Here is a 72,089-nt window from a genome sequence, read left to right on the forward strand (position 1 = left end):
TTGTCTTTTGGATGAAAAGATTTCAAAAACAACCTTCAAAGTTTGAAAGATATATCTCGGAGGATGCGAAAAAAATGCTCATGAACACATTAAAATTAACCCATGTTTGGAAAAATGATATTCTTAAAACGATTTGGACTCGCTGTCAAAGAGCCAATAAAAAATTTGGTCAGCGAAATTGGAGAAATCTAAAAACAAATAAATTTTATTGGTTATACTTTTGAGAGGGTTATTAAAATCATCCCTGTCGGTGAACAAACCAAGTTTTTAAGATTCATCAAGGATTTTCATCAAATTTTCTAAAATCCCCATATTTTGTTAAAAAACTAAACCTTAATTCCATAAAATAAAAATTAATCTTTAACAAGTCATTCATGCTTGCAAAAGCCACTCAAAAGTCACTCTTTTTTTTTCACGTTAAATTTCCTGTTTGATTTTAGTGTTAAGACAATTTTCCATTGTAATCGCTTTGCCCGCGAGGGGGAAGCACCCTTTGTTTATCAGACCGGTCACGGTCGCATGGATAGATTTTAAGCATGTGTATTTTTGGTGAATAGCTTTTACGTTAAACTGGCTATGCTAACGTACCCATATTTCTACGATTCAATGCGATGTTTTGATAACTATATAGTTTAATAAATATTTAAATATTTTCTACTATTTTCTGATAAATGCACCCTGTATATGCGTTTTTAGATTTTTTACACACATAATTTTTAGAAATGTCCAAAAAGAGAAGAGTGGTTGAAGCAGATCCTCTCCCTGATGCTCTTGGTACTCATAAAGCTTGTTATGACAGTCTCAAACCTGCTACAAATACAGGTATTTAAACATGTGCATCAGGGGTGGTTTTATAAGCACTAGCTATCGTGTAAATTTATTGGTTTTGCAGCTTTTGAAAGTAATGCAACGCAACAAAGTAAACAATTTGACCCCAAGGTAGTACGATCCTCGGATTACCAGCAATCTGAACGTGTCAAGAAAGCCGGTAAGCAATAACATAAGCCGGAAACCCAAGACCTGCGCTCAACTTTGGGACCTGCTGAGTCAGCAAAAAACGTAAAATTTGCATAAACGATTTTTGAACCCCCCCTCATCTCATTTGCATAATCAGCATAAATGATTTTTTTTTTTTTTTCACCGAAATAAGAAATAATTTATTCACATTATTAGTACTAGGGAAATTTACAATAATCAATCATGCATTAAAATTAAGTATAATAGTTCTACAGACTATTTACAAAAACAACTTAACTAGACTACTCGCTAATGTTGGAGTTCCATTCCGACAACGTAATGTCGTTAGTTGATGTGATGGACGCAGTCCTCCAACTTCGACTGCCACGAACACACACCACGCGAGCTCTAAGCAAAGCAAAGGCGATCTTTCGTCGTAACCAGCTAACCACCATAGATGGAGAATGATTCTTCTTGTCAGCCAGCTTCGCACCCAGGAAGGAAAGAAAATGTTGGGTCTCTCTTCCGCATCCGCCAAAGGCGCTGAAGACGACCGGTGTGAATGAGCCATGCTCGACCTCAACAATCCTCACCAATCAGCATAAATGATTGACAGGCGTCAATAAAAAATTGCTGACTCTGCAATCTTGGAAATGCGCTCAACGTCATCAACAAAAAAACGCAGACTCAGCAATTTTAATAAGTTAACTATATAGTTTGATATATAATTATTTAAAAATTGTCCATTTTTTTCTGATAAATGCACCCTGTATATGCGTTTTTAGAATTTTTACACACATAATTTTTAGAGAAGTCCAAAAAGAGAAGAGTGGTTGGAGAAGATCCTCTCCCTGATGCTCTTGCTACTTATAAAGCTTGTTATGACAGTCTCAAACCTGACACAAAAACAGGTATTTAAACATCTGCATCAGGGGCCGGTTGTATAAGACTCTTAACTACATTTTAGTTAAATCTTCGTTAACTAGAAAATACATTATTCTGATTGGCCAATTCTGCCACTAACTATATTTGAAAGTTAACTACCTTTTTATACAACCGGGCCCAGTGCATTGCTTTTTCACTAAATGTAAATGTTTTGAATCCCGTAATCGAGGATTCGTGCATTATTGGCCAACTTTGGCAATACTGATTTTTTAATATTATAAATATATGTATGTTCTTACTTCATCTGTCACTTAAGCACTAGCTATCGTGTATATTTATTGGTTTTGCAGCTTTCGAAAATAATGCAACGCAAACATTTGACCCCAATGTGGTACGATCCTCAGATTACCAGCAACCTGAACGTGTCAAGAAAGCTGGTGGTAAGCAATAACATAAGCCGTAAACCCAAGACCCGCGCTCAACTTTGGAACATGCTGAGTCAGCAAAAAACTTATAATTTGCATAAACGATTTTGGTAATGCCCCCCCCATCTCATTGGCATAAATGATTGACAGGTATCAATAAAAAATCGATGAGTTCGCAATCTTGAAAATTGATTTATGCAAATGATTGCATAAATGATTGACAGTTATCAACTAATAAAAAATTGCTGACTTCGCAATCTTGGAAATGCGCTCCTTATCTCATTTGCATAAATGATTGCCAGGCGTCAATTCAAAATTGATGACGTCTTCAATTTCAAAAAAAACGTTAACTCAGCAATTTAAAAAATACGCCAGAACCGTCCTGTTCTATTTTATATTTACTAAGCTCAAAAAACGGGAGAGGGGTTTGTCAAAACCTCATTTTGAGTGACTTTTTCAAGCATGAATGACTTGTTAAAAATGAATTTTGATTTTTTGGAATGAAGGTTTAGGTTTTTGTTTACAAAATATGGAAATTTCAGAATTTGATGAAAAATAAGTTCGCGACACGGACGCGTAAACTTGGGTTATTTTTTGTCTCAACTCATAGCTTACGCGACTTTTTAAATGCTTGAATAATATGATGTATGAATGATTGCTTGGGTGACACGCTAACAATGGTCCTTCGCGCAAGCTGTCAGTTGAGACAAAAAATAAGCTAAGTTTACGCGTCAGATAACTATATAGTTTAATATATATTTAAAAATTGTCTACTTTTTTCTGATCAAATGCACCCTGTGTATGCGTTTTTAGAATTTTTACATACATAATTTTTAGAAATGTCCGAAGAGAGAAGTGTGGTTGAAGCAGATCCTCTCCCAGATGCTCTTGCTACTCAGAAAGCTTGTTATGACAGTTTCGAATCTGCCACAAATACAGGTATTTAAACATGTGCATCAGGGGTCGGTTGTATAAAACACTTAGCTACATTTTAATTAGTTAAATCGTCGTTAACTACAAAATACATTATTCTCTTTCGCCAATTTTGCCACTAACTATATTTGAAAGTTAACTACCTTTTTATACAACCGGCCCCAGTGCATTGCTTCTTCACTAAATGTAAATGTTTTAAATCCCGTATTCGAGGATTCGTTGACTGTAAAACAAAGTATGCCAAAACATTTGGTGTGTTATTGGCTGACTTTGGTTATCAGCAATACTGATTTTTTCATGTTTATAAATAAATGTATGTTTTACTGCATCTGTCTCTTAAGCACTTGCTATCGTGTAAATTTATTGGTTTTGCAGATTTCGAAAGTAATGCAACGCAACAAAGTAGACCATTTGACCCCAAGGTAGTACGATCCTCAGATTACCAGCAACTTGAACGTTTCAAGAAAGCCGGTAAGCAATAACATCAAAAATTCATAACTCAAATTGATGAAAAATTGCTATACCTTTTTTTTCTTTCCTACCTACTTAGAAAAATGTCGATTGCATTCCTCCAAAGAGGAAGTTGATCGAGAAACGGAGAAAAGAAACATTGACATTATGCAAGCAATATATTTAGACGATGCTCCAGCTTTAAAGAGACTTGTGGGTAGGTAGAAGTCACTAAGCTATACAATAATTCCTGAAGAAGTGCTTCATGGAAATTGCAGCATGTATACCGCGAGCCAAATTATGTCAACTGTGTCATTCTCCCTATAGTACTTTTGATGAAAATATTTCAGCAACTAACCATTATATATACTTGCAATATGATTTTGGCATGGCATCGTCTTTAAACAACTTGGCATCAAATGTGGTATAACCACTTGGCTAAAATAGACAAAACACTTCTCGACGTTTCGACCTGCAGGAGGGCCTTTGTCAGAAGAGTTAGTATGAAAATAAATAGGGGAGAATACATGTTTTGTATGGGGGAAAAACACGTGATAAAAATGGGCTAATAGAAAACAAAAAATCAAAACAAATTGGAATACATTACATTGCCAAAGAGACGTCTGATTGTAGGCTAAGAATAGCCCGCACTGAGGGAAGCCAGATCAGCAACGAAAACGTATTACAACCAATTATAACCTGCTTTGATGTAAACAAAGAAATGGGAGTCATATTACTATGGGTGCATGAAGTAGCTTAAATGAAAGAGAGTCTTTCATTTTTGCCAGAGGGATAGAGAGTGCCAAGACTGTGGATGAGTCATATTTCTGTTCGTTTACGGTTATCGTTAGTAGTACCGAATAATATCATATATATATATATATATATTAATATATATATATATATATATATATATATATATATATATATATATATATATATATACATATATACTTAGCATAGCAAGTATAGTAAGTTAACATATAACTTTTTATGTGTAAAGCGTTAATGAAAGACAACCTAAGAACAGAATCCAAACTATCAAGAGATGCACATTATTCAATACCCGAGCGGTGATTTCGCGCAAAAGAATTGTGTTCATTTTCACTTTTTCATTTAGACCCAGCGTTAAGTAGCAAAGAGATTCAACTTCGTATCCTTGAAGCGATCGAGGTAAACAGTTTGATGTGCTTGGACGTACTTTGTGAAGCATACCAAAATCAGCAAACCCCCAGTAAAAAAAAAGGTGAACTGTTTCATCGCCGGTGCGGCCTTTCTTTCTGGCCAATAGACGAGCGTCCTAAAGTGACAGCTTTACACGTCCTTGCTAGCAGGGTTAAATCAGCGAAGGCGTTGGATGTTTTAGTGAAGCGACCGGAATTTTTCCAAGATTTTGCTGACATGCAAGACAGTCATGGATCAACGCCGCTTCTGCTGGCAATCAAATGCAACAATATGGATGTCGTAAGACGACTGCTCACAACAAAACCCGACGTAAACAAAAAAAATCGATATGATGAGACGCCCATTCTTATTGCAGCTTTAAAGGATAACGCTGATGCAATTCAAGAAATTATTAATACGTGTATGTGTAGAAATCCATTTTATCATACAAGGCTAGCCTGTCGGGTAGTGAAATGACACAAAATTAATATTAATTTTTAGTTATTAACATATTTTATTATATGGCAAGCGTCACTTCCGGTGAAATGGAGCTCAGTGATTGGCTGAGAAGAATTTTCAGTGGTCCATTACTTTCCCCTATTTGACCGGCACTTTCCCGCAATGGACCGGCGTTACCGGCGATCCATTACGAGATGAAAAACAGAGAAATTCTGAATGAAAAAGGCTCAAATAAATGCTCAAGAGAAAATATAATTGCACTTGAAATTAAAAAGGCGTCTCCAGAAAGTTAGGTAAACTAAATAATTCAATATTCTGTTTTTGTTTTTGTCAAATGCGTACCAGGCTACTAATACGCATTCATGAATTTCTTGTTTGTTTCAAGTGCAAATACTTGCCTTATGCCATTTATTAGCCTCGCTTGCTCGGTCTTTACCGAGAAATATCGGACCTAATTCCGAGACGGTACTAATCCGCTCAGATATTTACACCTACAAACTGCAAATGTGGCGAAATAAAGTCGTCCTCAAGTCACGTAACGTAACCCGAAATGGATGCATAATTGTCATTTTGCAAATGAAAATTATTCAGTAAAGCTCATCCTTACCGCGAAGCAAATTACACCGCTTTGTCTTTGACTGTATCCGGCATGTTCTTTTTTGCTATCTGTCATGCTTCATCTTGTTTCTTCTCACAAATATTTCCATTATATGATACTTCTTTTCTCACATGTACCACCCCTTTTTTTTTCCACATAAACTATCATGTTACCATCCCTATGCTTACCTAATTTCGTTTAACCGAGGCGAGGGGTTTCTGCATGCATGTATTTCTAGTAATTTACTTACTGTACTTAGTTACTCGACTGTACGGTAAAATATTTAACCTCAGACTTGGTGAAATATCACACCTTGGAGTCAGAGTCCTCGGTTCAATATTTTATCGTATACAGACCTAAGACCTCGCGCTCATGCAGTAGCTAGGTAGTTAGTATTCATCTCTGAATACATATTGACTAAGAATGCACCGCTATTTTACGATGGTTAACACTAATAAATTGTAAGTCACGGTTGCAAATAGATTTACAAAGCTGAAAGTACGAAAATGTCTTTTTTAGATAATGGGCCTGAGGAAAAAACAAATCTTGAAGAAATTATGAGGAATATCGATGGTAAAGGTCATTCAATCCTTTACCCTGCCCCTCAAAGTGGAACCCAAGAGGTACTAAACCTTATTTTGGAACGTGATTGGTGGCAGGACTTTTTGGAACAAGAGAAGAATAAAGAAGAGGATTGGCACACTTTCATTTGTAACATAAGTGCAAGCGGGTGCATAAATCTACTTCAGCAGGACAAGATTAAAAATGAACTTCTCGATGTTCACCATGAAAAAACGCGAAAAAGTGATGTTACCCCGCTTATGAGGTATACATGCATTTAAAGTTTTCTGACACAAAATGGGATTTTTACATGGTGGAAAGTACTCAGGTATCTGAGCATTTCGCTGAATGAATTTTTCGATTTCATTACATTTAATAGTAATAAAGAAACTGCAACGAGGGTCATTTTTATCGATGTTTCTATATATTCTGCATAAGAACTGATTTATTTGTTAATGTCAATTCTTGAGAGTTTTATGGCGCTACACATGGCGTAGGAAACCTGTGTGCACATTATAAGAGATATCGTAGCCAGGAATATAGAAAACTATATATTTTATGTCAAGATAATGCCCGTACGTAAATAACACGAATATGGATGTTCAGTTACGCATTTCAAATTCGCGTCTTGGTCGCATACAAGTGATTGCGTACATTTATCTATCCCGCAGAAGTATAAGCAGACATTTGTTTTAGTAAGGAGATCGATCGATTCCACACTTAAACCAATAAGGACAAAAGTGAACTCATCGCGGTCAAAGCAAATATATTAAAAATTGGCATGTTACGCGTCAGGTAACTAGGTCGCATTTGGGATGTCTTCGCTATTACTCGTCTACCGAGATTTAAAACATACGCAGTTTGTTATGGGTTCATTCTGTGTCTTTTCATAGGTTTCTGTCTATTCTTCCTCAGCTGGAGGCTATTCACAATAGCATCTTCTCTTTTAACGATGACTTGTAAAATTTAAACCTAATCCTGATATCAGTGTCACCAAACAAATAGCTAGTATGAGAATTGTATCTTGCGGTCGAAAAGACTTGAAACACTGTGTATTTAAAAAAGCATACAACCGCGTAGGCAAGACACTGTAAATTTAGAGCGACTCACTTGCGTGATGGCACGTAAATCGCTAGTCCCAGTGCCATTCATACAGTTTTAAAATCATGTTTTCGTTTTTATGAAATCGAAAAATTTTTTATCTGATTTTATTTTCAAATGGTAAGCTGCACCTCGTTGGATCAATCTACACCGGCGAGTTTAATTTAAATAATTTAGATAGCCAATGCGTAAATCACACAGATACACTAACAGGCTACTCTTCAAATTTTTTAGGGCTGCCGAAGCAGATCAAGAAGAAGTCGTTAAACTAATTTTGTCAATTTTGCAGTCATCTGGTAATGATGCCCTTGCCGTTTGTGATAGTAAGGGTAGGAATGTTTTCCATTATGCTGTGGGGAATCCAAATGTCCTCCGTTATCTTTGTGAAGTAAGATTTCAATTTAACTATACATATAGTAACGTGACATGAATTATGCAACGCTTTAACGCAATTCTATTTACAGTGAACCATCGTGCGCGTAGAATGATAAATCATAATGTGATAGAGAACGGCGGATATTGTTTCTGCCTAAACATACGATGTATTATACACTTAATGTATGCTCCCGAGGGAAATAGTGAGTTTTGTTTTCCCAAGAGTCTGAATGTTTCTCGAGACGAAGTCGAGGGAAACATTGAGACTCGAGGGAAAACAAAACTCACTATTTCCCGAGGTAGTGTACATTAAGTGTTTTGTTATATAGGAACGAAAACATACATGTTCCACAACAATTTCATTAAAAAAACCACTTTACTTTGTTATGACAAGAAGCGGGCAACAATTTTTCACTTGTTTCCCTGGCGGGAAACATTGCATTTATTTAAAGTCAAACAAGACATAGCAAAATGTAAAATTTATTGGCGAACGTTTTGCAGCATTGTTCATGACATCTTGAGAGCAATTAAACATTAAATATTAATTTACAAGGATGGGTTCTATATCCGGGGGGGGGGGGAGTACGCCCGCATTAAATGTATCAGCTTCGCTTGTTAGGAATTATATGAGAAGCAGTGAACGCTATACAACTGGAACGATAACTCCCGACAAACATCCCTATTCAGCTTGAAGCCAAAATGGTTTTTTCTGAGTTTTGAGACGAAATACTTGACGCCAGACGTTGGGCTGTGTGTCAAATTAAAGCTATTGAAAAGTTATATTTGGTGTAGAAATTTCAAGACTTAAACTACAAAGGAAATATATAAAAAAACAAAAACAATTACCGACCGGTGAAAAACCGGGAAATTTTCAAATATTTTTTAGATATTTCCTTTTAAGCTAAAGTCTTGAAATTTCAACACGAGATATAACTTTTTAATAGCTTTAATTTCATATAAGGCTCAACATTTGGCGTCAAGTATTTCAGCTCAAAACTCAGAAAAAGTAAAAAGCACTGGCTTCCATTTCCCCCCCTGATCCAAAGTTTCTAACATTGTAATGCAAAACACCATTCCCAAAAAGTCAAAACTATTTTATTAAGTTTAACACTTTCTTTCTTTGTTTTTGCGCTAGATGAGCCAAGATAAGAAAGCTATTAATCATATGGACAATTCAGGGAAGACTCCAATGAAGCTCGCTGCTGTTAAAGAACTGACTGAGGTATGTAATATCTCATATATGGCTACAGAAATATTGCACAGGGTCTTACCAGGGACGGATTCTGACTGATGCGACTGATGCGAATACAAGAACAAAAAATTAAATACGAAATTTGCAATAAATAAGGCCAGCTTTCCTCCTTACTCAATCAGGTTAACTGGTCAGTGGAATTGTAAGTAGTGAAGTTCAAATATACCCGAATTCTGTACCCAGGTTGGGTCGAATATAACGGTATATGGTATCATTGATCTTCGTACGGTCCAACTGATATATGGGGATTTAATTTTTTCGTATGCTATCAGTTCGAAATTAGTAGCGCCAAATATCCCTGAATATGGTATATTTGACTTTGGTTAGACCCTTCTAGGGGTGCTGCAGCATAGTTCAAAGTTTTGCAAGTGCATTCCGATTGTGGAGGTGTTTTTCAACAATTTATTCACGATGTCTTGGTGGATCTTGAAAATCATCATTCGTAAATTGACCTAATTTTATCTCTGAAAATGAAAACGAAAGCACCAGGATTGGATGGAAACTTTTATGACTAAAATGCTCACAACCTAAAATTATCACGAGACAGAAGCCAGTACAAGCACGCATAGCAGCACAGAAAGTCTTGGGGCCCTTGGGTAGTTTAAATGGCGTTCCCAAGGTATATTTTTGAGGGCGAATAAAGCAATTCCAGAGGATTTATAGGGGCACACCCCCAGAAATATTTTGAGGCTTAGGGTACAGCAAATGTAATTTCCTTTGTTTTGACCATAAGGATTTTTCAAAATAATATATAATATCGTATATTGCATTATACCTAAACTATGTAGAAACAAAAATGATCTCTTAACTGGAAGAGGACTATGGACTCCGTGTAAAAATATTTGTGGGTGTATATAAATCATAATCATTAGAATTGTAGCACGTTTATGGGGCATTATGAAAAATAACAGTAAATCGATCACTGGTCAGTCTAAAGATCATTTTGTCCCGCTATGTAAATTTCAAGTTTCACGGAGTCCGAGACAACGGGGGCATCAGGGGAGCCTGTGCCCTTTACGACTTTCAAGAAGCTGATTGGTCAATACTAGTTTTCCTTAGCAACATGGTAGCAAAGAAACCAGCAATGAACGTTGAGTATTATTTATCATTGTTGTTTAAAAAGTCGCTTTTGAGCATTTCCTTCGATGTTTTCTACTTGTTAGCGGACGTTTTATTGAAGCCAGAACAAAGTGTTATATTTCCGATGTTTATTGCAGAAAAAATAGTGAAACTGAAATTATTTGAATAATATAAGTGGTATCCTCTTTCGTTCTTGACTAAGCTAAAAGTACGCAAATAAAACAATTTATTGTTCACCAAAATTAAAAATCGCGATCGTTCAAAAACGTCGCAAAATGACCCAAATGTGACTAATAAACATATTAATAATATACATGAAAATGTTTCTCGACTGTGATTGGTCGATTTCAGTGCAATTAATCCCGAACAACAGTGCAAAAATCTGTAACAACAGTGCAAAAATCTGTAACAACAGTGCAAAAATTTGTAACAGACCAATCTGATTGGCTGTCACAAATATATCAGCCAATCAAATTTGAGCTACGTTTTGGCGGGAAAAATATAATGCTTGCCCCAAACAAAACAAACCAAGATGGCGACGGAAATCAAGCACGGAAATTTGGATTTTCGCGACTTTTTAACGTTAAAACAATGGTTTCACAACAAAATATTTAAGAAATATAACGTCGCTAAAGGAAATATTCAATATAAGGGAAAGATCGATCAACAAAATGTACATGGGGACAAGAAATACAAGAAATACTCGTGTACTAAGTGTGTTTGTCTCGAACATTTTCATGTATATCATTAACAAGTAATAGTATGGTTTCTCGTGCAATTTGGAAAAAAGCATACACTCGTGAGTTTTCCAAAGACCCAAAATATTTGAATCTTTGAAAAACTCACTCGTGCATGTTTTTTCCAAATTGCACTCGAAACCATACTATTACCTATACATGAATTATACTGAATTTCCATTGGCGGTTCTGTTGCTACCCCGTTGCTAAAGAAAACCAAGATTGACCAATCAGCTACGATTTTGAGTGAAGGCCGTATATGACAATGCATTCACCATTTTATTTTACTTGAATACGTCCTCTTCGCATTAAAACTATAATATTATTGAAAATGTGTTCTCCCGTGGATCTGCACGCCCGCATGTTGCTAAAATAAAATCAATGTGCCCTTTTTTCTGGTATCCAAAAAGCGCACTTATTGAGTGAAACATAAAAGTTCTGTTATTACTAATCTATGTTGAAGTCCTTTCTTAATCAACAAAAAGTTTCAGTGGTTAGAACACTGAAAATCAAGCTCTTAATTAACTGAAAATACCGTCATGGAGTTAGGAAGTAGTTGACAGTGTTTAATAAAAAGTACATTAGTAAAATTACCTACTCTGCTGATTCTGTAAACAAAAAATATTAATCACATTTCTATTTTTGAATTAGAGTTTCGAATTACTTTCCAAATATGCTAAAAGTGAAGAAGACATGTTTGCTGCCCATATCATCCACTATGTGAAGATCGAGGTAACTAATCAACAGTACAACTGCTACATGCTAATGTCTTTCACTTCCATCTCCTCAAAATATATACAGTAGAAGGCAAAAGTTTGAGTCCAGTGACTGTATTTCATTCTTTTAGCAGCATATATTAATTTTCTACAGAAAACCTTACCGAAAAGTGAACTAGAAAAAAGTAAATAAGTGAACTGAAAAATACATGCTGCACAACAACTATGGGATGTTGTGATATTCATTTAACGTATGTTAATGTGCAAAAATGCATTACATGTCAATGCAATTCTGGCTGGCATAGATTCCATAGGTTTTTTAATGTCGCACGTTCAATACTTTGCCAGCATTCGTCGACCACTTGCCTCAAGTCATCCTGGCTGGTGGGTCTGTGCCTCGCCCTTTTCCGTTTAAAACGGTCCTACAAATTTCGAGAATCAATAAATTTGGGCGAAGTTCAGCCAAAAATTCGGGCAAACTGAAAAAGAGTTACATAGCTAAAATTTTTCAAACCAAATTTTGTAATATATATCACATATTTGTATTATATTTCGCCATTTTTGTTACACTTTCTCGAAAGCACATCGACTGCTTTGCCAAGTCTATTGCTACAAATTTGGTAAAAGTTATAATTCGGGCACATTGTATAATTAAAAAATTTGGGCGATTTTTTTTTGTCCCCTCCCCCTAAGCAAAGTTGCGCCCGTACGCCTATGACTATGCTATGGTCGCAAGCACGACTACACTTTAAGTATGCTACAAAAACTTTATACTTAGGCTTAAATTAAAGAAACAGGTGACCAAAGTCCATGCAAGATGCAGCTGATCAGTACTGAGTAAAAGAATGCGATTTCAACTATATAAGAGTCATATTTGCTTAGTTATAGTATTTACTTTGTAGGGAAGTTTGTAGATAGTTTGTGTTTACCGCAAAATTATTGTAAAATAATCTTTTCATTTGTTGTTCGATTTCCGTTACTTCCTGCTGACCTGAAGACCCCCCCATTTTGACTCCCAAAATAAGACAGACAGTCAGAAAATGGCTGTAACCACTTTCTTACTATAGTAGCTATACGCATCTTTTCGCATGATATACGTTCCTCAATATCGATATAGATTCTTGAGAACGTTCTGCGTAGCTGGAAAAGAAAGGATCCCGCAGCTGCATCGCGTCTGCTGAATGGTGATCATGACGAACATCAGCCGTTCTTGGAGGCCGCTAAACGCGGTAACGTCAAACTGATGAAGTTCTTATTGAAACAAGGAGCAAATCATTTGCAAAGAACGTAAGTTTAGATTAGTTTTCTCGTACACTTCCGGAAATATTTAGTCTATATTTTCTGAGTGCTGTAGAAAATTTTAGTTTCCAAAAGTTTTTTATGAACTATGCAAAATAGAATGCGAAAAATAACGATAAGAAAACATGGAATGATCCATATGAGGAACGAGGAATGATTCATAATTTGCATAGGCCTGTATTGATAAAAAAGATGGAATGTTGACATAATGTAGTTTTTATCAGTTGTTTTAGCTATAGCTGGTTCTTTTTAAAGCCGTTCGAATATTTTCTGCACATATGTAGCCCAACTTGCGTCATATTCAAACATTCATTGCATTCACAAGGTGTCCTTTATAGTTTATACTTTTTTGTCAGCTAGCCATGTGCATGGTGTTATAGTCGGTTTGCCTGTGTAAAGGGATTTACATAATGTGCATTGCTTTTAACAGTTCAACTGATAAAACCGCGATTCACTGTGCCGCACAATTTGGAAAGCGTGAACCTGTGAAATACTTGATAAATCAAGAAAAGTTCCGGGAAATGATAGATTTTACAGATGATGTGAACGTTACTGCTGCTGGTTATGCCACACAGGCTGGTCATTCTGATGTTCTAAGATATCTTTTGGACGAGAACGCGCAAATGAAAGGAGACAAAAAGACAGGCAGGCTCAATATCCTGGACTCCGCGTACGGTTATTTTAAGACTGCCAGGGAATCTATGAAAGAAATAATTAAATTTTGCACAAAGGATAAAGGGTCAAAAATGCTTCAGGAGGTAAAAATGTACCGGCTATATATTAGGTGGTACTCTCCCATATTTTGTTTATAGGTCCCTTTTAGGCTGAAAAATGAATTTGTGGAAATGAATTGAAATGGAGATGTACGGTCATTATACTGCATGTCTTTTCAGTATAGTTGCAGGAATGTAGTGTAGTCTACATGTAGTTTGTTGTGAGCAGAAGATATACGCCAATAAACTGAGTAAAACTAGGATGAGATCTAGACAAAAGCGAGAACAAGCATGCATGCAGATTAAAAATATTTAATATCCGCGAAGTTAAGGACCGGGTTTATAAGGGCTCCAATCCCCCAGAAAAACGTGCCACAGAAGTAATGCAATTTAATGTATTTGTGTCATGATAACTTAATTGGATTAACTGTATTATAACTATGTTACTTTTCAAGGAATATAGCACTTAGCGGGGTTAGGGACGTACTCCTCCAGAAAAACTAGCAAGCTCGGCAGATAACTGAGGAATTAGAGATGCTCTTTTTCAGTTGTTCGAAGACTCGCATTTCGGTGCGGATAATATTATGGCGAAGCTGATTGAAGAAACACCCGAAGTCGCCATCATGATATTTGATTTTTGTGTTTCTCAAGAAGAAATATATGATTATCGTTCGTATTGTGAGACAGAAATGAAGAGAAAAGTCGTCTATTTGCTCTTTCCATTCAAACGAAAGAACGGTAAATATATTAGGTGATATATGTGTCCATTTGTTAAAGAAATTCGCAGCATGTGGAATAAATGTTAAATTGGTTTCTATATTTGAGATGGTGGGAAGGCTGCTGGAAAACTTGCAGCTGTTGAAAGCATGGTGAACAGCAAAAGAGATAATTGCCTAGGACATCCACTGGTGACATGTTTTTTAAACGAGAAATTGAAGTTTAAAATACGAATATGGCTGTATTTGAATTTTCTTGTTTATCTCATTTTCCTGGGTGCGTTAACAACATATGGCGTGATTCAAAGTCAAGGTAATGAGGGAATTATCCTTATAAAGATACTTTAAAAATAATATGGTTGTGATAATATATATAGCTAGCTGCTTTTTATATTATACTCAATATACTCTTATCTAGAAACTTGCGATCTCAAATCACCTGGAATGATCACATTTTCAGTGATTACTTCACTTTTATGTCTTTTTCATCTTTGTAAAGAAATGTTTCAGGTATGTATCCAGAATTTCGCAAAGTTCGTGATAATGTTATGTGTGCGAAAATATAATTAATATAAATTTACGATGGGTTTCCAGGGAAGCCAGGCACGTACGAACTGTTCGGACTCATTTTTTTGCATTTCACACACTTCTCAATATAACAATTTGCAGTAGCTATTTATTTCAGCTATTATTATACAAAGGGATTCTTTAGAAGTAGTATAGACCAATATCTGGATTTTTTGAAAGTAATCGGCGATTCATGTTGTTGTTGACTTGATGTAATGTCATTTTTCTCTCCATCAAATGAAGCGATTTACTTTTGACCGAAGTGACATAATTAGGGACTCTACGCACAGCGAATAGGTTAGAATAGCAACTGTTTATGACCGAGTTATCTTGTGGAACAGCTCCAGATGCCTGAGCCAGTTTGTCCAACGACGGTGTCGAAAAACCTGATTTCAGTACACATGTCTGTGTTTATTTATTTGCTGACCGTGGGCGGCGAGTGATGCGCACTGGAATGCTTTGAAATTGTTGACTTTGATTGTGTTTCTGTGCAATCAATATCGTCGCTATTTTTACGGTCCACAAGGGATGAGGGAATCTCAGTGTTTGCCAGAGCTTGCAATGCATCAACACTGCTTTTCAAAATTTCTGTATCTAGATTCATGTCTTCAATAGTCTGGTTTAAACCACCATCACTCGAACTTGTAGGTTAAAATCGTTCGACGAAAGACAGTCGTCTGACACATTCAACATTTTGCAACCAAACATTGCATTTTCACTATGCTCATTTCTAGCCTAATGTAATAACATTAAGGTCCTCTGTTTTGTATAGATGAAGCTGACGAAGATGCATTATTTTCGTAATTTCGAAAATTGGATTGAATTGACATTGTATATTTGCACTGTAATCTATGTGATGCCTATAGGAAGTACGAAGTCATATGGACAGGTTGCAGCTGGAGCTGTCTCTGTGTTTTTTGCTTGGATCAACTTCTCCTTGATAATGAAAAGATTTTTATTATTTGGGATCTACATCATCATGGCTAAAAGGGTTTTTCTTACCGTCTGCAAGGTTTGTGATCTGCACGATTTTGCTAACGTAAAAGGTATTCTCTCAATCCTGTCATCACACATGTGAATCACAAGGAAAAAAAACAACGACGGCATCATCAACAAAGTAAAAAAAAATTCAAATGAAGTTCACGGCTAAACTAGTATAATACCTGATCCTAGCTGAGTCTGAGGTTTCACATTCGTGATGAAAGGAGTGATCACAATCGCCTGTCCCTTAAAAACATAAAGCATACAAACTATACCGCGGTAGCCTTGGGGAGGAATTGGTAATACCTGAGAGACTGCTGCATGCATTTTAAAATCTGATTTACTTGCCCCAGTTTTGATATATGATAAAAACATGAAGGGTATTTTTCGAACAATTTCTTCATTTCTTCACTACTGCTTTTTTTTGGTTTTAAAAACAGGTGGGAAATATGTGTGCGTTAGTCGGTAATTTGTGGGTACATTGGTCTGTGCTATGGCAAATCGTATCTTGCATAAAATTTTTATCTATATACAGGTATTACCATTGGTGCTTTTAGTCGTCTTTGCGTTTTCGTTATCCTTTCTGCTCCTCATGTCTGAAGATCAAGGTTTTCGCAACATTGGTTTGTCAATTTTGACCACGTTTGTCATGATGTCTGGCGAAATAGATTACCGAGACACTTTTCTGACTGGTGGAAAAGTTCACGCTTTGCAGAAAATATTGCTCTTTCTGTTTATAATCATGATTTCGATCGCTATCATGAATTTACTCACTGGTCTTGCAATTGGCGATACAAATGAGATAATGAGACGATCAAAAGAAGAAAAAATACTTCATAAGGTAATACTATACTTTTACACATGACACGGGGACTGGACAACAACCTGAGTATCACAAACATCTAATATGCTGTTGGAGAAATGGCTGGTTGGAAAGATAGATCCCGTAGTCTGAGGGCTGAAAAATATTTCCCGTGTGTATATATTAGTAATAGTTATCGTCATTCGTCATGCCCAGCGACGCCAGAACAGGGGGACAATCATGCAACAGGGGCTATAGGCGTGCAACGACGCATGAAGGATTACATTCTATTTCTTAAGTAGAAGTGCCACCAACGAGCATCGAGATTCGCACAATCGTCTGAAAGAGAAAAGACGACGATACGAAGTCATGCGTCCCTGGTCATGCCATTTACTCTTCCTCAATTTAGCTGTTAGTAACTGATCGGGGCCATTTAACATAGATTATTGAGGCCGGTCTAGGAAACTACAAAATGCCAGTAATATTAATACAGAATCCGTAGGATTTACTATTAACTTTCGTAGTACTGCATGGATACGATAAAACAATCGTGGGGTATTACGTTTTTAAATGCGTTTGTTGAATCTTAAATTAGGCGGAGCTTGTCCTAGCACAGGAAAAGAATTCCCACCAGTTTGCATACTTAGGCTTAGCACAGTGTGACTCAGAGGACGAAATCATAACAGAATATTCTGATGAGGAAATGTCAAGTTCCTGGACTTTACAGCAATGGCGAAAGGTAAACGCTCTTTTTATTTATTTATTTGTTCATTAATTTATTATGCTTTGTGTAATCCTCTTAATATGTCTACTAAACTCGATTACAGTTTTGGACTAATTTTACATATTTTTGCATTAAATTACTATACTTGTGTCCATATTCATACTCTTAATCTTTCTTTATGCCCGGCCTAACTCTCGACAACGTAATGTTTCGACAATTTTCAAGACTTTAATTATCGGGTATTACGGTATATTTTGTGGGCTAAAAGTAACAATTGTCAGGACAAAAATACATTTTAGCCTGGTTGCTGGTGAGTGGAGTAGATGCACCTTAACAGGGATTCCATGAACATGAAGATACCACTTCATACTTTACATGCTACATAAGAAGATACCACTTCATTGGAAACCGAATCAGTCTTAATTTCCTTGGGTATTTCTGCTATCCGCCAAAACTTACAATGATTGGCAAAAAATACCCATGGTTTACAGTTAGAAAAACGCCTACGCCTAGAATCACAATAACAATATGACAAAAATAAAAATAAAACACGAGTGACAGTTCCCTACATGTGGTTATATAATTACATAAACTGTTCTATTTCTTCAATAGAAGCTGGTATGGATGAAGTGGATGCTTGGTATTATTGTCAGCATTAGTGGTAATTGCAGTGTGCCACGATTCTAGATTAGTTCTATGCCGATATTTTGCTTTATCAATGATTTGACTGTTGCTAAAGTCAATTTTATGAAGAAGAACGTGAACATGTCATTCAAGCCTTGATGTCGAATGGATATCCACGAAACGAATACAAGACCCTATCATCAGAAGATCTTGTTCGTGAGTTCCTCGAAAGAGTTGAACCACACAGTAATGTTGACTACGCTGTTCTACACTTCTAGCATATGTTAAAGGGTTAACAGAACCACTCAAACGCCTTCTAAAGCCCCATGGAATTCGAGTCACAACCAAACCGCTACGCACGCTTGAACAAGTGTTTCCCTCACCGAAAGACAGACCACCGACAGAAAAACCGACAAATTTAATAACCGCATAAATTGCGCTGATTGTTCGTGGAGCTACATCGGCGATACAAGGCGAGCATTCAGCACAAGCAAAGAAAGAGCACATGAGGAATGTTGAGTATCATAGATCAGGTTCAAACATCGCTAATCATGCTTGGTCTTACGACCATAAAATTGACTTTAGCAACAGCTAAATCATTGATAAAGCAAATCTTCGGCATAGAACAACGCTAGAATCGTGGCACGCCGCAATTACGACTAATGCTGACAATAATGCCAAGCATCCACCCCATCAATTCCAGCTTCTATTGAAGAAATAGAACAGTTTATGTAATTATATAGCCACATGTAGGCGAACTGTCACTCGTGTTTTATTTTTATTTTTGTCATATTGTTATTGTGATTCTAGGCGTAGGCGTTTTTGTAACTGTAAACCATATTTTCGCCAATCATTGTAATTTTTAACTGCCCGTTGAAGGCTGCAGACTGGTAGCCGAAAGCTTGAATTAATAAATATTCACAACCAGAGAACGTCTCAAGGCCTATCAAGCCAAACTGCGTCTCTTGCCACCGAAATTGAATTCTAAAGACTTTTTCACTGTCCCTCTCGTTACACAAATATTTTGTGTCGGATGTGTGAACAGAGCTTGCGCGTACGCCTGTAGAAAACATTAACTTTACTCTACTTTTCTTATACACCTTGCAACAATTGTTGTATGATTTTTCTGTTTGTAAAAGATCAGTATAAATATGTTCAGGAATTTGCAGTAGACATTTACTTGCATGTGAAGGAGGCTAGACAGAAATCAATATATTGATGATTCTATATCTTATATAGGCTTTCGGGGGTGACGAAATTGAGGAACGATTGAAAGCTATAGCAAAAGAAAAAAAGAATGACTATAAGAAATTTGATGAGTTCAAGGAAGAAATGAAGATATTGGGGGAGGAAATGTTCAGTAGAGCGACTGAGAAAATAAGGAAAGAAATTCAAAAACAAATGAAACAATACAAGATGGATTTTCAAAAATAGAGGCAATTATTTCACAAAAAATTTTCGTCCGATTTGTGCGTCAACACGAAAGAAAAGCATGAATTACCGGGCGAATAATATTCCATACACAAGTTTAGTGTTCCATAGTTCACATTCACAACTTAACGACACTAGGGATGCACAACTATGGCAATAAGAATTTACAGTGTGGTTCTGTAACCGCACATTTTGTGTCAGCTAAGAAAAATCTTTAATTTTTGCTTAAAATGATTTGCGAAAAGGCGACATGTTAGAAAAAATGTTTTTGTCTTAGATCACCCCACTCAATTGATACCATACTGACGAGGAGAATGATCTTTATTTTTGTAACTGCTGCAGTGCTGGTGATATATGATTGTGGGTAGATAAAAATGATAGTCAGTAAAATGTTTATAACAATTATATGTATCTATGTTCCCATAAACAGATGTTCTCATTTGGAGCCACTCCACGAATGGTGTTGGTTTTAAACATGAATGGTTGCCTTACAACAACAACAGTAGCTATACTGCTTTACAAATCAACGTACCGAAAAAAACCATTATATTGAAAGCGAATTACGCTGCGCCATAACGCAGTATTATATTATCGCAGTAATCGCCATAACAATTCAAGTGTTCATCAACATTGGTTCGGGGGGGGGGGGGGGGTCGGTTTTATGAGGGATATGTAAATATTTGTCACTGATGATTTATTTTTCTATGCATGTCCCAGCAAATTTGTCTATGGTTGTAGATTTCTATTATAAGCCATTTTCAAGGTTTGTTCGTTTAATTTTTATTAAGCATTATCGTGCAGTTGTTTTAACAGCCCATTAGGTTTGTTCAATAACACGCCAGGCCGGTCAAATTCCATAAGTTTACCCTGATCCAATACCATCACCCTGTCACATTTCAGTATCGTATTCAGTCGATGTGTAATGATGATAACTGTGCAGTCTTTAAACACTTCGCAGATTATTTGTTGAATTTCTTCCTCCGTGCTTTCATCCATCTTTCCTGTCGCTTCGTCTAAGATCACAATTTTATTATTCTGCAGCAAAACTCGTGCGAGATTTAACATCTGTTTTTCGCCGATGCTAAAACCCGTGTCGCCAATGTTTAGTTCTGAATCAAATTTCTCAGGTAGATTTGTGACAACAGAATCGAGTTTAACTTGTTTTAAAACATTCCATATCTCTTCATCTGTGTGCTGGTTTAACGGGTCAAGATTTAGTCGAACTGTTCCTTTCATTAAAGTCGGTGTTTGCGAGATTACTGAAATATGTTTGCGAGTTGAAAGCGTATTGAAATGTTTAATATTCAAGCCATCAATCATAATCTCGCCCCGGGTCTCTGCAAGCCGCATAAGCGCGGCCACTACAGATGATTTTCCCGCCCCAGTCCTTCCAGCTATTCCGACTTTCTCCCTGACGAGTTTATTTTGAACGAAACGTTCTTCAAGGAGTCCACACCACCGATGTGATACGAAAGCGAAACGTCCTTAAACACAACTTCGCCCGCGCGTGGCAAATTTTCGGGAGGCATATCAGGCTCATCGTGCCCGCGCTCAGGCTCAATTCTGGTGTAGGCAAGCACACGTTCCGCTGATGTCATCTGTGAGTTGACGTCACCCGTTACTCTGACAACATAATCAATCATTTGTGTCGTGTTGACGGTATAAAGTATAGTCACTGCACCCAGTGCTGGAAGAAATAAATACGAAATTTCATCTTTAGTTATCTTTTCTTACCAAAACCTTGACCAGTCGACAATATAAAAAAGAACAGCGAAAGGCAAATTTCGCATAAGCAAGAAATCTTGAAAATACAGTGTATATTTATGAAAGACACTGTTGAAATTGAAATTTACGATGACTCATTTCTACGTCATTTTAGACAGAACGACATTTTGATGTTGTAATATATATGCACGGTTATCTTTGCCTAAATTTGTTTTTATCCTTATCTAGTTTATAGATTGAGCTTTTTTACATCGAATGCATATTAACCTACCTGCAGTTAACGCGTCCTTTATTAAGTACACAACCATCACCGTTACAATTGTCGCGAGTGTAACGCAAATGATGCTGAAGACGTTTGCAAACCATCGAATGGCGACATAACTGCAAAGAACTGCCCTGTGGTGCTCGTCGACACGTCTGAAATTACGAAAAATCAACAGTTCAAACACTTAACAAGTTGGCCTCCAAAGCCAACCTCGGTTTCTGTCCACATTTCAGGTTCTTTAAGTGCCGTTCACACTTGCAATTTTTTTCTTTTGATAGATGTGAACGAGCGGGTGAATTATGGATGCTTAGATTAAGGCACCTAAACATCACAGCATTTATAACTATCCACTCGTTAACATCTATCGAAAGAAGAAAATCACATCTAGAGTGGCAGCAAAATTGCAAGTAAACAAGCCCCTAGATTTCGCTGCAATCGTTCTAACTTAAATAAACCAATAGTTTATTTTAACACTACCATAACTAACTTTCTTGTTTTCGGTTCTTTTTGCCAATCTTAAAGTTTCCATCGAAGTCTTAACACGCACCTGAATGCTTCATCTGTAAATTCCTTTTGTCTTCCATAAACTCTTATAGTTCTTAAACCTTCCATGGTGTTTGAGAAATGGGAATAAATAGGACTGCCAGCAATCGACATGAGCCGTTTTATGTCGGTTCCCGATGTGAAATAAACTTTTGAGAAGAAGTAGAAGAGAGGCATTGCTATCAGAACTGGAATGATTAAAAGAGGTGTCGTGATGATAGCTAGCAACAGTGTTGCTATGGTTGGCCCTGCATAGGTACAAACCATGAAGATGTAGAATGGTAAAAGATCGTCGAGGTTGTTGATGTCTTGAGAGAACCGGTTCAAAATTCTTCCGACCGGATTGACGGCATGGAACGATAGTGGTGCGCTCAGGAGACACTTGACCATCTTATTGTGGACCTGGAATGGATGCGATAATGCTTAGACGGCAAACATCGTGAAGAATGGCGAAGCTGAAATACTGGATAAATCATTACAAAGCAATGCAAACTCGATTTGTCAAGTTGGTTTTGGGAAATTGTACTCTAGTAATTAGTACTCTTTTTATAAGCTATCGAAACTCCGTAGTTTTCTATAAGAATACTCTATGACAGTCGAAGCTAGTGTCAAGTTAGTCTTAACTCTTAATAACTAGCTCTCTATCGGTATACAAACTTTGTAGGAAGCGTTCATTAGGACCAGAAAGATAAAAAGTGTTCCCAAAACCACCAACATAACACCAGCGACCAGATAAAGTGTGTAGAGCATTAGTGCATAATTAAAACTCTTCTCGCCATTTTCTGCCAACTTCGGCAAGCGCGAGGCATTAAAGTCCACCAAAACAATCAAACCTGTAAGAAAAATAGATCGAATGTCTTCAAATATAGTCGAATATCTGTTGAAATTATGCAACGAGTTCCACACGCCACTCTTAAAGGCCATTTCCCAATCGAGCAGGGTACTGGGTTTACTCGATAACCGCAAAGCATCCATGGACTCTTTGGAGGGACAAATGATTTCAGACTTATGTTTCCTGTCCCACCAAACAGTCCATAGATGCTTTGCGGTTCGCGACTAGACCCAGTCCCCCGCTCGATTAGGAAAAGGTAAATGTAAATCATTCTTACCTTGACCAGAGAAGAATACCAAAGCGATAACGACCAAGACTGATGCTGACGCACCGAAAAGGGAATACTCTTTGTAAACATTAAACGCCACTCTTCCCGTTTCTCTTTCCTCTTCCTCCGGTTGCAACGTCTGCGCTCCTCCGTGCTCACCAGAGCCTCTCAACGTCACTGTTTTCTCGTCATGCTCTTCGTTCAGTTTTTTCATTTTGGAATCAGGGGATGGAGCGTATGTTTGGGGCGTAAGTTCCTCGACTTTCCCGTTTCTGATGTAAACGATACGATCTGCTTGGTGGTAATATTTGGTGTCGTGTGTTGTGAGAAGAACTATTCGATTAGCCAAAAGTCCACGGATACAATGCCTGTAAGAAATTTATAATTCCCAACAAACTGGCTATAATTCTCAACCAATATAACTTTGTAAAAAAACCTAATAACAGAAAAGAGCTCAGTTTCTATTTAAAAACTGACTTACCGAAAAACATTTTTCGCCACCTTTGCATCCAAGGAGCTCAGCGGGTCATCCAGTAAATATATATCGGCCTGTGAGTATACTGCGCGTGCCAGAGCAATTCGTGTCCGCTGTCCACCGCTCACCGTCGCCCCGTGTTCGCCAATAACAGCTAAATCTTGTTTTGGAAATGATTGCAAATCTTTTTCCAACTGACATGCTCGCAATGTTTCGGTATACGTGTTTTCTTCGTAAGGTAGACCAAATAATATATTCTCACGGATGGTCCCGGGAAATACCCAAGGTGTTTCCGAAACGTAGGCGAGAGATCCCGAGTATCTTACGAAGCCTTTTGTTACTAGAAATTCTCCGCCTAAAATGGTCGCTAATAGTGATGATTTCCCGCTGCCCACCGGACCGCAGACTAATAATAAACTGGGAGTAGCTACCTTAAGCGTGACGTCATTTAATATCGCTGCGCTATTGGCTCCTACAAAATGAGGTGACGCTCGTTGGGGTAATTTTGAGGTTACGTCGTGTAAGCTAAGATATGATGATTCATGGGTTTTGTATGTAACTGGTACTTCACTTTCAAGAGACACTTTCTGTTCCTTTCCAAGAGGACTATTTCTAGTAACTTTGCAAGGATCATTTTTGAAATTTATCTTAGTCGATTCTTTTTTTAGGCCAAAACTCGATTTTAGCAGGTTATTCTTATCTGGTTCAAAATCCAAGTGATCCTTTTGCTGCAGAAATACTTCCATCCGTTTTAAGGCAGTTCTGACGTCGGTAATATAGCGAATTGACGTTGGCAAGCACCAGGCGCGGATCCAGCCGAAAATCTGACCGTGTCATATTGGACTAGAAATTTTCCGGTCGGGGGGGGGGTTGTGGGGGCGTATGGCGAAGGGGCTATGGACCCTCCGAAACAAACATTTTCTGAGCTTTGGTTCTACAATATTCTTCAGGGAACGTTTAAAAGCGAATATTGTAAATCCCTGTACTTTCATAAAACCACAAAACCATTTTCAAAATTTTTGTTAAGGTATTTACGGATATTTCACTCACACTCAACATAACGTGAAATTTGCATACACAAATTATTCACAGCGTAAATGCAAATTTGTATCATAGGGCGCTTTCCATTAAGCGGCCAAAAAGGTCGGACCGGTCATATTTTAAATTGAAATAGAGTATTTCGTTAAGAATATAGCGGTGAAACTGCATTTCCCGTGATAGGCAGATGTAAATAACGATATACTTTTGTCTGTACCGACTACCGAAATACAACAGAACCGGTCTGGCCGTTTTTCCGTATAAAGGAGAGCGCCCATAGTTCGATTTAAAACCTAAAAGTCTTACCTTACAAGGACATTGGGTAAAGATTTTCAGTATTTGTCTCTTGGGAAATAGCAGTTTAAAAATTGTCGTTGCGATTGTAAACGCGAGCGAGCGAAGCCTGTCTTTAGTAATAATTCCATCATGTTGTAGCCTGAAGAGCGATATTTCCCCTGAAATATGCTCGCTTAGATTTGCTTTTAAAAAATTTCGACGGATTCATGTATTAATGCATTCGATTCAGCCTGAATCAGCCAGGATGCAGCGAACAGACCAATTTAACGTGTTATGTATAAACTATATCCGAGTTCGAAGTCGAGAAGTGTCGAACTTTATTGTTTATCATGCTTATTGCGCAATCAAAAACAGGCCACCGTGTCGCACCGTGTCGCACCGTGGCTCACGTGGCAAAAGCTTGCCCTGTGATTGGTTTGCTACACAGCACCGTGTCCGAGCGTTACTATATTTAGTAACAATTGCGCAATAATCTGCACGCTGACCGTGTCAACTAGTTGCTGTGATCGCAGCTTCGAATGCACGACTAGCTTCCGAACATACTCGGCACAATTCGGCAACCTTTCGGCAAATTTTATAGTTCAGTGTTAACTGAACAATCGTAATATGAAACAAGGAATAATAATTGGGAATTTGTTACCACTTTTAGCAGGAATTGGTAATAATATGACAACGATTACGAAAGATATTACTCAAATTATTTGTTTTAGACATATATTTCCTTAATTTTGGTGTGATTCAAAGAATTAATATGTACTTCTAAATAATGTGTGAATATTAGATTGCAGATGGGAAATTCTGGATGGGAAAATCTGACCGTGGCTCGAGCCACGTTCGATACGGTCTAGATCCGCGCCTGAGCACAGACAAATTTTCTCGCTTAGTTCACGAAATAGCACGATCATTGCAAAGAAATTCAGGTACGGAATATCGGCTCTTTTTGTAAGCACCAAAACTAGAACGGTAATGACCGTACCAAGATGTTGTCCACAGGAAATAAACGAGTAGCATGTTAACATCACGATCCACCGCTTGGCTTTGTACTTTATCTCTTGCCTAAAGGAGAAGCGCTTGTAAGATAAAACTCATATTGATCTACATTACTTTATTTGTGTTTGAGCTCTATCCTTGTAAGATATTCTCTTTTAATTTCAAGTATATATCTAAATATCTTATTGATCTAGTGTTACAATAGAGAGAAGATTGAAGCTAAAAAACTTTTCCTGATAGATTTATCAGTTCTTTTCACTAGATAGACTATCAGTTCTTTTCACTGGATAGATCTATCAGTGGATAGATCTTTAGATTTTTCAACGCAAGAGCGCCAATGCCTAATAAAAAACAAAAAATTGAGCTAAACTCGTAACTCATACCATCGAGGCTTCTGTATTTTATCTTCGTATATTGGATCCCAACAGTTTAGTTTCACGGAGGCTATCACGGTCAGTGTTTCCCGGATGACTCCCAAACGTTCGTCCGACAATTGCGAGGCGCTCTTTCGTAGTTTATAGTCGAATTTATTAAGAAGCACACGTGTCACACCGAGAGCCAATAGAAACACAGAACCTGGAATAATTTGCCAACCGATGAAAAACAGCAACCATATTATGATACAAGCGATATCCAGAGAATGTTTGATCGCGTATGGAATAAACCACTCAGCGCTGCAGAATATTATTCGCTGAGAATCATTGCATACTAATTCCATCACATGACCGCTGTCCAGAGATAACTTACTGAGCTGCAGAATCTAAAATAATTAGATGTGAGACGGTTGAGCTCCGCGCATACAAATGGTACAATTTCTGATAAAAGTTTGTTTCACCGTTTGCTTTATCGACCGGAATTTCCGATTCTCCATTGTGAACGGTAACCATGTATTAGGGCTGCTTTCCACTTACGCGTTTTTCATACGCACGTATACACGCACGTAAAAGTCTAAATCCCTATAATTATATATATATATATATATATATATATATATATATATATATATATGTCATATTTAAAAAAGTTAGGTGAGTAAATCGAAAAAACTTAGTTTTCCACAAATTTTAGTATGTATTGTGGAACCATGTGTCAAATAATAAAACTTTTGAAGCATTTAAATTATCCGCGCTTAAAAAAAACGCATAAATGGGGAGCAGCCTTTAGAGTTAAATTTGAAGTAATTATCTGCGATTTATATTAAACTATAAATGTATTCAAATATAACCAGGGAACAGCGTGGCAGAGTCTTCAAACAACTTTGTATCAAATGTGCATGGTATAACAACTGCCTATAATAGACAAAACACTTCTGGACGTTTCGACCTGAGAGCCTTCGTCAGGAAAGTTAGCATACTAACTCTCCTGACGAAGTCACGAAGGGCCTCAGGTCGAAACGTCGAGAAGTGTTTAGTCAGTCTATTTTAGGCAGTTGTTATACCACATTTGATACTAAAAATGCAGATAATGTTAGAGTTTTCTTCAGATGCATCCGATCAACCAGATGTACTTTGCCGCGTTTACGTCCACTCATGTCGAACCTGATTAGGTCGTAGTTTCACACAGCGCCTATGTCATTCTCAGCGGGTGTGACTATTTTTTAAAAGCTATATGTTTTCGTGGAACTTTCAAATCACTTTCCGCCATGTGGTAGGAGCAAAACGCGTTAGGAAATGGGATAACAGGACTTCAAATTAAAGAGTGACATAGAAAAGTAACCTTCGTATCAGAACCATAGCTGTGTTTGTCTCATAAGACTTGCCATCGTAGTTCAACAGTATGCTATCGTCGCTCACCTTTTTATACAGTAAACCTAAGATCGCTGCTCGTGCACGCACGCCTAGGATAGCGCCGTGTAAATGAAAATGATTTTGACCAATCAGCTTCATCAAAGATCCAATCGCTATGCCATAGACGTAAACAAAACATCCAAAACGTGAGGCGTCTCCATGGAAACTGACGAGTTCGCGCAACAGGCTAATCGTCGAAAACCAAGTTATATTGTCGCCCAAGAAGTAGGCCAACCCCGATGGAACAAAATACCAATATTCCTGAAAGGTGAAATATCTAGACATCGCCCTCCAAAGTTTGGGTTCCCGGGCCGAGGTTCGCGCGGATTTGACTTCTTGCCGCCATTTTTCTTCCAGTCGGGAAGTCCGCTGACACGATTTTTCGACGTTCCTGATGGCAAGAAGGTCTTCGTGTGTTAGTGGATCGTGGGTACCCTTCAACAGTAGAGGGAAAATCCACCAAAGTATGACTTTCGAGATAAAATTTGCGTTGTCCTGAGGGTGACGTGTTGAGTGCATCAGGGTCATTTTACATGTTCTAAAACAGTGAAATGTATCCTGTATTAAAGTATAATCAATAATATAATCAAGTAGCTAATGCTTTTTGTATTACAAGGATTGAGGCTTCGTATAAACCCAGCTATGGTTATTAAGGTTACCTAGGTCAATTTTAAAGCCGGTTTAGTAAAGTTATCTATTATATGCGTGTAATTGCAATTCCTGTAGTAAATAACTTAATTCGTCATTGTTTAGGGTATAACATGCATGTTACGCAGAGTAGAGCATCGAGGTTACATTACATCTGATTCAGAAATTCTAGCGGCGAAATTTTCGGGCCAGCTGTAACTCGTTTTTTCACGTATAATTAATGTTCATACTGCTGTTTCTTGTTATTTGTGTTGTAATTCAATCGTTCCGCATGCATACCACCGTTAAATGGATTATAAAATAATGTTTTCACATGTTTCTGTTATACTTTATATGTTGTCCTATGAACCTTTTGGGTTCTTGTGGAATACTAGCTATACTATACACTGACCTACATTCGAGCTTAAAAATGTAAAAATGCTTAAAATCGTTATCGGTAATCGGTATGTTGGCATATGTACATAGAACTACACGGTACACGATAATATATTGCAATGCGTAATGCGTTTTCTCTGCATGTGAGTAATTTTCATATGTATGACACCTTTAAACACAAAAAAATACTTTAGAGAATTACCCATACACCGCTACAGAGGCACCACGTTTCGGATATGTCTGTGTTTAAGGCACAGTAGAACCACGGTGGGTCAGTCGTTGTAAAATTATCTGGACTGGCTAGACACTCGTTGAAAATTCCACATCACTCGATAGTCGTAAAGAGCTATACTGATTACGCCAGACAGCGCACGTATACACTGACAAAATGTTTATTTTCGGCGAGGTGCATGAGGTACACGGAGCGATATGGTGCCAAATTAACAGTAATATCGCAAATCAATGCTAAACAAGTGTTTACTCGTCCTTGACGAGTTAACAAAAATTTGTTAATAAATTTAAATGAACCCTGACCCTGAGTCCCTGACAAAGAATCACGCTTTATTGTTTAACCAAGCGTTTTCTTTGTCAGGATCAGGGTTTCATTTAAACTTATTAATAAATTTTCGTTAACTTGTCAAAGCGGTTGATGTATTAGAACATTGCTATGCGTTGACAGTCTCATCAATGACGATTTAAATCCTGTCTAGGAGAGCAATTTTTATTTAAAAAAGTGGTGTTATGCATAGCTGATTTCACTGATAAACCTGAGGATCTCCTCAAAAACCGGAAAAACAACCTAAAAAACGAATATAATTTTTTTAATGCAAATTTTATTTGTTGCTAACGTGGTTGCTAAGAAGGCATTGATGTAGCCAATAAGCGCTTGGCTTAGCATCCGGGACTTGAATTTGCCCTCCGTTATCGCGGTCTCTTTTTCGACTGATGTTTCCGATACCATGCATGGCCAATGCCTCCTCTAGTGTTATTTATAATCTCTATGGTTATATCAACAGCGTTATACATGCTTAGGAATCAGGCGTAGGAATCAAACCATATCAGTTTCCCTAAAACGATGCGCGGATGAGGAAAAATTAACGGCGCGACGTACAGTAAGGAGGATTTTAATTCCTAGTAAGTGCATGGTAATGTAGTAAGCGTACTGCGTGCATAAATCTGCGCTGATTAGAATATCATAAAAGGCATTTAATATCTGTTCATTTTGTTGTCCAGTAATGAAAGACACTTATAGCCCATTCATGAATAGTGATACAATGGGAAAAGAGACCGATATTTCTTAACGTATATATTTATTCAATTTTAAAGTATGTACAGTACAAAATCCAGTTTAAGGCTTTGTACCTATTGGTTTAAATTGTGATTAAGTTGAAAGTTTTTTTTATGCTGTTCATTAAATTTATAAGTTTATTGATTTTGTTTGTAATGTCACTCTATATAATTTTAGTATACACCCGACTATTGTCTATTACAAATCCTACATTCTGATTGGCTACTCAACCATCGTCTAGCTATTCGTGATGGTGAACGTTTGGGAAAAATTTGCTCGCGCGACCATATAAAATTGAATTAATTAAATTATTTTTCGGTTGAATTTTGCGGTGCATCGATTATTTCCTCGAAATTAATATATCTTGGTACAGGGTGTGTACTAAAACAATTAGACAACTCGCCTTCGTTGCTTATGAGCGGATAGTCAACTCAGGCTTCGCCTTCGTTGACTATTCGCTCATAGACAACTCGGACTCGTTGTCTAATCGTTAAATAAACGATACTTTAACATTCGCCATTTTGTTTTGATATTATCGGACCGGAATCCTTTAGAAGAACTCGGACAAGATTTTGAGTGCATGATTTCTGATTGTCTGAGGGTTACAGCTAACGGCTAACAGCTGACACAACGATAACAATTGAAGTTAAAAATGACTTTATAAATTCCATATCCTGTATAGGAGAGAAATTTTGAGTTACTAATGTTGTCTCATGCATAACGGATTTCACTGATAAACCTGGATATTTTTCCCCAACTCGTGGGAATAAATTGAGTATTGATTTGGTAACAACTTGCAATTAGCCAAATTCCAGAATCTAAGTACAATTTCAAAACACTAGGAACAACAATCACAGTCCAGAATTTTAAAAAGAATTTGTCCATAAGCTTTTCTGTATTTGTTATGCCTCATTCCGTAGATGAAAGCATTCACGATCGAGTTTATGCCATAAAACTCGAACTGAACAACCACGAACCAAACCTGTCGGCAGGAAACACTACAAAACTCGTATAACACGATCCCAATAACTGTTGATAAAAAACAACAGATCGTCAACACTGTAAGAACAATAGAAAATGTTTTCGCTTCTGCAAACGCCTGAAATAAGCGAAGTACAACTCTCATACTGCCTGAATGTTCGTTGTGGTTGCTGATGCCTGCGACCATGGATTGATCAAAGATTCGTTTGCGATGTTTTCGAGAGACATTTAATATTCGGAAATTCAGAAGAAATATAAGAGAAAGGGGAATATAGATAAGAGGAACTGCCACAGGATAATAATTGCTTCGAGATATGTAGCAGAAACCTCTGACTCTGTTGTTGAAACTCTGATAGTGAATGTAAAATATAGCGTAAACACAGCAAGCAGTTAACCAGATTCCAGAAATGGCCAAAAACACTCGTCGACGTGTCACAATCACAGGATATTTCAGAGGTTTCACGATATATAAATAACGATCAACAGTAATTGCGAGAATTGTTGCCACTGAAGCAAACAGCAAAGACAAGCTGGTAGAACGACTTAGCTTACAAAACAAGTCCTGATCACACTCAATGTTTAATAAAGTCTGAATAAACTCCATGATCCATAGTGGATAAAATGTTAAACACACGAGAAGATCCGCTAATGCCAAGTTTGCTATCAAGTAAGATGTCGCTGTCTTTTCTTTACACAAAAAAATTGTGTATATTAATAAGGACATTTCCCAATACTCCAATAATCATCGCGATAATTTTGAAAGCAACTGAAAAGACGAGAACACTGCTGGCAACTGGAACGAGAGTTGTGCTGTTAGTCATTTTTGAGCTTTGAAGGCGCTGTACCAGTGAATGACAGGTGAATGAAGAAATTTGTTTTATATAAGTCCATGACAAAAATTACTTGACGGCGAATTTTATTGACTCACTTAAAAATAATAAAGACAATAACCTAAATTATATCAATAATTATGGCCGTTTTCTAGAAGCAAATAATATCGCCCACGATTGTTTGCCATTTTTGAAAAAATCAAGTCCATAGCTAAATATTTCACGAAAATTTGGTTTCAATTTCTATTCCAGGACGACAGTGGAAAGTTAAAATTTCACCTCTCGAACAAAACGTAGAATTCTACTGCCACATTTTCTATCGGGGGATATATTTACGCGATCATGCATTTAAGATGAAAATGACCACCAATAATAAGGTTTATATTGTTCCAAATTTGGTAATTTGTTTAACAGCATGTCGGCAGGTTCAATGATTAAATTTTTATTAAAGCAAGCGATTTGAGAAAAATGCGGATTTGAAACCAGACAAAATTTGTTAATTGTAGCACCATATTGTTATTAAGAGTTTATTAAAAGTGGAGAACAACTAAAATAATTGCGAGTTTCTGGCTATATGTCTCGAGAGACAAGAGCCGTGTTTACACTAAGTCTACAATCCTGAGCCTGGCCTAGAATTTCAGCGGTTTGCATATCACAACTTTATTTACATAGTCTGGATAAACTCGATGACCCATAGTGGATAAAATGTTAAACACACGAGAAGATCCGCTAATGCCAAGTTTGCTATCAAGTAAGATGTCGCTGTCTTTTCTTTACACAACAAAACTGAAGGAAAAGGCAAAAAATAATAATATGTTTCTTGAGTTTTCCTGATTAATATTGGCCAAAATTACTTGAAAGATGTTTATTAACTCATAAAACGGATTAAAATAAATTATTTTACTAATGATATACGTGTTTTTCAACGCTAAAATCTCGCCCACTCAAATAGCTCAATATAGCGCCATAATTTGTAACTTTGGTTGTACTATCTATTTGGATACATGCAGTTGAAAAGTTCAAATTTGCATTCAGGTCCTAAATCGTAGGATTCTATTCTATTCTGTTAACTCATCTCTCCACCGAGAATATTACCCCACTACAGAATCACTTGATATGTTTATTACAACAATTGGTAAAGTTTATTATGTTCAAAATTGGAAGTTTATTAAACAGCAAATCGACTGATTAAACCAATAAAGTTTTATACACGGCAGAGCGACTTCAAAAAAATGCCAATTACGAAGGCGAGAAATTTGGCTAATTGCCGCGCCATATTGAGCTATGGAGAATTGATAAGAGGCCGAACAATGGCTAACGAAATTTTTGACCATGTCTCAAGATGAATGCGAGAGAACAGGAGAAATTGTTCCAATAAATTTCTTTCTGTGTAGTTTGTAAGATGTGTTCGTCATCTGATAATGTTGCTAGGCGACGCTCACGAAGATTGCAAAATGAGAGAAGTATGGAAGAAATAAAGAAATTCTCGGTGGTATTCGAGGTGGATGGTGTGCTAAGAAGATTGCTAAGTTGCTATTTGAGGACGGTGGACGAAGAAGTTTTGTTGCCGAATAAGAGCAGAGACAACGGTAAAAGAAAATCCGAAAGTCTGGAAATCCTAAGAGGATTGCTGCTGAGTTTTCTTTAGGCTCTTTGTGGACCAAAAACCTTTATCGCCGACTAAGAACGGAGGCAAAGGTGAAAAAAAAGCAGGTTTGGTAGAGCTGCAGGAGAACCACTCGAAAATATCTTTTAGTTTTAGTCCGGTAGTAAACAGGGCGGTTTCCCAATCCTGGAAAAAATGTTTTTCATCATGCATATGAGCTTAAAAAGGATTTAGGTAAAATAAATAAATAATAAGATAAAGTACTTTGTTCAATTATCTACGCATATGATGTGTGGACGTCGTTATATTATATTATCTACGAGAGTACGAGGTGCATGCTTGTTGCCTCATGATCATACGTGTTATAATACATTCTTAATTCTTGTACTTTTTTTTCTTTTAAACCTATTTTGAAATAAATTGTTAACTCTTGTACTTTACTTTGACTTCACTTCATTGAAAATACGAAACAATCGAACCGTAACCATTAGCTTCACTTTCGCCGCATATAACTAACTTGATAGTGCTCGAAGGCACAAGCATGCTTTAAGGTTGTGTGGGTTTTAGACGAGAAAATCAATCACGAAGATTAAATTGAACGTATTTAAATTTTTATTTCATTTGAAATCCTACCAAAAAGATATTAAGTAATATAAAAAAGTGTAGCCTTTCACCGCAGGTTCGATTTAACGATTTTTAAATGTTCCAAAAAGAAACCAAATGTGCTCTAAAATGAAGGATATTAGTCTTGAGTAGCTATTTTTAGCATTTTTAAGACATTTCTTTCATTTTAGAGCACATTCGGTGGGTTTTTGGAACATTAAAAAATCTTCAAAATTGACCAAAATAGCAAGGCGTAACTCTTACCAATTTGGTCAATTTTGACGACTTTTTGAACCGTTCAAAAACTGTCTTAAAATGCTAAAAATTGCTTCCTAAGACTAATATATTTTATTTTAGAGCATACTTGGTTCGTTTTTTGAAGATTGAAAAATCATCAAGATTGACCAAAATGATAAGGCTTACTCCTACCATTTTGGTCAATTTTGACGACTTTCAAATATTTACTTGTTCCTAATTAAGGTTATCGAAGTGATTGACCAAAATGGTAAGCCTTATCCCTTTCAATTTTAATCAATTTTGACGACTTGTTGAACTGTTCGACTAAGTTAAAATGGCTTCCTAAGTATTTTCTAGAGCATATTTGGTTGGTTTTTGGAACATGGAAAAATCGTCAAAATGGAGCAAAATGGTAAGGCTTACCCCTTAGTCAATTTTGACGACTTTTTCAATTCTTCAAAAACTGTGTTAAAATGCTCAAAATGGCTTCCTAAGACTAATATTTTTCATTTTAGAGCATATTTGGCTAGTTTTTGGAACATTGAAAAATCGTCAAAATTGAGCAAAATGGTAAGGCTTACCCCTTACCATTTTGCTCCATTTTGACTTCTTTTTCAATTGTTCAAGAACTGTCTTAAAATGCGAAAAATTGCTTTCTAAGAATAATATCTTTCATTTTAGAGCATATTTGGTTGGTTTTTGGAACATTGAAAAAGTTTTCAATTTTGGCCAAAATGGTAAGGCTTACCCTTTACCATTTTGGTCAATTTTAACGACTTTTTCAACTGTTCAAAAACTGTCCTAAAATGCTAAAAATTGCTTCCTAAGGCTAATAGCTTTGATTTTAGAGCATATTTGGTTCGTTTTTGGAACATTGAAAAAGTCGTCAAAATTGACCAAGGCTTACCCCTTACCATTTTAGTCAATTTGACGACTTTTTTAAATGTTCAAAAACTGTCTTAAAATGCTAAAAATGGTTTCCTAAGACTAATATCATTTATTTTAGAGCATATTATGTTGGTTTTTGGAACATTGAAAAAGTCGTCAAAATTCACGAAAATGGTAAGGCTTACCCCTTGCCATTTTGGTCAATTTTGACAACTTTTTCAACTGTTCAAAAACTGTCTTAAAATGCTAATAATGGCTTCCTAAGACTAATATCTTTCATTTTAGAGCATATTTGGTTGGTGTTTGAAACATTGAAAAAGTCGTCAAAATTGACCAAAATGGTAAGGCTTACCCCTTACCATTTTGGTCAACTTTGACGACTTTTTCAATTGTTCAAAAACTGTTTTAAAATGCTAAAATTAGCTTCGTTTGACTAATATCTTTTATTTTAGAGCATATTTTGTTGGTTTTTGGAACATTGAAAAAGTCGACAAAATTGACCAAAATGATAAGGCTTACTCCTTACCATTTTGGTCAATTTTGACGACTTTTTGAATTGTTCAAAAAGTGTCTTAAAATGCTAAAAATGGCTTCGTAAGACTAATATCTTTCATTTTAGAGCATATTTGGTTGGTTTTTGGAACATTGAAAAAGTCGTCAAAATTGACCAAGGCTTATCCCTTACCATTTTGGTCAATTTTGACGACTTTTTGAACAGTTCAAAAAGTGTCTTAAAATGCTAAAAATGGCTTCCTAAGACTAATATCTTTCATTTAAGAGCATATTTGGTTGATTTTTGGAACATTGAAAAAGTCGACAATTTTGTCTTCAAGTATTAAAATGTATTATTTTACAGTAAGTATCAACACAGGATGCGGTGGCCCAGTGGTTAAGGCTACGGCCTACCAGGCTGCAAGTCTAGGTTCGAATCCTGCATGGGAAAGTTCGATTTTTCCACTGAAATTGTTCTTTAATTTAAACTTCATCGAAAAGGATTAGGTCAAATAAAGAACAATAGCTTTCGACAAATGATGCGGTGGCCTAGTGGTTAAGACTCTGGTCTATCAATCCCAGGACAAGGGTTCAAGTCCTGGCAATGCAAAAAAATTAGCCTTGAAAATTTCGGTATGAATTGTAAGCTTGAAAAAGTTAAGACTCTCAGCTTTCATTAAGGCTGTAAATTTGAAAGAATTTGGAAGTAAAAAAAAATTGAGAAACATTTGAACAATTTTCGCTTCATAAAAGTACGTGAAATTGACAAAAAAACGCAAGTCAAAAAAAAAATTAAAAACATGTGGCTTCTAAAAACACTGAAAATTAAAAAATGTCCGACTAAAACTTTAAAAAAAGTTTAAAAATTTCCCGCCTTTAATGCTAATGTTTACTTACCTCAATAATTTTTTTTCACGAAAATTTGACAGGGTGATTTTCACGAGACTGAAAAAATTTACATTTTTTCACTTTTTTGAAATTCTCTTAGATATTTTTTTTATCAAGAAGTATTATGTCTTGGGCTACCTGTGTCAAGCTAGACGCAGGTAGCCCAAGACAGACACAGGTAGCCCAAGACATAATACTTCGTCTAAAAAGAAATTTTCGTCCTCAAAAAGATTTTTTCACTTTTTTAAAATTCTCCGAAAATTTCTTTATTTATGTCTTGGGCTACCTGTGTCTGTCTTGGGCTACCTGTGTCTGGCTTGACACAGGTAGCCCAAGACATAATACTTCTTGATAAAAAAAATATCTAAGAGAATTTCAAAAAAGTGAAAAAATGTAAATTTTTTCAGTCTCGTGAAAATCACCCTGTCAAATTTTCGTGAAAAAAAATTATTGAGGTAAGTAAACATTAGCATTAAAGGCGGGAAATTTTTAAACTTTTTTTAAAGTTTTAGTCGGACATTTTTTAATTTTCAGTGTTTTTAGAAGCCACATGTTTTTAATTTTTTTTTTGACTTGCGTTTTTTTGTCAATTTCACGTACTTTTATGAAGCGAAAATTGTTCAAATGTTTCTCAATATTTTTTTGCTTCCAAATTCTTTCAAATTTACATCCTTTATGAAAGCTAAGAGTCTTTACTTTTTCAAGCTTACAAATCATACCGAAATTTTCCAGGCTAATTTTTTTGCATTGCCAGGACTTGAACCCTTGTCCTGGGATTGATAGACCAGAGTCTTAACCACTAGACCACCGCGTCATTTGTCGAAAGCTATTGTTCTTTATTTGACCTAATCCTTTTCGATGAAGTTTAAATTAAAGAATAATTTCGGTGGGAAAAATCGCACATTTCCCATGCAGGATTTGAACCTAGGCTTACAACCTGATAGGCCGTAGCCTTAACCACTAGGCCACACCATCATTTATCAACAGCTCTTGTGCTTTATTCGACTTAAATCCTATTCGCAGAATTTTAAATTAAATAGCAATTTTTAAGGGCGAAAAAATTGCACCTCTCCCTTGCAGGATTCGAACCTACGCTCACAACCTGGTAGGGCGGTAGCCTTAACCACTGCGCCACCGCATCCTGTGCTGATACTTACCATAAAATAATACATTTTAATGCTTGAAGACAAAATTGACGACTTTTTCAATGTTCCAAAAACCAACAAAATATGCTCTAAAATGAAAGATATTAGTCTTAGGAAGCTAATTTTAGCATTTTAAAACAGTTTTTGAACAATTGAAAAAGTCGTCAAAATTGAACAAAATGGTAAGGGGTAAGCCTTACCATTTTGCTCAATTTTGACGACTTTTTCGATGTTCCAAAAACCAACCAAATATGCTCTAAAATGAAAGATATTAGTCTTAGGAAGCAATTTTTAGCATTTTAAGACAGTTTTTGAACAGTTGAAAAAGTCGTCAAAATTGACCAAAATGGTAAGGGGTAAGCCTTACCATTTTGGTCAATTTTGACGACTTTTTCAATTTCAAAAAAAGCAACTAAATATGCTCTAAAATGAAAAATATTAGTCTTAGGAGGCCATTTTTAGAATTTTAAGACAGTTTTGAAGAGTTGAAAAAGTCGTCAAAATTGACTAAGGGGTAAGCCTTACCATTTTGCTCCATTTTGACGATTTTTCAATGTTCCAAAAACCAACCAAATATGCTCTAAAATGAAAGATATTAGTCTTAGGAAGCCATTTTTAGCATTTTAAGACAGTTTTTGAACAGTTCAAGAAGTCGTCAAAATTGACCAAAATGGTAAGGGGTAAGCCTTGCCATTTTGGTCAATTTTGAAGATTTTTAAATGTTCCAAAAACCAACCAAATGTGCTCCAAAATGAAAGATATTTGTCTTAGGAAGCACTTTTTAGCATTTAAAAACAGTTTTTGAACAATTCAAAAAGTGATAAAAATTGACCAAAATGGTAAGAGATAAGGCTTACCATTTTGGTCAATTTTGAAGATTTTTCAATGTTCCAAAAACCAACCAAATGTGCTCTAAAATGAAAGATATTAGTCTTAGGAAGCCATTTTTAGCATTTTAAGACAGTTTTTGAACAGTTCAAAAAGTGGTCAAAATTGACCAAAATGGTAAGGGGTAAGCCTTACAATTTTGGCCAATTTTGACCACTTTTTCAATGTTCCAAAACCAACCAAATAAAATGAAAGATATTAGTCTTAGGAAGCCATTTTTAGCATTTTAAGACAGTTTTTGAACAATTCAAAAAGTTGTGAAAATTGACCAAAATGGTATGGTGTAAGCCTTACCATTTTAGTCAATCTTGACGATTTTTCAATCTTCCAAAAACCAACTAAATATGCTCTAAAATGAAAGATATTAGTGTCAGGAAGCCATTTTTATCATTTAAAGACAGTTTTTGAACAGTTGAAAAAGTTGTCAAAATTGACCAAAATGGTAAGGGGTAAGCCTCCTAAATTGTTAAAAATGGCTTCCTAAGTCTAATATCTTTTTTTTAGATGATATTTTGTTGGTTTTTGGAAGATTGAAAAATCATCAAGATTGACCAAAATGGTAAGGCTTACCCTTTACCATTTTGGTCAATTTTGACGACTTTTTTTTTGACAACTGTTCAAAAACTGTCTTAAATGCTAAAAATGGCTTCAAAAAACCAATATCTTTCATTTTAGGGCATATTTAGTTGGTTTTTGGAAGATTGAAAAATCATCAAGATTGACCAAAATGGTAAGGCTTACTTTTTACCATTTTGGTCAATTTTGACGACTTTTTTTTTGACAACTGTTCAAAAACTGTCTTAAATGCTAAAAATGGCTTCAAAAACCAATATCTTTCATTTTAGGGCATATTTAGTTGGTTTTTGGAAGATTGAAAAATCATCAAGATTGACCAAAATGGTAAGGCTTACCCTTTACCATTTTGGTCAATTTTGACGACTTTTTTTTTGACAACTGTTCAAAAACTGTCTTAAATGCTAAAAATGGCTTCAAAAAACCAATATCTTTCATTTTAGGGCATATTTAGTTGGTTTTTGGAATATTGAAAAATGGTCAAAATTTGCCAAAATGGTAAGGCTTACCTTTCTAATGTGTACGAGTTCTTCTTTGAACATCATCAGTAACTAATTCACTCGTTCATATCTATCTAAAGAAGAAAAGCGCACATAAAATCGCACCTAAATTTGCATGGGTAAACTGGCCTTTACTCTGTGGAACTTTACGTGGAACCTGCAAATGCAACTACACTTCTGAAACATCTAAAGTTGTCAAATACGAACATTCTTACGCTGTAGCTTGGTTTTGCTTGATTGGCACTTTCAACAGTCTTTACAAATTAACATCCCTCAAAATAAGAATTACAAGTGTAACACCGCCTTAAATATTCAACGTCTATCTGCAAGATGCTTACAGCCTTACAGTACATCATTGGGGTCACATTATATTAAATTGAGTGATAATGTCCATCTCAACCATCATCAGATAACATAACAACGAGTATCTTTCATCATATTTTTCTTCAAATATAATTTTATATGAATTTCAAATTATTTTATTGTATATTTACAATACAGTAAGTAAGGAGACACACATTTTAAAAGTACACTTTTTAAACACATGCACTGTATAATAAAAATTCTAAAATTTAACTACGTACAGTGTGTATAAAAAAAATTCGAATCCCAACTTTGACAGGCTGCTGGGTATAAAATACTAAAGTAAACGATATAATTTTTGTATGGCAACAGTCTAAGTCAAAGATGAGCTTATTTTAGTTTGCGATTATACCGTTCTTATATCGACACGACCAAAACTGGCCGAGTTATCGTCCTTTAAAAATTGTTGCTCGAAATCAAATTTTTTCGCCAGTGGGAATTCGAAGTGAGACCTCCAGACAAAAGTAGATGCAAATTTAATTAAATCGACAAACGTCATGTAGCCAAATTTACAAAAATTCCTGTCATTTAATAACGAATTTAGGGTCCTATATGCCTTCAACATGTCCTCCGTTTCTGTTCGACAGCGTCGAAGGATGCCTTGAACTGCTTCGTCGAACCAGTATCATAAAATGTTTTTACAATAAACGTTCGTTGTTCCGTGCTTAATTCAGACATTGTGTTCTTCAAAGCTATCGTTGAACACTGAATAAGCAGAATTTTTGCGATAAATTGCATTTTAGTTTCCAGTATAATTAGATTTTAAAGCCCTTTGGGACTAATTTTCAATAAAACAAACGTCCAGTTCCCATCGGCGGAAAATTGTGATTTTTATGAACTTTTTTGTCGAACCAGTGCTCCTTCATTTTTCAACTAAATGACACATACAACGCTTCATTTGAAAGAGAAATAAATTAACTTAATAATCGTGTAAAAATCAATCAAATTTGTCTAATATATATTGCATTATTACATGCACGCAAAATTTAGATTCGAATTTCTTTTATATACCCTGTATATATATTATGTATTATTTTCTTGTTTCGTTTTAAAGACAAATTCTCATGTATATTTGACTAGTTCTGACTTAAATTTGTCTTGATTTGGATATACCACAGCCTATATACAACAATATCTCGCTTATACCCTATCGGGTACCTGCAAAATATAGAGGGATTGCTGCGGTCATTATAAGCCAAAAAACAACATAGATCAGGTAATACTTGCGACTGGATCATGATTTTTTCTCTCGTTTTTCTTGGATATAACTAGAAAAAGGAGAAAGAGAACTGTTTTTTGTGAAGAGACATTCGCCAAATTATAAGTTTACAGCTGCCTGCTTCATCGTTTCATAGATTTGGATGACAGAATTTAAATACATAGTTAAAATGAAACAAATATATTCCAAACATTTATTCAGGAAAAATGCACAACCTTGTGTGAATGTGTACGTCAACTTTCATCCAACGTTTCCAGCATATTTTCACAGCACAGGAAACTGAAATAAAACGGATTCGAGTTTATTTCACATTTAAGACGAATGAAATATCTTACAAATATTTAATTAGCGAATCTGTAATTTTTTTTGTACCTATATAGTCAGCTTACATCCAAACTTTTTAACATTTGCAAAGCACGGGAATCTGAAAGAATGATCTAGACCAAAAAGGGGAATTTCGTTTTAGACCCGATTTAAAATAAAATCAGCTTTTTAACAGCTTAGTTTTACCTATTCTTACCTATCATCTGTTAGTATATGGTGCCTCAGATTTGGACATGACTGTTGTACAAACGTTTTTAGATAGATGTTTTAAAAGGTGTTATGTCTCTGATTATATAAATTTACGTGATCTTTTAGAAGTTAATGATAAAAAGCTTTATAATAAATTTATTTCTGATGCTGAACATCCTCTCAAGAAGACTTTACCAAACAAAAAGTCAACTTGTTACCATCTTAGAAAACAGAGGAGTATTCACTCAAAGATTAACACAAATAGATTTAAAAACACTTTTGTAAATAGACTTATTTTTAGATATGATTATGATTTATAGTTTTGAAATAGTTGTAACTTAAGATATGTACCTTTTTATGTTAAGATGATTAAAAGATTGATTGATTGGTTGATTGATTGATTGAGTAAGCCAATCAGAATGCGTAAATCTTGACTATACTTCCGGTAAAAAGTTACATCATTTACCATTTTACATGAAGTATTAAAAAGTTAAGAATTCTGATTGGCTCGGCCTAAAAATGTAAACAAATATGCGGATTTTTTCAAAACGAAATTCTTCCTTGCTAGCTAGACCGAGATTTAACAGTAAAAATGAAACAAAAGTCCTAAAATATCGATATGTTTACCTACCAGCAAACCGATATAGCTATATTATATATAGTCAGTTTTCAGCCAAGGTTTCCATAACTTGAGTATTTGCAGTCAACAGAAATCTGAAAGAAAATGTATCAGGGTTGAGTACTCTTCGGGTGATTAAAATTTAAGAATACTGATATTTTATTACATAGAGAATAATACATGGATGCGCGAAAATATGGAGTTTATTTCTAAGCATCATGTATTATTCTCTATATAATGTGTGTAAATCTTTACAGGGTGCAAAAAATTTCATGCGAGATCGACTTTCGCATTTTCTTTGACACATTTGCATGGGATAAATATGATTTCATAATGATAGCTAAATGCGAAGCAAAATAAATCCGTGAATCTAACACAATGTTCAACACACTATTTTGGTCCAGTTAAATTTCATTAACATATTCACAATAATAGCTTGCATTTCCATCATACCAAGTTGCTAAATGTCGACAGTAGTTTTAAGTGGACTTCAAATATGGGGAACATATCGTAAATGATCATATATGATAATCATGTCATGTTCCGTCAGCGAATCTGAAAGAGAGAATTACTGGAAATATCGTTAGTTTACGTAAATTTTGGAATTCCTTATGTTAGAAAGAAACAGGAGTTGCACTATCTATATGTACACGGAATGGAAGAAAATATGATTCTATGGAAAGCTGTTTTCTATGTGCTAGGTACACATACCATTTCATGTTTATTTTATATTCAGAAAAATGTTTTACTAGCTATATGCATGAATCTTGTACACTGGATGTTGTAAGTTATATGTCAAGTGCGCTGATATGAGGTATGCTGATAGTATATAATAATCATTATGCCAAGTACACTGAAATGAGGTATACGAAGTTACTCAATTTGAAAGACGTACCGGTGACTTAAATTACATTGAGAAAAATACTGAAATAGTGACAACTGTTTGCCCTACACGAGTAAATAAAAATTGTACAAAAGTTTTCGTTTACTTTTTATTTATTAAACATTTATTTACATTTAAAGATGATGTAAAGTCCGTTCTGAGCATATATTCTGCGCATAACAATGTTTGTTTACGTTGGTTATATAATCTTTACATGACGTATGCGTCGTTATAATTTTATTATTTACTTCTCGCTCGACGGGCTGTGATCTGTGATGAATATGCTTATTTTTTATTATATTTTGAAGAAAATATTGTTATATTTTGAAGAAAATATAAAGCGAAGCTTGTAAATAAACCGGCCATTATTTAAAACGTTATATATTTGTAATTGTAGGACAAGCGAGAAGGTGGCGTCTGTAGCGACAACAAATAGCCTCGCCATTTCGGGCCTTATTCAACAAATAAATTCTTGGAGCATTCCTTTCAGCATAATATTGCTTTTTCTAGCAGCTTTATGATAAGATAAGTTATCGTCGTGACTCGCAATTCGAGCCTCTTCGCCTTGCGACATAAAATAAAATAATTTTGCTCCCGAACTGCCGTTCAGTAATACAACGCGCTAATATCGCATATCATTAACATTCCAAAAGTTGCTCCCCCACTGATGGAATGTGTTGATGCGCGGAATTTATGCGCAGAACGGACTTTACCTCATCTTTAAAGAATAAAACTTTTCACATTTTTATTCTAAAAATCGGATATTATAACTTGATATTTATTTACAATCATCAGAATCAGGCCTATAACGACATGGTTTCCCTTAAACCATATCAAAAGACAAGACAACATTTTTTCCCTTTTATTTATTTGCATTTACCTATTTACATCGAGTTTGATGGCCTCTCAAACAACTGGAGAAGTTCGTTAAAACTGGAATCTTCTTTTTTCTTAATTATAATATATGCTTGCGTGTAAATCCATGCGCCAATTCGTCTATCCAAAATTAAATTTACAATACTACTTTATTATATTCCCATGCAAGCATGTTTTAATAAAGTACATATTTTCCATTTTTCATGTGAGCTAAACGAAATGCGAAAAACAAGATGCCGTATTTGGTTACAACTATATATATACGCCATCCCGAGCTAATTAAAATTATATTTGGATTAAAATGATTTCATTACATAGATAGAGCTGTATATAGATTAAAATGATTTCAAAACGTTAACTTGCAAAAATCAGCACTCTCTTGGAGCTCTTATATTTAGAGGTCAAATTTTATAAACAAATCCATGTACTAAAGAGATAACCAAATTGACAAACTAAATATTTGTGAAAAATGCGATCTTGTTATGCGATCTGAAATGATTTCAAAGGAAGAAATATATAGCCTACGTAATAATATCAAATTGTGCATGCTCCATATTAGTTGCCACTGTAAACTCTGCCTGTGATATATCCACATGGCATCATTAATCATAAGTCAGAAGAAACTTTTCGTTGTTAAATTAGTGAAATTTTGCTTGATTAATTGCATGAGTATTTTGTAATATTAGGTATTTTTATTTGTTATATAATTATAATACATCATACTGATTTACAACCGTTTTCACGAAGACGGGGATCTCCTAACGCAGTAAAAGATTAAACAAAGTTCAGTTTCTGTCTTTTATTTATTCATCATTTATTTATTTACATTCAGAAAACATGAGATCGAGTCTTTTGCTTGACCGAGACTCTTATAATAACCAATCATTCAAGAGGACGCCTTATCAAAATATTTGAATATTTGATATGTCATATCCTAACATGCACGAATAATTCACGATATCAAGTATTCTTGTATGTTACATAATACCTTCACGTAGTGATTTGCAATCGTATCTAAAGACGGTGACCCCCTCACAACAATCAAAGATTACACAATAGTTTCTGGTCTTTTATTTATTCATCTTTATCTATTTACATTCAGAAAACTTGAAATTTATCTTTTCATGGATTTGCAACTTTTCAGAATATAATTTATTTTACAATCATGTCTGTGGACAGGCATCTCTTAACAAAATAGATCCAAACATGCACGAGTCATTCGTTATGTTTAGTATTTTTATATTAAAATGTGTTAGTATATAACCGCTACATGCATCGCCCTAGCTAGACCCGCCCTCAAACAATCAAAGATGAAACAATAGTTTTTCGTTTTTATTTATTAATCAATTATCTATTTACATCCAAGAAACTCGAAACTAAGCTTCTCAGCATAACTGGACTCTCAAATAGGAATATATATATTTTTTAATTCACAATCATATCCAAGGGTGTAGGTCCCTCTATCAAAGTATTAGCAACATCAAAGAATAAACAACGGTCTTCTTCTTTTATTATTTCACTATCTATTTACATTTTGAAAAACTGCGTTTGATAAGTGGACATAAGTGTTCACGAGCTCATGTCAATATAAACACACCAACTTACAATCGTTATCTGAGGATGAGGACCCCCTTGTCTATGAAATAAAGACTAGGCGGTAATGTAATTTGTTGTTTTTATACATTCATGACACGTATCTGGTTACATTCGATTTCGTGGTCTGTTCTGCTAATCAACAAATCCCAAAACCTAATTTCTATAATTATATATATATGCTAATAATTATAGCAATTTCGCCGTCCGATGCTATTTCCAAAGGGCGCGACTCCCAAATTTACATATACGTTCTACTGAACTTTATATGTCCGCATCTTATAAACTTTTCAAAGTTCTACATCTGCAATTTATGTAAGTATTGTCTTGTCTGCAGGGCCCAACCCCCAAATTTACACGCCTTTAATCCGAATATATGTTATTTCCGCAGGGCCCAACCCCAAAATTAACACCGCGTTTAATCCGAATATATGTTATTTCCGCAGGGCCCAACCCCCAAATTAACACCGCGTTTAATCCAAATATATGTTATTTCCGCAGGGCCCAACGCCCAAATTAACACCGCGTTCAGTAATCCAAATATATGTTATTTCCGCAGGGCCCAACCCCCAAATTAACACGCCTTTAATCCGAATAAACATTATTTCCGCCGTGCCCAACCCTCAAATTTACACGCGTTTAATCCGAATATATTTTATTTCCGCAGGGTCCGATATTCGCATATTCGCGCTATATTTTCTCACCTTATGTAAACTATTCAAAGTTCATTAATGTAAATATTTTTATCTTGTCCGCAAGGCCCGACCCACAACATGCATGCATGCGTGATTAACGATATCAAGTGTTGTATATTATGTTATGTAATACATGTACTGATTTACAAAATCGTTACTGAAGATAGAGACCCTCTCACACAATCAAAGATGAAACAATAGTTTCTCGCCTTTTATTTATTCATAATTTACCTATTTACACCCGAAAACTTGAAATCAAGTCTTTCATTGACCGAGACCCATACAAAATTATTTTAAATATATTAACAATCATGCCAGAGGACAGGGGCTTCCCCTTTTTAAAATACTTAAATATACAGCATATCAATCCCAACATGTATGAGTGTATAATTACCCATATAAATTAAGTATTGTATAATATGTTGTATAATACATGTGGCTGATTTATAATCCAATGTAAACACGGGGACTCCCCCTCACATAATCAAATATCAAACAATAGTTTCTCGTCTATTATTTATTAATCATTTATCTAGTTACATCTAGAAAATCTGAAATTTTGGCCTTTCAGTAGAGGTGGCTTCTCAAATATGAATATCTTAATTCGCAATTATACACGAGGATTAGGGACTCTAATAGCTTACCAAAGTATTATAATATTTAATAGGTCGAACAAAAAAAATGTAGCTGATGATTTTAAGTATTCTTATATAATACATGTTCATTTATGAAAAAAATGGAAACCCATTACACAATCAAAGAATAAACAAAGTTTTTTCTTTTATTTATTCACTATCTATTTACATTTGCAAAAGCTGAGCGTTTGATATGTTGACATAAACTTTCACGAACTCATGTCAATATGATCACACTAACTAACAATCATTATCTGAGGATGTGGGACCCCCTTGATTTATCGAATAAAGGCAAGGCATTAGTTATTTTTTATTTATTCAACACATATCTAGTTACATTCATTTTCGTGGCCTTTCCTGCTAATCAAGAAGTCTCAAACCTATGATTTCCTATCATATATACTACATAATTATAGCAATTTCACCAATTTATTGCAATTTATGAAAAATTTCCTTTTCTGCAGGATCCAAATCCCAAAATTACATATGCGCCCGACTGATTTTTATATGTTTACATCCTATGCACTATACAAAGCTGAACACACGCAATTATATTATTTTTGCCTTGTACAGGGCCCAAACCCCAAATTTACACTTCGTTTAATCCGAATATATGTTATTTCCGCAGGGCCCAACCCCCAAATTTACATATGCGCTCGACTAATATTTATATTTTTACATCCTTTACACTATATAGTTGAACTTCCGCAATTTATGTAAATATTGTCTTGTCCGCAGGGCCCATTCCCCTAAATTTACGCGGCGTTTTAAATTTTATGGTACTAAAATTTCAACTTTATTGGTATGAAATTAATACCAAAAAGAAATTTTAACATATTCGCAATTTCCGCACCGCCCAGCCTCTCGAAAGTAGACCGCATTGAAGACTGTAGCTGCCATAGAATGAAATTCACATTTCATTTAAAAGTTTAATGACAATGAGATATTCTAATGTATGTATTCCTAAAAGACACTAACCTTACGACGTCTTCGTTCTTGTGAATCCGTCGGAGACAATATATCAACTATAGTATTTATCACTTCAAAGGATACGCTGGAATATTGCCTCTCCTAATCCGTGTTCAATAAATGGGCGTCGATAGCGTCGTCCTTGAAATTAGTCCAATCGTGAAATTAATCCAATCCAATCGTACAGAAATCCAATGTAATCCGGCACGACATGGCAGTGGATCCTCACTTCCGTGATCCAATACGCTTGGTTTGAAAATTTCAGTTCATTTTCCAAGGTACGTGAGTAAAGGTGACATCGTTTTTTGTATCTTCGACGGTGTTTTATTACTGATGGTTAGGTTTAAAATGTCAGTTGTGCATGGCCAGCTTTTATGCAGGAGGAATGGTCATTGAGGGTTATTGTCCACTATTTTTTATATCATCCTAATGTTTTAACATGTGGATTTAGTCATGATTTAAAACGTTTGTTCCGGCGTTGGTCAATATTATTCAGGTCATACTTCCACAGATCATAGTTAGTATCGGTCATCATTTATGTTTTGTTATGATATTCTACAATTATCATCGAATTTCCAAGCATGTCATCACGTTGGTAAAGCTCTATCTGTTGTTGAGGATCATTTTAAACCTAAAATAGATACATTTAGCAATAAAAGGTTAATCTACTGGTACATTCAAGAATATTTTTACTTTATGCGGCGAGGACCGACATAGGAGCGGTCAATATAGGGGAATAATTGCCTAGTCCTACTCCCTTTGCATTGACCATAATCACTTCGCAATGCTCAGCTACCTAGTATGTTTAATTTCTGTCTGCAAAATAACACTGAAACGAGCACTACGTAGGTAGTTTAAGGCCGAGAAAGCAAGCAAGGCGTGCGTTTGAGACTTTGAGTTATCATGCAAGGAAAAACTAGAGAAATAAAATACCTGAGAGCTTTGTAGGAACCACGAAAAAAGCAGCTTTGCTTTGCTTTCTACGATGACAGGGAAGTTTGAATTCATGTTTTAATTTTGTCGCTATTATGCATCGATACTTTCCTCTTTTGCACTTTACTCTCGTCAAGAGACTTTGCAGGGCAATTTTATCCAAATTTCACCAAAAAATTTGAGGAACGAAAATTAAGAACGATTTACCAAAAAGCCCAGAGCACCCAAAATACTCAAAGCTGCTATATAGCCAGAGATCGAACTAGCAAACTGATGTTTAAAACACAATTCAATGAAGTTCAGTCATTAAACCAGCGGCTCATGCTTCGAGGTTTATCGAGAAAATAACAATAACATAAAATAGTACCTTTGAACTTCTCTAAAGCCCCCAAAAAGGCAGCTTTGCTTTGCCTTCGAAGGTGGATTGCGTAGATTATTCTCGTGTTCTAAGACCGCCATTATGCATTTGATTTGGACTCGCACTAGAGACTCAGTGTAAAGCGACATCGTATATAGGTAAATCGTCGTTAATCTCCACCTAAAATTCGACAAAAAAGTCCACTATAAATATTAAAACAAACACAGAACCGAAATAAGCAACAAATCATAAACACACAAGAATTTCGAATCTGCAAGCCAGAACTGGGAGCATGCATAAGCGGTCCCGATATACAATTTAATAAAACTCATATATCAGAATATCAGAAGAACTTAAAAGACGTACCAGTGAGCTTCACTGAAGCCATAAAGAAAGCAGCTTTGCTTTGCTTTCAAAGGTGGAGAACGATGTTGCTCTACGATTGCCGCAATTTGGCGTTTAATGGTCCTGTCAGTTAACTTTGAAAGCAAATTTCTACCTAAATATACAACAAACCAAACATTAAGTAAGTGTATTAACAAACGACGTTTGAACAAAATTAGCGAAAATAGATAAGAAATAAAGAAGCAAGTTCGACTAAAGTGAGGTCGAGCGAGCAAACTTGCCATTGTCTGTTGCCCTCGCAATCACGACCGATATAATTTACACAGAGAATAGCAAGATAAATAAAATACCTGATGGCCTCGTAAGAGCCGCAAAGAAAGCAGCTTCGCTTCGCTTTCTAGTCTAGAAATTTGCTTTGTATTATTTTCTCAATTTTCTCGTATATTGACTTGAATTTCACCGACGTAAATTTTGGATCAGTTGTGGTTTGAGACTTTTCATTCCGTCGTTGTTCTGGCCACACTGCCACAGGCCTGGAAGAAATTTGAATTTGCCTCCCACGTGGGCTAGTATGCTCGATTGCGATTGGATGGTGTAGAGCAAGTTCGACTGTGATTGGCCGGCAGGAATCGGCATCATTTAGCGAGTATCAAAGGTCAAGAGTAAAGTACGAGAGTCGAGGTAAAAAGCGATGGTCGAGGGGCGAGAGTAAAGCACGAGGGTCGAGGTATAATATGTATCAAAAGTGACATGGTTTTGGTGGTAGAATAAAAGTTATTCCATATTAAAACGCACCAGACTATTACTATTTAAAAACTGATTCATCTTCAGCAGTTATACAAGAATATCGTTATATTAAAGCAATAACAAGCGTAAGCAATAACAGCAAGTGCACGCAATCGCAAGATCGTTAGCAAAACTCTCTCAGGTTCAGCTTCGAGCCATATATCCTCAATTAAGAGTCAACATGCAATGAACATTTTATCAAGATAGCTGGATTACTTTTCGAAGGGGGATGAGAGTTTTCGTTTGCTAAAAAAGAGGCAAAAAACTTTTGCATATATTCATAAATTATAGAGAATAAATAAAACAGTACAATAACACAATCAGGATACGATAGAATAAGTCAATTGACCCCTTTTGTTTGCTCGGGATAAAACCCTAATTTATTGAACTTTTCGTTTAATGCTCACTTTCGTTATATATTTTTTTGAGAGAAAATATTCAGGAGCATTAGGGAAACATTTGAGATTGCATCCCTTTTTGCTAGCCTTCCCAAATTTTTAAAACAGGATAAATCGTGATATTTAGTGTGGTAGACCACCTTAAAAATGATAAAAATACTACAATTTAAAAATTTGAAGTAATGTTAATTCGCATTGTACAACATCATGACACAATATTTTCTCAAATTTGGTTTTTAAACTTAATTTAATATTTATCGATTTTTTGAAATTATATTGATTTAAGGAATGAATAAAACTGTCACACCCTCGATCACAATTTGCAACTATAGCGCTTATTATAGTGAGTTTATTATACAAACTATATGCATCTAAAGTAGCGTAACAATACAGACTACCTATATCGTTAAAAAAGAGGCCAAGAAACTGTATGTTTTTGAAAGTCTTTTTAAATAAGACCGTTCAATATAATCTGCACACAACTGAACCTGAAGAACGTGGCCGACCGCAGATATTAAATAAAAGTTCTAATTTACATTTCAAAATTGGAATTGCAGACATTCGTGACAGCCGTATTTACACAAGGACACCGAAAGTACCGGAGCACAATGTGTATTGACGCACATTTTTATTATTACTATTATTAAGCTTTGCTTGTTCCCCAAGGGGCTTTGCAACCTGCAATTGTATACAATATACGATTTATATACGATGTAAACTATACTATTAGAAATACAATTGAGATTGTTCTGCATTTGAAACGTTTTCGACATAGTGAGAATGTAACTAGCAACAACAGTTACAGTCTAGAATTTTAAAAAGAATATGTCCATAAGCTTTTCTGTATTTGATATGCCTCATTCCGTAGATGAAAGCATTCACGATCGAGTTTATGCCTAAAATTTCGAACTGAACAACCACGAACCAAACCTGTTGGCAGGAATCACTACAAAGGTGGTATAACACGTTCCCGATAACTGTTGGTAAAAAGCAACAGATCGCCAACACTATAATAACAATAGAAAATGTTTTCGCTTCTGCAAACGCCTGAAATAGACGAATTACAACTCTCATACTGCCTGAATGTTCGTTGTGGTTGCTGATGCCTGCGACCATGGATTCATCAATGATTCGTTTGCGTTGTTTTCGAGAAACACTTAAAATTCGGAAATTAAGAAGAAATATAAGAAAAAGGGGAATGTAGAGAAGAAGTTGTGTAGAGTAATAGACGCTGCTAGCTATGTAGCAAACACCCCTGATTGTATTGTCGTCGAAACTCCGACAGTGAACATAAAATATGGCGTAGACACAGCAAGCAGTTAACCAGATTCCAGAAATGGCCAGGAACACTCGTCGACGTGTTACACTCAGAGGATATTTCAGAGGTTTCACGATATATAAATAACGATCAACAGTAATTGCGAGAATTGTTGCCACTGAAGGAAGCACCAAAGACCAGATCGTGGAACGACTTAACTTACAAAACAAGTCCTGGTCACTCTCAATGTTTAATAAAGTCTTAATAATCTCGATGATCCATAGTGGATAAAATGTTAAACACACGAGAAGATCCGCTAATGCCAAGTTTGCTATCAAGTAAGATGTCGCTGTCTTTTCTTTACACAACAAAATTGTGTATATTATAACTGTGACATTTCCCAATACTCCAATAATCATCGCGATAAATTTGAAGGCAATTGAAAAGATGAGAACACTGCTAGCAACTGGAACGAGAATTGTGCTGTTTGTCATTTTTGTGCCTTTTTGGCGTTGTATATAACTGAATGACGGCAGAGTTTAGCAAAATTGTGTTACTTTGAAGTTCGAATATCCACCTGTGTGTTGAAAGACATTTATCATTTGATAACAAATATGATGGATTATCGAAATTATCATATGAATAACGGCATGAGTACTTCAGGGGGGGTTATTACTTATAAGAATATTTAAAACACGAGAAGGAGCGTTTTATCATGTTTAATAAAACGCTTGTTCGAGTGATTTAAATTACTTCAAAAACGCAGCATTGTTATTGAGCAATGAAATGCTAATTGGGATGAAACATTGTATAAAGAATACCAATGATCGTGGCAAATGATATAATGTGCCATCCTAATTAGTATTCATGGTACTTTACCACATATAAAGCTAACACATGTGACTTCTTAGGGTTGATTTATTGGGTAAAATGATTATGAATTATTAATGAGTTTTTGAATAATATGAATAATTGTTTGAACTATATTGAATAATTTAAATTATTTTTCTCCTCAGTGTGTTTGAGAAAATGGTTTAAACCATTGCCCTGGTAGTTTAAATTATTTAATTCCAGTTTACCATATACAACAGCTTAGCGCTGCCGACGAACCCGTCTAAAAAGCTAAAAGAAAATAGTTCGTGTGATATAATTCATGTGTACATTTTGTAAATAATAGACACTTTAAAGATTGACGTTTACGATGAATTGCAAACGCCAAACTAAAATTCGTATTCGTCATTCAACAATTAACTGTCTCGATTTTGGGAAATATAATCTTGACCATAAAAATTGAAGCATGAACTGTAAACTAAGGCTAACTGTCGAAAACCTGTAGCGTTTACTTTTATATGTGATTCAAGGTTTGCCGCTTCTGGGCACCGGTTTGCCGTTAATGTCAATCTTAAGGTCTCTAATAACACGTCGGGTAAACACATTAACACAAGACGAACCGCGGTCTGGAAGCCTAATCCGAATAGTCCTTACAGCTGTAAAGATGCCCTTTGAAAACATTACAGCTTAAACTCTGAGCTCAAAAAAAAGGATTATTACCTGCCTGCACATTCAGAATGGCATTAATATCTAATGAGGCCAGTTTTAAAATTATGTATAATGTATATTGATCGCATGAAGACTGTCATTTAGTCGTTTCGTTTCATCTTACACCGCTGTTTATATAAAAATGCTCTCTCATATTTACAAGCATTTGCGAATATTCGTCAAAAGGCATAATCAAAAACGAAAATTTAAGGCAACAGAAACAGCGTTATAAAAGATATATCTAAAAAAGACTTATCTTAAAAAATATCTTATCATCATGCAGATGTATCTTGCATCTTACAGTTAAGTCCTCAAAATTTAAAAACGAAGAGAAGAATAAGGATAAGAAGAAAGTACACAAAGAATCTTGTGCTTCCCAATAAACCAATCCTTGTAATCTCAGTTTCATCCCACTCTTTTCCGCAGACGCTTTTGTGTGAAGGCTGCTTTCCAGTGTCGCGATTTTTACACGCACGTAAAAGTTTAAATAATTTTAAATTTTTGTTATTTAACATCTAGGTCAACAAATGCATACTAATTATACACTACACACTCAATTGATAAGATGGGTTATTGGAGCTGATGAAATGTGTTTTTTTATACCTGGTTACTGAACCAATATTTTAGCAAAGGGAAGGTAATTCCAGTAATAAGAGGCAAAAAGTAATGAATTTTGCTCTTGATCGTCTTGATGTTGGGCAGTGGGTTCATATTTTTCCAGACGGACATCTTAATACTGAGTTGTCAAACGAAGTTGGACATGTCAAACTAAGTTCTTTCGATTTAACTATAAGGATTTACAGTTTTACATGCGAATGAAAAACGCTTAAGGCGGAATTTTGCGCGCGAAGCAGAATTTTTCATTGTCTGCGCGCTTTCAAGCAGAACCAAAAAGAGAAAAAAAAGGAAAAGTCCGTTCCGCGCGCAAAATTCTGCCTAGTGAAAAGTGACTAGCAACAGCAGTTAGAGTCTAGAATTTTAAAAAGAATATGTTCATAAGCTTTTCTGTATTTCATATGCCTCATTCCGTAGATGAAAGCGTTCACGATCGAGTTTACGCCATAAAACTCGTAGTTACCAACCACGAACCAAATCTGCCAACAGACATCACTACAAGAGTAGTATATCACATTCCCGATAACTGTTGGTAAAAAGCAACAGATCACCAACACTATAATAACAATGGAAAATGTTTTCGCTTCTGCAAATGCCTGAAATAGTCGAAGTACAGCTCTCATACTGCCTGAATGTTCGTTGTGGTTGTTGATGCCTGCGATTCTTCGGCGTTGTTTTTGAGACACTCTTAAAATTTGGAAATTCAAAACGAATGTTAAAGTAACAGGAATATAGAGAAGAAGGACTTGTGTAGAGTAATAGATACTGTCCGTCATGTAGCAAACACTTCTAATTCTATTGTCAAAGCTCCGATACTGGTGATAGTGAACATAAAATACAGCATAAACACAACAAGCCGTTAACCAGATTCCAGAAATGATCAGAAACACTCGTATACGTGTCACAATCAGAGGATATTTCAGAGGTTTCACGATATATAAATAACGATCAACAGTAATTGCGAGAATTGTAGCCACTGAAGCAAACAGCAATGATGCGATCGTAGAACGACTTAACTTACAAAACAGGTCCTGATCACTCTCAATGTTTAATATAGTCTGAATAAACTCGATGATCCATAGTGGATAAAATGTTAAACACACGAGAAGATCCGCTAATGCCAAGTTTGCTACCAAGTAGGATGTCGCTGTCTTTTCCTTACACAACAAAATTGTGTATATTATAACTGTGACATTTCCCAATACTCCAATAATCATCGCGATAATTTTGAAAGCAACTGAAAAGATGAGAACACTGCTGGCAGCTTGAACGATAACTGTGCTATTTGTCATTTTTCAGTTCGCCGCAAATTCGAGCATGTGGTAGATAGTTACAAATAAATTTTGTGTATTGGAGATTGTCTTTCAGAGACTCCACCCCTTCCAGACAGATTTTAAGTGAATATATAATAAATTTCTATTAATTGGAATAGCTTATAGAGCGAAATTGTTGTTCAATGCCGGCGTTGATTAAATACTCGACCCTTGTTAAATACATTCGACAATTTTGATTGAATAGGACGCAGTTGATTACAGTTTTAATATTTCTGCTACGATTAAAATGTATTTTAACTTCCAAGGGAACAGGATTTATTATTGAGATTATTAATTATGCATGCTGTTTGCCAATATTAAAAAGAACTAGAAATTTTTCATCACAGAGAAAATAGCTACTTGTTAAGAAAAAGACAAGCTAGCTTTTATGTGTGAACCCTGTACACAACTCTGTGTAAGGGTGGATTTCCATGTACGGAGAGATAATTCGCTGGCGAAATATTTGCATATTTTCTTTGGAATTAAGAACTGTAATGTTGACCCAATTTATTTATGCAGTTAAAATTCTAAAGAAAATATGCAAATATTTCGCTGGCGAATTATTTTTCTCCAAGTGGACATCCAGCCTAAGAAAAATGTTTTTGAAATAGGTGCATGAATATTAATTTTCTTTCCCTTTTTGTAAACGCAAAAATTTTAAAGCTAATATTGGAATTTGTGAAGAATGGCAAATCCGCACGAGAAATTGATCGATTTCTGGAAGGCCTAGTTTAGACGTCGCACTTTGGTCGCGTCGAACGCAATTAAAACAATAGAAATGAGACGATAAACCTCATTAAACTTCATTATCATTTCATTATCTATTATTTTAATTGCATTCGACGCGACCAAAGTGCAAAGTATAACTTAGGCTTAAAAATGCCGAAATCCCCTTTCCGCATAGGGCTGTTTTCACTTCAACTGTACCGCACTACTTAATATTAGTGGTTTGTTTATGGAAATTGTCACAAATCCATTAATTGTAGATTATTTCTTGTTGAATAGAATAGGCAACTTTATTAAATCGGCCGTAATAAGGTGATTAAAACTGACTCCTTCTTAATTGCAAATTTTCCTCGTTCTTATCAGTGGCTGATCTAAAAAGTAAATTTCCTCATGTCCAACTGGATGCAGTTAGTTACAGCTTTATTATCTTTCCTACGATAAGAATACATTTTATTTTTCATAAGGGAACATGATTTACGCTTGAGGTCTACGCTTTAGAATTATTAATCAGGCCCTAAAACTAGCGCGAGAATTGGGGGTGTTATATTCATATGTTCTCTTCTGTGCGGATTTCTTCTGAAGCACATATAAGTACACAAAAGAGACCAGGCATTTATTATATATACAGTGTGAAAGGCGAAATAACATGTGCGCGATTACTTATGATAATATGGCGTTTGATTCACCAATCAGGAAGCAGATATGCGCGTGAATTCTGGCGGTAAAAAAATGTAAATAAATTGCGATCACGGTTGCGAGTGCAATGGAACAAAATGTATAGTACAATTGCACTCTGGAGAGTGCAATGAACGCATTCTATTGCACTCTTGGGAAATGGGACTTTTTATTCAATATCCCGTGATCGTCATCAACCAATTAAACGATCTAAATTTAATGGGGTATTAATAATTTTAAAATATATGTTCGTGATGATCAGATAAGAAACATTACAGTTCGCTATGGTTTGACTGTTGTAAATTTAATTACTCTATAAATTTGGGTACCTAAATTTGGGTAATAAAGCTCTGTTGGGTTCACCAGTCACATTTGACAAAGATGGTAAATAAAAAAATAAATAGATTATACATTGTGATTTGTCTAGTACCCATAACTTTGAAAATGTTCTTTCAGAATTGAATCATTATAATTCATGCGTTTATTAGTACTAGAGAAATTTACAATAATCGATAATGCATTAAAACTAAGTATAACAGTTCTACAGACTATTTTGCAAAAACAACTAAAGGTGGTCCAATACAAAAAGATCATGATTTATTCCGCTTAAAAATTTCAAAGGATGCAAACTTAAATGTATCCCCATAGGTAGCCCAATGCGCTGCATTACCTACGTCACTTGGGTCACGTATATAGTATATAATAACATAAGGTTGGCAAGAATATTTTATTTTCAATATACATCGTTTAAATATGATCAAAATATTAACATCTATTCTATAAAATACGCCAAAAAAATAACAGCCCCTAAGTGTAGGGTAGTTTTACTAAATTTGTACGTCGTTTTTTTGCAATGAAACGCGATTAAAAAATGAAAATATGCCAAAAGTTTGTTGAAATTTGCCGTGTCCCGATGCGGGATGCCTGTTGCCGTGCAAAAACATCAATTTGAAAACTCGTATACGCGATCCTATTGGTCATCACAAAACGGTCAAAGCTGCATGACCAATAGGATCGCGTATACGAGTTTTCAAATTGATGTTTTTGCACGGCAACAGGCATCCCGCATCGGGACACGGCAAATTTCAACAAACTTTTGGCATATTTTCATTTTTTAATCGCGTTTCATTGCAAAAAAACGACGTACAAATTTAGTAAAACTACCCTACACTTAGGGGCTGTTATTTTTTTGGCGTATTTTAAAGAATAGATGTTAATATTTTGATCATATTTAAACGATGTATATTGAAAATAAAATATTCTTGCCAACCTTATGTTATTATATACTATATACGTGACCCAAGTGACGTACGTAATGCAGCGCATTGGGCTACCTATGGTATCCCTGAGCGATCCTGAATTTTTTTTAAAAAAAATGCATATAACGCGCGAATTAAACAAAAAGTTTTACTAATTAGGGTTTTACCCTGAGAAAGCGGTAGAGGTTTGATTCTCTTATTCTATTGTTTTAGTGTTCTATTGTATTTTCTCTATAATTCATGAATATATGCAAAACTTCTTTTATCACTTTTCTTAGCAAACTAAAATTCTCATTCCCATTAATTTCGAGCAAGATATCTCAGAAAGTAATAAAGCTAACTTCATAAAACTTTCATCGTTGACTCTAAAGACAATTGGCTCCGAGGTGAACTAAAAGTATTCCGTTCAGTCTAAGTGAAATAGCGACTGTATATTTCAGATATATCGTAGAAGTTTTATATTTATAGCCTGTAACCCGTTTAATACTAGACATGTTCTATTTATCCTAGTTCAGCCCCGAGGCAAAAATATTTTAGAACTAAAAATAAAGCCAATTCCGTTCTAGATTTAAAATCTAGTTAGTTATCGTGTTTACAAAACTCGTCTATTTTCCACCATTGGGTGTGCCGGGTCTGGGTAACTAGAGTAATTGAGGATTCCTACAAGTCTTTTTTCACTTAGAGCAACTTGGCTTGCAATATGGCATGAAAAGATTTTTATATTTTTCAAAATTCACCAAATTTTTTTTGGTATTAGACCACCTTAACTAGACTACTCGCTAATGTTAGTCAGTTCCATTTAGACAAATTATTCGTTGTGATGGACGCAGTCCTCCAACTTCGACTGCCACGAAGGCACGAACACACACCACGCGAGCTCTAAGCAAAGCTAATTCAGAATTGAATTTATTTGTTTCTGAAAGTAAAAAATTCGCTTCGCGTTAGCGAATCGCGTCCAGTGTGCGTGGGTCTTAAACGGGCCTTAACTAGCAACAACAAGTACACTCTGCAGTTTTGAGAAGAATTTGTCCATACGCTTTTCTGTATTTGATATGCCTCATTCCGTAGATGAAAGCATTCACGATCGAGTTTATTCCATAAAGTTCGTACTGAACAACCACGTACCAAATTTGTTCGCAGGAAATACTGCATGATTCGTATAACACGCTCCCGATAACTGTCGGTAGAAAGCAACACATCGCCAACACTGTAATAACAATAGAAAATGTTTTCACTTCTGCAAACGCTTGAAATAGACGAAGTACAACTCTCATACTGCGTGAATGTTCGTGGTGGTTGCTGATGCCTGCGACCATGGATTCATCAAAGATTCGTTTGCGTTGTTTTCGAGACACATTTAAAATTCGGAAATTGAGAAAGAAAGTTAAAGTGAGGGGGAAATAGAGTAGAAGGACTTGCGTAGAGTAATACACGCTGTCAGCTATGTAGCAAAGACTTCTGATTCTATTGTCAAAGCTCCGATACTGGTGATAGTGAACATAAAATATGGCATAAACACAACAAGCAGTTAACCAGATTCCAGAAATGGCCAAGAACACTCGTCGACGTGTCACAATCTGAGGATATTTCATAGGTTTTACGATATATAAATAACGATCAACAGTAATTGCGAGAATTGTAGCCACTGAAGCAAACAGCAATGACTTGTTCGTAGAACGACTTAACTTACAAAACAAGTCCTGATCACTCTCAATGTTTAATATAGTCTGAATGAACTCGATGATCCATAGTGGATAAAATGTTAAACACACGAGAAGATCCGCTAATGCCAAGTTTGCTATCAAGTAAGTTGTCGCTGTCTTTTCTTTACACAACAGAATTGTGTATATTATAACTGTGACATTTCCCAATACTCCAATAATCATCGCGATAAATTTGAAAGCAACTGAATAGATAAGAACACTGCTGGCAACTTGAAGGAGAATTGTGCTGTTAGTCATTTTTGTGCTTTTTTGGCGTTGTATGTCAGTGAATGACGGCCGAGTTTAGGAAAATTGTGTTACTTTGAACTTTGAAGTTTGAATATGCATGCAGCTGTGCGTTGAAGGACAAATCGCAACAAAAACGACGGATTCCAAATTTTTGCAATACAGAAATTATCATATGAATAACGGCCAAGTACTTCAGGTGTTTATTAACTAAATATATTGAATAATTTATAATTAAATCTATCTTCAGAGTGTTTAAAAAAGGTTTAAACCATTGACGTGGTATAGCTTAAACGATTAAGTTTCACTTTATCATAAGACAGCTTAGAGCAACCGACGAACCGGTCCAAAAAGCTAAAAGGAAATAGTTCGTGTGATAATTCATCTGTACAATGTGTAAATAATAGGCACTTTAAGATTGACATTTACCACGAACCGCTTACAGCAAACGGCAAACTAAAATTCGTATTCGTTATTCAACAATTAACTGTCTCGATGTTGTGAAATGTAATCTTGAACATAAAAATTTGAAGCATGAACTGTGAACTAAGGCTAACTGTCGAAAATCTGCAGCGTTTATACTTTTAAATGTCCTGTATGGTTTGCCGTATCTGGGTGCCGGTTTGTCGTTAACGTCAATCTTAAGGTCTCTAATAATACGTCGGGTAAACACAAGACGAAACGCGGTCTGGAAGCCTAATCCGAATAGTCCTTACAGCTGTAAAGATGCCCTTTGAAAACATTGCAGCTTAAACTCTGAGCCCGCAAAAAGTAATCGATTATTACCTGCATGCACATTCAGAATGGCATTAATATCTAATGAAGCCAGTTTTAAAATTATGTATATGCATGTATATTGCGTGATCGCATGAAGACTGTCATGTAGTCGTTTAGTTTCATCTTACACCGCTGTTTATATAAAATTGCTCTGTCATATTTACAAGCATTTGCGAATATTCGTCATACGGTTTCATGAAAAACGAAAATTTACGGCAACAGAAACAGCGTTATAAAACAAAATATTCCGCTCTGCGAGCAAAATTCTGCCTAGTGTAAAATGTGACTTGCAACAACAGTTAGAGTCTAGAATTTTAAAAAGAATAAGTTCATAAGCTTTTCTGTATTTGATATGCCTCATCCCGTAGATGAAAGCGTTCACGATCGAGTTTATGCCATATAACTCGTAGTTACCAACCACGAACCAAATCTGCCAACAGACATCACTACAAGAGTAGTATATCACATTCCCGATAACTGTTGGTAAAAAGCAACAGATCACCAACACTATAATAACAATGGAAAATGTTTTCGCTTCTGCAAATGCCTGAAATAGTCGAAGTACAGCTCTCATACTGCCTGAATGTTCGTTGTGGTTGTTGATGCCTGCGATTCTTCGGCGTTGTTTTTGAGACACTCTTAAAATTTGGAAATTCAAAACGAAAGTTAAAGTAACAGGAATATAGAGAAGAAGGACTTGTGTAGAGTAATAGATACTGTCCGCATGTAGCAAACACTTCTGATTCTATTGTCAAAGCTCCGATACTGGTGATAGTGAACATAAAATACAGCATAAACACAACAAGCCGTTAACCAGATTCCAGAAATGATCAGAAACACTCGTATACGTGTCACAATCAGAGGATATTTCAGAGGTTTCACGATATATAAATAACGATCAACAGTAATTGCGAGAATTGTAGCCACTGAAGCAAACAGCAATGATGCGATCGTAGAACGACTTAACTTACAAAACAGGTCCTGATCACTCTCAATGTTTAATATAGTCTGAATAAACTCGATGATCCATAGTGGATAAAATGTTAAACACACGAGAAGATCCGCTAATGCCAAGTTTGCTATCAAGTAAGATGTCGCTGTCTTTTCTTTACACAACAAAATTGTGTATATTATAACCGTGACATTTCCCAGTACTCCAATATTCATCGCGATAAATTTGAAAACAACTGAAAGGATGAGAACACTGCTGGCAACTGGAACGAGAGTTAAGCTGTTAGTCATTTTTTGTTCTTTTATGCCATTTCATATACCAGTGATTGATGGAGTATGTTTATGTTACTTTGAGGTTTAAAGTCAACCGGTGTGTTAAAAGACAAATGACAACAAATATGAAAGGTTCTAAATTTTTGCAAGGAAAAAATTATCATATGAATAACGGCCTAAGTACTTCGAGGGGTTATATTAACTTTTATATGAAATAATTTGAATGACTTTCTCCTCGGAGTGTGCATGCATTTTCAAAAAAGCTCTAAAACCATTGATTTTTGAGCTGAAATAGTTGACGCCAAATGTTGAGCCGTATATGAAATTAAAGCCATTAAAAAGTTATATTCCGTGTAGAAATTTCGAGACTTTAGCTTAAAAGGGAATTATTTAAAAATATTTCAAAATTTCCCCCTTTTTTTGCCGGTTGGTATATATAGTTGCTTTTGTTTTTGTGAAATATTTTCTTTGTAGTTTAGATCTTGAAATTTCTACACTAAATATAACTTTTCAATAGCTTTAATTTGACACACAGCCAAATGTCTAGCGTTTCTGGCGTCAAGTATTTCGTCTCAAAACTCAGAAACACCAATTTGGCTCCAAGCTGAATGGGGATGTTTGTCAGAAGTTATCGTTCCAGTTTATAGAGTTCACTGAATCAAAGTTGTCTACTATAATGTCATGGACGTTGGGCGTTTTTGTAAGTTATGCGCATGCGTGAGTTTAAGACGAGTTAAAACTAGTAAGTAGCGAACGTTTAAAATGCATGCTTTTAATGCATGATTTTGTAAATTTCCCTAGTACTAATAATAAATTATTAATCAATCACTAGCGAACGCGTTTCAAGCGTCCGATTAGCTAAATTAAATTTTGGTTGGCGTCAGCATAACTGATATTTTGAATTATAAAACTTCTTCAAAAATATTTTTCATTTGGATGGTTTTGAAAATATAAAAAAAATTTCACTCGTAAAATTCATTAAAATATATAGAAAAAGATGCTTTCGGATAGAAAAACTTTATTTCAAATAGATGGTGAAAAATCTACGATTTTAAAGCATGTTTGGAGTGTTTTTGAACAGTTAAATGGGTGGATTTGGTATTTTAAAGCATGCAAGAATCTGTAAGTTTAACTAGTGGATCTATCAACAAACGTACAATACCTTTTTGAATTTATTCGTCAACTTCGTTAAAATGATTTTGATTAGGAAAGCATTTATTTTTAAAGGTGAATGTGTTTAAAAAGGAATTGAAATTTCGCAAAAAATTGTACTACAGTATCTAAAACTATTCGTAGCACAATCAATGAATTATGATTATAGTTGAATGTGATAGCTCGAGAGTCGACCTTATAATATTAGTTATAATTGATATAGGGTTTTACTAATACGATTTCGATAATTCAACAGGAACGTTTTGTTGTATATTGTTCATAACTTCTTTAGAGGAAACTTATTTACAAGAATGGGTTAGATATACAAATATATAGCGAATTTGTAAACCATCATAATTATGACCTGTATTAGGATTTTTTTTCAAAAAAGTGTGAGAATTATAAATTTCATCAAGAAAGGATTCGATCACAAGTGCTGCAAGAGATCGAGGTTTTAATTTTTCTCTTAAATTATCCATTTCCTTTCTCTTATTCGCTTATCTAAATATTGCGCAAATTGCTAGCTTAACTATGCCACCCTACTCCGTTTCAGCATCGCATGCTTCATGCATGCACGTAAAGTCGAGTTGGAAATTTCCAAAGAATAGCCATAAGAGTTAGACTCTTAAGCCTGCATGCCTGCAAGTATTTAGACGAAAGATATTGAAACCACTACCCCTGGCCTAAAGGAGCTATAAAGCTGAACACTTAAATACAAGTGAATGATGACGTTTGAGCTTCAACTCAAACGGTTTTTGTATTTATAGTATATGACACAGAATATATACCTTGTAAATTGAGAGCTTTATGTATATAGCTTGCTTCAACATTTATGTAAATGTTGATAGATATTATACGGTTGCGAAACAAATAGATTTTATGTTCGAGTGGCAAAAACAGTATCTCGCCAGTTGGCACAGTTCTGAATATTTTATGAACTAAATAATTAAACTTAGAGTGACAAAAATACACGCTGTTATAAAAGCGAATATTTTTTAAATTACAGCAGAAAAGTAGAGTAAATCTTACTTATCTAAAGTCGTTTGTATTTCCAACGTTAATTTCCTTTTATATGGGAACTATAAAGACCATTTGTGATTTGTATTGTCGAACGACATTAAGGAAAATGTCAGGAAATGTTTTAGACGTCATTGTTATGTCACTCGATCATATATAACGTGAGTTCTACGAGTGGTTTCGTTCCCAGGGGCCGGTTGTATTAAGCCCGTTTAGCTTAAACGGTGGTTAAGTTTAAAATGGAAAGCAAGTCTATCGTTTTATAGAACAACCGAACTAATTTTTTTTAACCTTAATACAAAGATACAGTTTACAACTACATATTCAGTGAATAATATTCAAGTTGACTCATTCAAGAGAGATGTAAGAGTGTTATCTCATTTTGACTTATCAATCGTTTAAGCTAAACGGGCTTGATACAACCGGCCTCAGTAAAATACCCCCGTCCAAAGTGTTAAATAAATTCCAAATACGCGTCGACGTGTCACGATAACACGTATCTACTTAGGTCACCGAAGTTTTTACCAAACTATATATTCACTAGCAACAATAATTACAGTCTAGAATTTTAAAAAGAATTTGCAAAAAAGCTTTTCTGTATTTGATATGCCTCATTCCGTAGATGAAAGCATTCACGATCGAATTTATTCCATAAAACTCGAAGTGAACCAACGCAAACCAAACCTGCCGGCATGAATCACTACAAGTTTTGTACCAGGGGCGGATCTAGCGAATTTCCTGACCGATGCATCTTTCATGGATAATGTCAAAGGCCCCACCCACTAGCGGGCCGGAGACACCTATCCCGGGAAATTTTAAGCCTAGGAATGCGAGACTCGAAAACGCGATTCCCTGCATTTAATTTGGCTGACTAGTTTAATGACATTCAAACATAGAAACCAACTCATGCATTCAAAGATTCATGACAAAACTACGTCCTTTAAACATAAAGAGGTACTTCATAATACAATTTCAGGAGTTCATTTTAGAATCTTGCATAAACTGCAGTTTAGACATTGTAAAATCTTGAATTAAATCGGTGTTTGCAAAAGTAGTTGAAAGTCAATACTAATCAAAATATTCAAATAATTTTTTCCATAAAGCTCAGAGGAAATAGGGCCTTTAATAATTCAACAAGAGTTTCACTAATTTCATTATTCAAAAAAGTATTTGAAAAATTTGAAAAAATTGATGTTTTGAAATAAGAGAGAGTTATTGATCAATCTTAATAATGTTTATCAATATTTTTGTGAGTAGTACAAAGCAAGTTATTCAAATTTTAATTAAAAATATTGACAAAGTATTGTCTCCCTTTAGAAATAAAATATTTCCAAACGACTAGGAAGGAACCACTTTTTAGAGTTTGCAAAAGGCAAATATTCAAGTGTTTATGTCTTATTAATTGACTTTTTAGTTTTAGTCTGACAAACACTGATTGGGGCAGTGGGGCTAATTATGTTAAACTAATCAGCAAAGCTCATGTAAACAATCTTTCTAATATAGAAGATATGCCAAGACTATGTAGTATCCTGCCTGGCCAAATCTTAAAAGCAAGGTCCATCTATTTATAAATGAGGTTGTATGCATGCAATCCTAAAGTTTTGTTGTTCAAGAGTTACAACAGTGAATACATCAATGAGTAATAAAAATATTCCTCACAATCAATTACTAGTGTATACAGGCATTTAGGATTCCCATATTGTTGCAAAAGTTATATCATCCCAAATAACTTTTATATTATCCCAAGAATCTTAAAACTAAAGCAATGCAGTCATGTGACTTACAGCAATACTTGAGACTTGAGTTAATTTGAACTATATTAGGCAATTTAGTTATTTAGACTAGCTGTGATTCACCAGTCTTAGGAATTCACCAGTCTTAGGAATTCACCAGTCTTTGGTGACCAAAACAGCCATGAGCAACCATAGCTAGAAGTTAAGGAATTTACACTGTCTAATTACCTGTATGGTAATAGACCTTTGAGGTGCTTACGTCATGTCGGTCTCGAACAATGAATCGCAATGCAATCTGGGAAACAAGTGGGACAAAATTGTATAGACAGAAAACTGTGTGACGTAAGCACTTCAGAAGGCTATTGGTAATGACCTAAACTGGACATCATTGATCATTCATTCCTAATAATTTTTGTGGCTGTTGTGTAGCATTATTAAACAAGAAAACAACTTCATTGTAATACCTCAAACTTGTCGTATTATCTTGACATCAGCTACACAAGTTACCTTATTTCGCACGCATAGTAATGGTGTTAAGGTATAAATATTAAATTATAAACTGTGATTTACATCATTAATAAAATAATGTAAATCACAGTTTATAATTTATACCTAGTCTAGTGACTCAAAGTCATTAGTGGTATAGTGGTAATAATAATAAGTGGTCATAGTAAGGTCTAGTGGTCATAATAATATGACCATTATTGGCATTTATTCCTTTGCTTTTATAAATAAAGCTTATTTATATATAACATAGCTTATGTTATAATATAACATAAGCTTTATATTAAACCTAAGCAACTTTAAATTTATACGCAATATTTAATAACAAACTGGAGAACTGGCCAGAAGCCCAGAACCATTGAGTATTCGAGAATAGAGATTATATTATTGACTCCAGGGGCATGCAGTCATTTCTTTATTTTGAAAAATTATGCGAGTACGTTACCGTTTGACCTCAAACTTTATTTTTCTTTCAATTTGAATAATGCCCTTATTTGCTGTTGTAGTCATGACTTCGATAATGCGTGGGAGAGCAATCTGAGCAAATGCATTATGCCAAAGCGATTTAGCGATTTAGCGAAAGCTTGTACGTCACAGTAGAATCCAAAACGAGGCTTGAAGCGAAAAGGTAGCAAAAAGCCCGCAATCTGCACGAGTGCATCGGTCGGCGGACTCAAATCTACCCTCAAAACAATGGAAACGTTTACGTCACGGTAGATTTCACGCGGAAAAGGACTCGGGACCGGTGCACTCACAGGTGCACAAACTTCCAAATCTACTCTCAAAACAATGGCAATGTGACGTAACAGTAGATTTCACACGGAAAAGGACTCGGGACCGGTGCACTTAATTCACATGTGCTACTGTGCATTACGTAATGAAAAGTTATTTATATCCATGTTGAGGCCATTTTTGTCGCGAAATTATTCACGACGACTTGTCGAAAAACAAAAGAAAGTGCGAAATCATGTTTTGATCGCAAATATCGATAACTTGGCAATAATAATGAGTTTAAATCGCTGGTTTGAAGTGATTAAAAACTCTGAGTTTATTCAAGGAGAGGTGTGATCACATTAGTTAGCTATCAGGTATTTTTATATGTGTATAATTTATACAAATATATTATATCTGACCAAATTTCAATATCACAATTTTGACCGATGCATCTGCATCCATTGCACCGGTCTAGATCCGCCCCTGTTTTGTACAACACGCTCCCGATAACTGTCGGTAGAAAGCAACAAATCACCAACACTGCAATAACAATAGAAAATGTTTTCACTTCTGCAAACGCCCGAAATAGACGAAGTACAACTCTCCTACTGACTGAATGTTCGTTGTGGTTGCTGACGCCTGCGACCATGGATTCATCAAAGATTCGTCTGCGTTGTTTTCGAGAAACGTTTAATATTTGGAAATTTAGAAAAAATATAAGGGAAAGGGGAATGTAGAGAAGAAGTTGTGTGGGGTAATAGACGCTGTCAGCTATGTAGAAAACACCCCTGATTGCATTGTCGTCGAAACTCCGATAGTGAACATAAAATATTGCGTAAACACAACAAGCAATAAGCCAGATTCCAGAAATAGCCAGGAACACTCGTCGACGTGTGACAATCAGAGGATATTTCAGAGGTTTCACGATATATAAATAACGATCAACAGTAATTGCGAGAATTGTTGCCACTGAAGCAAACAGCAAAGACCAGATAGTAGAACGACTTAACTTACAAAACAAGTCCTGATCACTCTCAATGTTTAATATAGTCTGAATAAACTCGATGATCCATAGAGGATAAAATGTTAAACACACGAGAAGATCCGCTAATGCCAAGTTTGCTATCAAGTAAGAAGTCGCTGTCTTTTCTTTGCACAACAAAATTGTGTATATTATAACTGTGACATTTCCCAATACTCCAATAATCATCGCGATAAATTTGAAAGCAATTGAAAGGATGAAAATACTGCTGGCAACTGGAACGAGAATTGTGCTGTTAGTCATTTTTTAATTTAATGTCGTAGAATATCAGTGGATGGGGAGTATAGCACGTATACGTTACTTCGGCGTTTTGACTGAATAATATTGCACCTGTGTTGAATGACAAATGAGAACAAAAATGACTGTATGACAATTTTTCAAATATTAAAGATTAGCATAATTTTATGACGAACGGCGATAATTCCACTCAGCCGTTTTTCATACGCACGTACACGCACGTAAAAAAACAACTAAAAAGATGAGAAAACTGCCGGAAACTGGAACGTGGATTGTGCTGTTAGTCACTGATTTTTTATTTTAGTTTAATCTCGTTGTATACGAGTAAATGAACGCAAGATTTAAATATACACCTGTGGCTTTATACAGCTTATTAGTGAAAAATGATGACCAAATGGGAGTTTCGACATTTTTACAAGACAAATATGTGTATTATTTGAATTAATACAAGCAAACACGCGGGTCATCCGTCAAGATTTCGCCGAACACCTACTCCACCTGCTCATACAGACTAATTTTATTTGAATATTTCTCGGCCCTTTTTGCATGAAAAAACATGTACAGAAACTCAAAACTTTTATTGATCTTTGCTATTACGAATCTGCACGAGAAAGTGGTATAGAGACATCATGCAGTTTTTTGTTCAATTGGCAACAATCATGCAGTTTCAGATATTCTTTAATCGACTCAACCTACTACACACATATTTCATCTAAATATATGCATTGTTGACCAAAATTGTCACTAAATGCGCTGATTAAAAATTCGTCCTTGTTGAATATAATAGACAATCTTGATTGAATCACCGGTACAGGGTGAATAAAAAACTCTGATGCCTTCAAACATTCAAGGCATTCACAGTGGCGTAGCCAGCCCGACAATTTAGTCATGCTATGCTAATATTTTGGTGTTCATTGACTGTGAAAACAATGAATTTCTAAAGAAATGAATAATGATAATAATGAAAAATTTGCATAGCATGACTAAATCGTCAGGCTGGCTACGCCACTGGGCATTCATTTGCTTAGGGGCATAAGGAGCATTCAGAGATTTGGGGGCACCAGCTTTCAGGGGCACTCAGTTTGGTTGTAAGAAAGGGCAGCTAAAAATATTTTTGGAGGGGGGAGGCACGTTTCCCATATGCCGGTTCCTAGGTCACTGAATTTGCTGCGAACTTACGACTTAACAAGGACAATTTTCTTGTGCAACAAGTGCAAGTTTTCTCGTGTGCAGTTGACTACAGTTTTACAATCTCTCGCATTAATAAATTGTATTTTACCTCTCGAAGGGAACATGCAAGATTTATGATTTTGACTATTAATTTTAATGATTCACTTTTGGGACTGACTTCTGTCAAATTACAGCTGCTCGGTGACAGTGGATCCAGTTAATTAAACAAAATTTATGTCTGCATAAGCATCGTTATTATGATATGTATGTTTAACATCGTACATTTGGATCAACTTTTATACTTGTTTAGTTTCACCTTATTATAATCGTAAGCCTATAAGCTAAGCGGAAATTATTGCTATGCATCTTGTTTTCCCATACTTTCAGAAGCACTAGCTGTTGGCCTATATGTTCGGACACTGTATATAACACCGAGTGATTATAAAACAAAATTAGTCTTGTTACGAATCTATTCAAATAAAATAATCCTAAGGGAATTTCTTGAATATTTCTTGTAAGAGCAAAAGTTTAGCTTATATCTTCGTGATTTATCCCAAAGACTCCACCACAGACAAATTTCATTTAAATATGATAAAATACATTCCTACTTATTACGAATGGCTTATTGTCCGAGTTATTGATCGAAGTTGTCACCATCACTTTGCGTTGATTGAAATTCTTCCTTCTTGAACAGAGTAGACAACCTTGTAATTAAATCAACTGTAGAGGGCGAGTAAAAGACGCCATATTTCTAATGGCAAATTCGCCGCAAATTGATAACTGACATAACAAGAGAAAAGAGAGTTTACGATTCACGACGAGGCTAGGGAAGACTAGTTAGAAAGGCTTGATGACAAACGCGGCCAACGCCTCTTGATTACAAATTAGGACAAAATGAGAGGTTGTGCATGCGCGTTTTCACTTTTCAGATCAAAAAGCATAAGGTTGAGTAATTTAGTTCACTCGTAACCGCTGTTCAGACCACACTTCAGACTAAATTGTAATTTTGCATGCTGCTCTTTTCAAAGTGAAAGTACGTTTTCAGCAAAGGGAAAAATATTTTATATTCGTATATTATTGAACTCTGCATGGATGAAATGTAATGGAATCCGTGAACTACACCTGCTACAGGCATATATTTCAACCGAATATATGCCGCATTTCTTGATAAATTATATAAAATGAGAAACACGAAATAGTCGTGTTATGAGTTTATATATTCCTCGACCTTTTGTAGTAAGAGCAAAAGTTTAAGGCTTAAATCCTGATGAATCGCCAGTCTGCAAGAAGAAGTTGCAGGTGAATATTGCTCAATTTGCTGTTAAAATGCCAACATTTGCTTGCAGATAGTATTGAAAGCCTCCACCCACCACAGACAAATTTCATTTGAATATATGCATTTCTACTTATAATGGGCAAATTTTTGTAATATACATAACTGCTATTTATAGATAATTAGGCTTGAACAATAGAATGAGAACTGATTGACAGTTAGAGACAGACAATAAGATAAAAAGTGTAGGAGAGCGAGAAAAGTAAGAGCACATGAAAAGTAATATATAATATAGAGAAACAAAATATACAGTTATACAAATCGGAGCAAGGAGTGAGATCATTATAATTTTCACTAAATTGGTTGATTGAAAATCGTGCCTCGTTGAACAAAACAGACAACATTGATTTGGATCAGCTGTACAGAGTGAGTAAAAGATGCCTTCTCACATGAGAATTCACGGCAAACGTGTAACTTATTATCCTGTCTGAAGATGAGTTTCAAATAAAGTCGAAAATTTACAGTCTCAACCTGTGTCTTGCTTGACTCATATTTTGAATCTCAAGATGTCCTATTTATTCAAAAAGTATTTTTCTAATTTTACTTTTCAAACTGATTGTCGACTTTTCATGGTTTTTCTAAAACTAACATAACATAACAAGTAAATTTCCTTGTGTGTATGCACAACACTGAGGCGCAGTTGACTACAGTTTTACTCTTGCACGATTAAAAAGCATTTACCTCTTATAACGGGAACATCAAGAATTTATGATTTTGGCCATGCTATTTAATGATTCACTTTGGGGAACATCTCTCAAATTGCGCGGAAATGAATCCAGTTAATTTAATAAATTCTGAGCATCATCTTTATAATGATGTTTAACATCTCGCGGTTTGTTGACCGAAATTGTCACTAAATGCGTTGATTGAAAAGTCGTTCTTGTTGAATATAATAGACAACTTTGATTGAATCAGCTGTACACGGTGAATAAAAAATTGATTCCTTCAAGCATGC

The 72,089-nt window shown here is 35.4% G+C and overlaps 3 protein-coding genes across 3 annotated transcripts; 2 read left to right on the forward strand and 1 right to left on the reverse strand.

Moving 5' to 3' along the window:
- The first annotated feature begins 1,771 nt into the window (after window positions 1-1,771).
- Window positions 1,772-12,477, forward strand: LOC114516571 (serine/threonine-protein phosphatase 6 regulatory ankyrin repeat subunit A-like). The gene is made up of 11 exons (XM_028536097.1): window positions 1,772-1,868; window positions 2,193-2,282; window positions 3,105-3,206; window positions 3,576-3,671; window positions 3,751-3,867; window positions 4,771-5,235; window positions 6,391-6,697; window positions 7,768-7,921; window positions 9,044-9,130; window positions 11,629-11,709; window positions 12,472-12,477. Exons 3-11 carry the CDS (start codon window positions 3,107-3,109, stop codon window positions 12,475-12,477), a joined length of 1,413 nt encoding a protein of 470 aa, XP_028391898.1. The 5' UTR covers window positions 1,772-1,868; window positions 2,193-2,282; window positions 3,105-3,106.
- Window positions 12,478-15,785: 3,308 nt separating this feature from the next.
- On the forward strand, window positions 15,786-20,126 carry LOC114516572 (transient receptor potential cation channel subfamily A member 1-like). The gene is made up of 5 exons (XM_028536098.1): window positions 15,786-16,000; window positions 16,505-16,810; window positions 17,367-17,510; window positions 19,359-19,479; window positions 19,981-20,126. The coding sequence occupies exons 1-5, from the start codon at window positions 15,845-15,847 to the stop codon at window positions 20,124-20,126; spliced, it is 873 nt and encodes a 290-aa protein (XP_028391899.1). The 5' UTR covers window positions 15,786-15,844.
- A 212-nt stretch (window positions 20,127-20,338) lies between these two features.
- Window positions 20,339-28,298, reverse strand: LOC114516573 (multidrug resistance-associated protein 4-like). Its single transcript, XM_028536100.1, has 9 exons — window positions 27,777-28,298; window positions 26,367-26,743; window positions 25,858-26,049; window positions 23,665-24,459; window positions 23,193-23,551; window positions 22,741-22,916; window positions 22,088-22,485; window positions 21,547-21,692; window positions 20,339-21,237 (listed from the first exon to the last, which is right to left on the reverse strand). The coding sequence occupies exons 1-9, from the start codon at window positions 28,296-28,298 to the stop codon at window positions 20,945-20,947; spliced, it is 3,258 nt and encodes a 1,085-aa protein (XP_028391901.1). The 3' UTR covers window positions 20,339-20,944.
- Between the last annotated feature and the right edge of the window lie 43,791 nt (window positions 28,299-72,089).

The sequence above is a fragment of the Dendronephthya gigantea genome, unplaced genomic scaffold, assembly GCF_004324835.1.
Source record: "Dendronephthya gigantea isolate DGI-Jeju-01 unplaced genomic scaffold, DenGig_1.0 000006F, whole genome shotgun sequence".
In the NCBI taxonomy this organism is placed as follows: Eukaryota; Metazoa; Cnidaria; class Anthozoa; order Malacalcyonacea; family Nephtheidae; genus Dendronephthya; species Dendronephthya gigantea.

Bases quoted from the DNA above. Each gene is read 5' to 3' on its own strand.
- LOC114516573 (XM_028536100.1), bottom strand. From the start codon at position 28,298: ATGACCCTGATGCACTCAACACGTCACCCTCAGGACAACGCAAATTTT. The intron at 22,917-23,192 runs GTAAGAATGATT...TTTTTCTTACAG, and splicing joins GGTATTCTTCTCTGGTCAAG to GTTTGATTGTTTTGGTGGAC. The intron at 22,486-22,740 runs GTTTGTATACCG...CATCCATTCCAG, and splicing joins TAATGAACGCTTCCTACAAA to GTCCACAATAAGATGGTCAA.
- LOC114516571 (XM_028536097.1), top strand. From the start codon at position 3,107: ATGTCCGAAGAGAGAAGTGTGGTTGAAGCAGATCCTCTCCCAGATGCT. The intron at 3,207-3,575 runs GTATTTAAACAT...TTGGTTTTGCAG, and splicing joins CGAATCTGCCACAAATACAG to ATTTCGAAAGTAATGCAACG. The intron at 7,922-9,043 runs GTAAGATTTCAA...TTTTTGCGCTAG, and splicing joins TCCTCCGTTATCTTTGTGAA to ATGAGCCAAGATAAGAAAGC.
- LOC114516572 (XM_028536098.1), top strand. From the start codon at position 15,845: ATGCCTATAGGAAGTACGAAGTCATATGGACAGGTTGCAGCTGGAGCT. The intron at 16,001-16,504 runs GTTTGTGATCTG...ATCTATATACAG, and splicing joins TTTTTCTTACCGTCTGCAAG to GTATTACCATTGGTGCTTTT. The intron at 16,811-17,366 runs GTAATACTATAC...ATCTTAAATTAG, and splicing joins AAGAAAAAATACTTCATAAG to GCGGAGCTTGTCCTAGCACA.